The sequence below is a fragment of the Parasteatoda tepidariorum genome, chromosome 1 (assembly GCF_982258835.1).
Source record: "Parasteatoda tepidariorum strain Cologne lab strain chromosome 1, Ptep-v5.0, whole genome shotgun sequence".
NCBI classification, from domain to species: domain Eukaryota; kingdom Metazoa; phylum Arthropoda; class Arachnida; order Araneae; family Theridiidae; genus Parasteatoda; species Parasteatoda tepidariorum.
In genome coordinates this window covers 118,275,121-118,336,548 of record NC_141755.1, presented here as the reverse complement: position 1 = coordinate 118,336,548, position 61,428 = coordinate 118,275,121, and the positions used below count along the sequence as shown (strand labels likewise).

The 61,428-nt window shown below is 31.9% G+C and overlaps 1 protein-coding gene and 1 long non-coding RNA gene across 12 annotated transcripts; both read left to right on the top strand.

Moving 5' to 3' along the window:
• The first annotated feature begins 1,831 nt into the window (after positions 1-1,831).
• Positions 1,832-7,528, top strand: LOC147816783 (uncharacterized). Of its 3 annotated transcripts, none has more exons than XR_015429131.1 (4): positions 1,832-2,026; positions 3,245-3,324; positions 4,488-4,563; positions 7,367-7,528. It is a non-coding gene; the product is annotated as an uncharacterized LOC147816783 (long non-coding RNA). The 3 variants fall into 3 exon arrangements; XR_015429133.1 differs by lacking the exon at positions 1,832-2,026 and adding an exon at positions 2,138-2,392; XR_015429132.1 differs by lacking the exon at positions 3,245-3,324 and having other exon boundaries at positions 1,849-2,026.
• A 2,859-nt stretch (positions 7,529-10,387) lies between these two features.
• LOC147816782 (transformation/transcription domain-associated protein-like) lies at positions 10,388-36,996 on the top strand. 9 transcript variants are annotated; one of them, XM_087151215.1, is made up of 14 exons: positions 10,549-10,971; positions 12,356-12,520; positions 13,065-13,114; positions 15,854-15,937; positions 20,254-20,420; positions 22,008-22,104; positions 23,066-23,275; positions 23,674-23,878; positions 24,483-24,565; positions 25,093-25,178; positions 27,963-28,114; positions 30,905-31,119; positions 34,733-34,823; positions 35,831-36,996. In XM_087151215.1, the coding sequence occupies exons 2-7, from the start codon at positions 12,415-12,417 to the stop codon at positions 23,090-23,092; spliced, it is 531 nt and encodes a 176-aa protein (XP_087007341.1). In that variant the 5' UTR covers positions 10,549-10,971; positions 12,356-12,414; the 3' UTR covers positions 23,093-23,275; positions 23,674-23,878; positions 24,483-24,565; positions 25,093-25,178; positions 27,963-28,114; positions 30,905-31,119; positions 34,733-34,823; positions 35,831-36,996. The 9 variants fall into 9 exon arrangements, with proteins under 9 accessions (XP_087007361.1, XP_087007344.1, XP_087007348.1 ...); XM_087151216.1 differs by lacking the exon at positions 34,733-34,823; XM_087151235.1 differs by lacking the exons at positions 12,356-12,520; positions 34,733-34,823; positions 35,831-36,996 and having other exon boundaries at positions 10,388-10,969; positions 30,905-31,014.
• Positions 36,997-61,428: the final 24,432 nt, after the last annotated feature.

The following is a 61,428-nucleotide window of genomic DNA, read 5'->3' as shown; positions in this document are numbered from 1 at the left end:
AGAGATATTCACGCTGCATGCGAAAAAACAACATTTGCCAATTTGATGGAAATTCAAACAAAACCTTATTAGTAAATTCTTCGTCGGAAAATATATTTCGCTAATCAGTTTCTTATTCTCATAACCAAAAACCATAAAAGAAAATATTTTTTATACAGTAGGAATGGTTCTTGAGATTTTCCACCTGTGTCAAGCATATATGTGTCACCTGTGTCAACTATATATAGTTGAGATAGTATTTCAACTCTATGGTGTCAATATGTTCCGCAGTTACTCTAAAATGAATATTGTGCTTTTTCGATTATTAAACTAGTTACCGTTTAAGGAATTTTGCAATTGAAAATAAAATCTAAAAAACTAAATGAAAAACAATAAAAAACTTTCTCTCTCATCCTTTGGGATGTTTCCCAAACAGTCGCCAATAGCCCGAGGAGTAACTCTGGTGCTACGACTCTGACTGAATCATATTTTTATTTCCCATTTGGTTCTTTTCAAACTAGTTAATATAACTGTTGTGTTAACTTTATAACGAAAATAATATTTGAGGGGTCAATTCCATCTGGGGTCAATTCCAAAGATGCCGTAAAGAATGAGTGCCTGTTTGAATTGCCATTGTGTCGTAAGAAACAGGGATGTCTTAACAGTTGGGCAAACAGGACAATGCCCAGGGGATCCCAAAATACTTTTTCAATAAAAAGATATTTCACTACCTGTTAAAAGTATTTGGTATTCAGAGATTGAGGGTGCTCCACGTGTTGGCAGGGTGTTTGCCCTGGGAGCCCCAAAAGTAGCTACGCTACTATTTAGAAACCCATAAAAATCACCCACAGCTCTCGTACAGCTTTAGAAATCAAATGCTCAATACCTTGAATTATGTAACGTTTAAAATAAATTTGAAAGACCTATTCATAATGTGCGTAGCTTGCTTTTCCGGCAAATCACACCGTAACATACGAAAATTTCGTGAAAAAATTAGTTACTTATTTTTATTAGAAAGTAATTAAATTTTTATTAAAAATATGTCCTTTATTGTTCAATTTAATTAATTTTCGAGATCTTTGCAGTATCCAGTGTTAAGCTTGATCACTGTGATTTTAAAAGTTTAATTTAAGCTTTAATAAAATCTTCAATAAAAGCTTTTAAAAGCTTTAATAAAATCTTCATATTAGCCAGCATTTAATTAATGTGCAAGTACATAAAAAAGAGAGAAAGAAAAACTGTTAGAACAATGTTGTCCTTATTTATTTATTATTTTTTTCTTCATAATTGTTGTCATTGTCACAATTCTGTCATTATTTTCGAAAGCAAATATCAAAAACTGTTTTTTTTAGTGAATGTAAAGTTGAGAAACAGTACATTTTTGCGATAACTAGATAAAAAAATATATATTTATTTATTATCTATATGCATTTTATTAAATATGTTTATATAGAGTTATTAAATATGTAGATTTATTTTAAAATATTTATTTATTATTACAAGGAACATAAAACCCTTAATTATATATAAATAATTGATAGAAAACAACTCGGAAATTAATACGAGATAGTTTAAAAAAGGAAAATAAATAAAAAAATTGATGTTTTTTTTATTTTTTGATAAACTAAATAAATAACTGAATGTCATAATAAATTTGTTTCTTAATAAAATAAATAATTAAAAAGTTGAAAATTTTATTCAATAAAACTATTTTTCATCGATTATATTTAGTTAATTGAGTTAATTTGTTTTTTCTATTTGTTGCTTTTCTCATAAATATTTATATGCAATATAAAAAGCGCATTCAAGTAATAACATAGAAAAAAAAGAAAAGAAAAAAATGTACATTTTAATAAAATTCTATTAAAATGCGCTCTCTGAGACTAAATAGACTGAACGTTCTTTTACTCCCTTCAATTAGTGAATTTTTACTGAACTTTTTCAACTTTTGATCCGTAAAACTGGTGCGCTCTCTTCATGACTAAACTCGTTTGCACCTTGCTCCAATTGTTTACACACATGGCGGCGGCAGATTCATATGAATGAGGTGAGTTTTCTTTATGTTATTTATTATTATCACTATTATTTAAATGTACTTTATCTTTATTATTAATAGTTGATTTGAGTTTCATATAAATAATGCGTGCGCATTTATTATCTATATTATAATGTTGTTATTAGCATTGAATTGCAATCATGTTAGGCTTAGCAGTCTATTTACATTTTGAATTCTTTTAAGAAAGATTCTGTTTAAGTCTTATTTTAGTTTACAGTAAAAATGTTGCATCTTAAATACTTATATTACCGTCCTAATTTTTTTGTGTGACGAAATTAGCTTTTAAATCATATTTAATTTCTCTAATTGTTTGCGTCATGTTGTATAATAGTTTTAGCATTTGAAGATAATGTTAAAGTAACGTTTGTATAATTTCTATTAAAATAATTTTTTATTTTAAAATTTATTTATTCGCAGTTATGATTAAAATTTTGGCTTGCTGTTGTCCTATTCTATTGAAATGTAATGTTAAAATAAATTCTTTTTGTAAAAAGAAGGAAAAAAAAATTAACTGTTTTATTTTATTTAAGATAATATTTTCTAATGGAAATATTAAGTAAACAAAACTTTTGAATTTTAATTTCAGAGTATTTAATAATGAACAATTTTGTGATTTACAATTAATAATTTGAACAATTTAATAATGAATCAAATTTGTGATTTAGAATTACCAAAAATATATTACAAATTAGAGTCTATAAAAAATTTCTATCAATTATTTCAAATATTTATTTTTAACCTAACTATTTTTATTTGAATCTTTTTGAAAAACATGCTTGATTTGTCAATGGCATTTCCTTATTTTTAATAAAGTAAATACATTTAAAAAAAAAAAATTTAATAAATATGTAAGGACTAAAACATTTTAAAAATCATTAATTTTCTTGAGCATTGTTATATCAATGTAATCAATATTTTTTTTTTAATTTTGTTATAGCTAACATTAGAAATGTTTAAATTGATTTATAATAAATTCACGAATTCACAGCCGGGATTTAAAAAATTATTTTGCAAAGTAAACAAAAAGAAAATGTAGGAAATTTTAAAAAATTTAAGTTGGTTCATTAAAATAAAAACACTATAACAAAAGGTGTTGTGAATTTATCTTCAGCTTTTTCATCTATAATTAGATTTATTTTTATTAATGTAGGTATCTACTTCTATTTATTTTAATGCTGTTTCTTTTGCTCTATATTTGAAATATTGTAGTGGTGCACAGCCTGCGACTAGTGAGCCAGATGTAGCCTGCTGACTGTTGATACGCAACAAGGGAAAGCTTTTAAACACAAGTAAATCTATGTTGTTTCTCAATTGCTTTTTCCATTGTTATTGCTCTGGAATTTCAAATGGTTTTAAAAAAGCAAATATTTTTATTGTGTTATTATGCAAATTTCAGTGATTACGCTTAGTTTTACCTTATTTTCTCCGATTTTTTATAAATTCAAATGGGGTTTTGACTGCTTTTAGACAGTTAAAACTACTATCGCTATGTGGTTATTAAAATCCTGATTACATTTAATACGATATTCAGACTCTTGAATTGTGCTTTTAGTTATAATAACCACTTCTATATGCTCTTTATTTGTGCTCTTTATTTTGTGTCTAACAATTAAAAGTATTTGATTTTCTGAAAACATATTATCAAGTTTACTGATAAAAAAATTACACTGAATTTACTGATCACAACTCGTAGAACATAAAAATTAGCATATATGCTGTCTACATGAGCAAATACATGTGTGGCTCTTAGTTAATCTACCTGCTGTATTTTCACTTTAAAAGGTGACATTCCTATATTATAATGAAAATATGGTGTATAAGGATTGTATTTTATAGGGATTAGTTGAAATGCTTTTTGCAAAATAAATCCATTCTCTTTTAAATAATACCGCTTTTTGTAATGAAGACGTAAATGAAGGATGAAAAAAAAAAAAAACAACATATTTTTACTTTGTTCGTAGTTCTAAAAAATTTTTACCAAAATTTTTTTTCTATTATACTGTTATTTAGAAAATGCTATAATTTATTGCCGTCCGAGTATTAATGCAATTTTGCTTTATTAACACAGCAATATATTAACAAAAATTTCAAAGCTATGAATATCAGTGGATATTTGGAAAAACTTGTATTTGAATGCTTCATGAATTTTGAAATTGCTGATTTCTCTAAAAATTTTTTATTTAAGTTGAGACTTAAACCAATGAACAATACTTTTAAATTTTAATACTTATTCTTTATGTGTTCATTTGCTCTAATCGTGACTTAACTTAGAGTAACTAACTTATGTTTTCTACCTAGCATTTCAGTTAGAAATATGTATATTCTCTCAGAATATACAATTCATATTAAATTTGGTTAATCACCCATTTTCCAATAACTATTTATAAAACTTATTTTTTTATGAATATTTATAACTTTAAATTTATAATGTGAATGTTTTATTTTGATTTAGAAAATCCATTGAAGAGGACATTACAGGAGCCAATAAACTGACAGCATGGACAGAAGGGTGTGAGAATTGGCAGGAAGTAAGTGAAGTACTTAAGTATTTAGTTTAAAATTGTATGTTAATCAAGGTTTTAAACACGCCATCTAGTGTTTGTGTTGGAGGGATGATTGTTTTTAATGAGGGGTTGCTTTGCTTAAGGAAACTTTAAACAAAATTATGTTGTGGAAAAAGAAAACTCCAAGAATTATTTCCCCCGTTTTTTTTCTTTCTGTAATTGATAGCAATAGGTCCTTTTCATTTGGACATTTTTTACTTAGTTTAAAATATATTTTTGCAAAAGATTCATATTAGAGATAATATGACTATAAAAAGTTAATTTAACAATAAAAATATAAATATGTGAAAAATTTGTTAAACATACTAAATTAAAAGAACTTTCTTTTTAAATATTTGGAGAGGCAAAATACATTTAATCTATTCCTTGCAACTTTGAAATATGGGAATTGTGATGGAACTCTCCTTCCACATGAATCTTTCCAAGCCAAATTGATAGATACTGAAGCATCAAAATTTTGATCCATCAGTAAAATTTAAGTTACCTGCAACAGGGGTCTGTCCAAACCGAATTTACTACCATTTAGCGGTACCTTCACAAATTCAACTTCAGGAAAAAATGGTCGTTTCACAAAGTATTTTTTCTTAAAATTTTATTATGTGTATCGTAGGAAACAATAAATCCATATTTTTATTATAATTGTGTGTTGATTTTTTAATATAATTTTAAATTTTCAAAAATTATGTCTAAATTTTCACAAAATAAGTATCGTTCAGAAAAAGCTTGACAGAGTACTGTACAAGTCATAATGGAGACATAGAATTGAAAATTCTGTTATCTTGAGTCTCAATTTTGATGTTTTTGGATCATTAAATGGTTATATGTATACTATATGCATATAACGATTGGGAAAAGGTACTAGTTTTTTTTATTTAAGTTTCATCTCTCTCTCTCTCCTTTTTTTTTTTTTTTTTTTTTTTTTTTTTTTTTTTTTACTTCCCACAGTGGTGCGCAGTTATTTTTCAGGTCTAGTTATGGAATTGAAACAAAATTTGTGATGAAAAATTACTCCCATGGTATGACATCCTCTTAAAAACACAGTGTAGCATTAGATTAAATATAAAATGGAAAGACAAATGAATTTTAAATATTTTTTGTTAAAATATCTTAATGTAAAAAAAAAGCATTTTGAAAATATTAAAATAATTTAAAACAATGTTTGTATGACTTTGTAATTAAAAAAATTAAAATATCTAATTTAAACCAACTAACCTTAGTATATACTAAATCAAGTAATATTTATTTTTCTTTAAATTTTACTTTTATTTTGAGAGTTTATTACTCAATCCATTTTACAGAAAATCTTTTAGAAAAAAAAAAGGAATTAATAGGGTTACTCCTCCTAATAAATAAATATAGGGTTACTCCTTGTAAAATGGTCTTAGCATATTTAAGCATTGCTTATTGAGTAAGGTATTTATTCATTTGATAAACTTTTTTATAACATAAAAGGTGTATACTGCTGTGCAATAGATGCATTAATAAATTACAAAAAAACTCACAATTGAGATTTTAACATCTTTGTAATTTTTGAATAATATAACATTTGCCTTTCTTACCAGTTATCTGAATTAAAATCAATTAAATTAAAATTAATCATCTGAAATTTTATTTCAGTGTCAATAGTATTAGCAAAAGAAGGAAAGTAAATGTCAATCCATTTACTAAAAATATATTCTGAAGCCTGACTTCTTTATTTTAAATTCCACACTTGCTGAACACCACTTCCTTTGAAGTCTCAAAATTTGTCATATTGTTTGTTTATATTCTGTTTCCTTTGACTGCATTGGCAAAGACTGGGAATGTAACAGTGTGTTATGAGAACTATTTTAATTTATAAGTTGAAAGTTATTTTATTAATTTATGAATGCCTTAACAAATGTGTCTGATTGAAATTACATAAATGACTGTTTTTACTTTGGCTCTGATATCATTAATTAATCCTGATCACAACAGTTTTAATTACAATATGCTCTCTGCCTTTTGCAACTTTGCTAATTTAAGTAGTGGAGACAGTGTAGTTCTATTTGTTATAAATTTGATAAAATATTTCCCTACACTAAGTTTTTAGATACGAAAAAGGTGTTTATTTGGTTAAAACATAGATTCTGCTGTTTAACTTTACTATTTTATTGGAGTATTCGCTTCAGTTTCTTATGAGGCCAAAATTCAAATATTGTCAGGACGTAATGAGATAATACCAATAATGTATAATGCATATATTTTTGTGTTATATATCCAATATTTATATTTCAGAGCTTATTTCATAAATTGCTTTGAAAATTCTATTAATTTAAAAAAAAAAAAGAACGTCATACATATCTGAATGGCAGGGATTACACAACATACTCGTCACCCAGGTAAAGGCAATGTAGCGACTAACATGCTCATATAAAAAATTGCAGAAGCTTTCCTGCTACTTAATGTAAAATTTTACAGTGAAAGATGTTTAAAATATCACTTAGATGCTACATAAATGTTTAAAATTGTGAAAGTTCAAACTAAATATTGTCTTAATTGAAATTTTTGTAAAGATTTAAAAATTTGTTGTTTATTTTTTACTGAAGAACTACCAGAACTACTACAAAGTTCAGCTTTTAACTATTCAGAAATAGACATCAATTCATCCACAGCTGGAATATTTTTGCTCTTTAACAAACAGATTTTTTTAGCAAAGTTAAGACTTTTCCAAGTGCTATTGTTTTTTAAAAACTTGTTTTTATTTTTATTTGCCTTTTTCCATATTAACATTTTATTTTTATTTCAGGTCAGATGAGAGAATATCTAATGAAAAGAGGAGTTACTGCCACAGAAATGGAGGAGGCTATGAAGAAAAGAAACAGATATATATCTGATAAAATCCAGGATATATGTTTTAATATTGCTAAAGTTAATGATTCTTAAACAAAATAAATCTTTTTTAAGTTTTCTTATTTGTCTTCTCTTATATGAATATCAATCAAATGATTACTGGTAATTATATATTTTACACAAAATTTAAATGAGTTGTGGTTAGACATACAGCTGTGGTTTTGTTATTTAATATCAAAAAAGGTATATTTGCACCATATTTAATATTTGTTCAAAAAAAAAAAGGGATCCTAGATACACACATAATAATCCTACTGTTAAAAAGCAAGCCTGAGAGGTGGGCTTCATAGTAGAGAAAGAGTAAAGATAATTGCTAGTAGGAAAGCATTAAACATAACAAAATTTAAAGCAACAATTTGAAAATTAATGCTAGAATAGCAAAGATTATAAGAAATTAATAATAGTGATATAAATAGCAAAAATTTAAAGCAACTGATTGTAAAAAAAAGTAATGCTGGAATAGCAAAGTTATCAAGCAACTGTTGGTAGGAAAATAATGCTAGAATAGCTGAGATTCCAGGTAACTGATGGTAGGAAAGTAATGCTAGAGTAGCAGAGATTTCAAGCAACTGATGGTAGGAAAGTAATGCTAGAATAGCAGAGATTTCAAGCAACTGGTGGTAGGAAAGTAATGCTAGAATAGCAGAGATTTCAAGCAACTGGTGGTAGGAAAATAATGCTAGAATAGCAGAGATTTCAAGCAACTGGTGGTAGGAAAGTAATGCTAGAATAGCAGGGATTTCAAGCAACTGGTGGTCGGATTTTTATGCTAGAATAGCAAAGATTCCAAGCAACTGTTGGTAGAGAATTATGCTTGGAATAGCAATAAAAAAAAGCATCTGTTGCTATGGAATTATTGCTAGTAAAGCATAAAAAAACAAGCAATTTGTGGTCTTGATTGTTGCTAGACCAGCAAGATATTCAAGCAACTGTTGGTAGAGAATTATGCTTGGAATAGCAATAAAAAAAGCATCTGTTGCTATGGAATTATTGCTAGTAAAGCATAAAAAACAAGCAAGTTGTGGTCTTGATTGTTGCTAGACCAGCAAGATATTCAAGCAACACAAGTTGGTTAATGTATGCTGGACCAGCAAGATATTTAAGCAACACAAGCTGGTTTATTATGCTGGACCAGCAAGATATTCAAGCAACACAAGTTGGTTTCTGTATGCTGGACCAGCAATAAAGTGTGCCAATTCATGGTATGGAATGCTAGTAATTATGCTGGAACCAGCAAAGATTTATGGTAGTATATGCTGGTATTTTAGCTGGTACATAGCATTATATGCTTGTCTAGCAAACAAATTCCAGCAAAAATTTTAACCTGGGTACTGTCCCTTTTTCAGCCATTATTCGCTCCTTAACAAAGAAAAATATTTCTTTTCACATATAGAACACTTTATTCGCTTTAAAATATTAAAAAGAAGTTAAAAAAACGATATAAATTAGAATAAATAAATAAATAAAAATTATCCGAAATTTATCCGTTTATTAGCTATTATTCGCTATATCCCAAAGAAAAATTAGTTTTTTTTTTATATACAGAACACTTGATTCAGGTTAAAATATCAAAAAATATATTGAAAAAAATAATATAAAGAAAAGAAAAAACCCGAATGTCGACCCTCGCAGGGTTTCGAACCCATGGCCCCCGAAACAACAAATCTAACTTCCCTCACAGCTTTACCAACAGCGCCATGCTTCACATGCCTACTCCGCGAATATTTAGCTTAAAACACCTTATCCCGGTTAGTAAACAAACTTATTTTCGGCCCACTAATGGGTCTATAAAAATGTCCTCGGGTACAGTTGTTCGTCACATTAAACTCTAATTTCTGCCCCAGTTTTAAATTTATAGGTTAATATTATAGGGATGTACGGGGTGTGATGTGTGAGTGCCTCCTGATACGACTTTTGTCCCTTTTTCAGTCATTATTCACTCTTAAACAAAAAAATAATAATTTTTTTCATATACAGAACACTTTATTTACTTAAAAATATTGAAAAAAAAGTTAAAAAATAACATAAATAAATAAATAAAAATTATCAAAATTTAACCGTTTATTAGCTATTATTCGCTATTTCAGAAAAGAAAAATAGTTATTTCTATATACAGAACACTTGATTCACGTTAAATTGTTGAAAAGTATTTTAATAAACATAATATAAAATTAATAAAAAAAATTCAAATTCGACCGTTGCAGTGTGTCGATCCCGGGACCTCCGTGCCTTCAAATCTAACTTTCTCACAGACTTTTAATGAACTTTTAAATGAAGAAATTCGAAGTCTATTTTCTGTATAAAAATATGGTCATATATCTCCCTCTTATATTAAACTATAATATTCAAATAGGACCACGTATCATATTACCGGGTTATTGAGTACCCTACCTGAGGAAATAATTATAGACCTCATAGGGGATACACAATGTGGCCCTGTTGTTCACTATGTACGCATATCTAAAATAGTGCGTTCAATCGCTTTAAAATGAGGAAATTCGTCTTCTAAAAACCTTTAGGACGAGGCGTTTCGAAGTCAATTTTCAATATTAACGCAAGGCCCGATATCAGACCTTAATATTGACCCATAATATTTTAATTGGACCACGTATTATGTTACCGGGTATTAAATAGTCTGATGATCGAATGATGGGGCAAAAAACAAAAAAGAATTTTTTTATCTTTAAACTAAAAAATTTTTTATTTATAAATAATTTATTAATACTCAAATTGCTTGAAAGATGATACGTTCCCTACTAATGACAACGAAGTTTTTTGTTTTATCCAGGCTTAACTCGATCTGCCGTCACACGCTGGCGCTGCGGCAAACGTCAGCGGCAGATCGAGTTAAGCCTTGGTTTTATTCAGTGATTTATTTATATTTATTATGTCCGACATTGTAAAAAAGAAAGTCCCGCAGTGGACTGATCGTTAAGACACGGTTCCCAGCAGATCACCGAAGTCAAGCATCACTGGCTAAGGTCAGTGTGCGGGTGGGTGACCACTTGGATCAGTCGGCGTAGGGACCGAGGGTGTGCGGTATTGGTCCTCGTTAAACTGTGCTACCGTAAAGTGCTCGACTTCGCGCGCAGGTCATCGGGCTACCGAAGCGGGGGTGCCATCCCTTCCGCACAGGATCAAAATTGTGATGGCATGTCTTCGGATCATCCTCCGGGATGTTTCCCAGACCGTCGCCAATAACCCATTGTGCAGCTCCAGTGCGACGTAAAGTAACAACAACAACAACAAAAAAGAAAAAAAATGCATTTTTGGCCTTGAGTGACAATGGCTTTTTACAATTTGAATACTTCCATTTGAACGGGTTAGTAACATGTACAGAAATAGGCAACCGGATCCTTTACATAATTATGAAATCAGTTCGTAAACAAACAAAAGGCTGTGATGAACATTTCACCAAGCATACCCTTAATTATTTAATGAAAATAGTTTGAAATATTCCAGTATGTGCATCAGCATTAGATAATGTCAATTAAGAATGGTGTGAGTTCTTTTTTTTTTTTCTCATAGTAATAAGCGCAATAACGTGTTCTTAATCTTTTAACATTGGAATTATTTATATAAAAGCTCAGCAATTTTGCATTGCACATTTAAATGCAACTAATATATTTTAAAGAAAATTTTGTGTAACATTTTTTTATAACTGGGCCGTGGAAATTTGTCAAACCTAGTGCCGGTATGAATGTAGTTGCTTTATCTTTATAATTATACAAGTTCAATGAGTCTAAATTGCTGTAAAGTCCGTTTTTCTATAATCTTTTTAATTCCTTTTTTTCTCCCTTTTTAAAATTGGTTAACCGTAGTTTTTGCAACTCTATTAAACTTTTATTACCTTAATCACTTATTGCAGTCCGTTTATTTTACCTTGTTATATATATGAGCTTGTTATATATTATCTATATAGTTATATCAAGTAGCTCATTATGGGAAGATTTCTGTATCATGATCTATAGCTGAATAAATGCCTAGTTTTGGCAGCTTTCATGCAGTGGTCCTTGAGAAACTAAAAAAAATAAAATAAAAGGGGGCCTACAGAAAGGATATTACTCATAGCCATCCTCAGACAAATTTCTACTTGTTTGATTTATTTTTTTTAGTTTGCAAATTTAAAATAATTTTGTTACCTTATAGTCGGTATGACAGATCAGGATACGGAAATATTCCCCTCATTATTACTGTATAGAAACTTAACTAATAATTGTAAATAAAATTCTGCTTTCTTAGTTAATTTGTGTGGAAATATTACGCAATTGTTAAACCTTTTGTGAGGGTAAACTAATCAAGGGTAACCAAGTACTTTTTGCTTCACTGGGCGCAAGGGAATAGTTACTAAAAATGTATGCATGTGCTTGTCTTAGTTGTTATTATGTGTTTGTGAGAATATGTACTAAAGACCTAATAAATATTGACCAGATCTGAAAGTGCGAGCATGTAAATCCACAGTTCCTAAAGCAATATAAGTTTGTAGTTATATATTGTTTTGATTTTGGATTATAAATCTCAAAATAGCTGAAACTCTACTTTTTTAAAAAGGTATCTAGTATAAAATCTAAGTAAATATGTGCAATATAAATAAACTCGATAAAGCAAACTCATGTTATCTCATTCGCTTTTGTTTGGACCGGAGGATTCATTATATTGAGCATCAACTGTATTTTTATTATTTTATGGAATATAACTCCGCTAGAGACTGAAGCTTTAAGTGGCGTTAAGTGAAAACTCTAATATAACATTTCTTGTTCTTATAAAACAGAATAATCTCTGTTTTTTTTAAATTTCTAATGCATGTTTACTAATTTTGCCTATGAATAATTGCAGTCCTTACAATTTATGCAAATTCTTAAAAATATTTAAATTTTTTTTATAGAATTGTTAAAATTGGAGGTGAGTTTTATCGTTGAATAGCTTTTTCTGGAGTCGTTAAGCATGGCAAAGATACCAGTAATGAGTGTATCAGCATCCATTAATGATCCTGTTGCTGTTATGAATACTTACTGCTCATATGTATCAATGCTCATAGATCCTGTTGCAAGTAAGTTTAATAATTAGTCATTGGGAATTGAAAAATCAGAATTTATTTTCACTTGAGAATTTCTCATAGCAATTTTGTATTTGAGATTACATAGATATTATATTTTGTACTAAGGATGTACCTAATGAATAACTATATACTTATGGCTCATGTTACTTTGTTGGTAATGTTTACAATTCTCATACATTGATATTCACAAAAAATAAAATAACCAAAGTAATATACTTATAAATAAATCTTACTTATCTACTTAAATCATACTTACTTAAAGATAACTATATACCTACCTATAAATAAATCATTGTATTTATCTGCACCTGATCAAAAATCATACTTAAATATTCTTACTTCTCATTTTTAATTTAATCAAATCCACATGTCTTTTTAAAGCAAAACCTTGATCAAATATATTTTATGCATTTATTGTAGTAACCTGTAATTATAGCTTATTTTATTTTTTATTTAATTATCTGTCATTGATTCACTTTTCCTATCGATTTTTATATTGCATAACTTTAATTTTCTCTTTTCTTTTCTTTTATAGAGGAGGAAAGTAAATTGAAAGCTTTGCCAGAATTGAGTGGAGAGCTTGAAGTAAGGTTTAAATTTAATATAGTAAAATGCTATATTCAGAATGTCATTGTATGGGGAATTCGAAATTTATTTTTTCAGTTTCAGAAATGACAGTTCATTTTTCATAATTTTGCAGATTATGTATGCCACAATTAAAGTCATTGTGCCATTAAGCCCAGCATTCAAATCTATTTTGACTACCGAATTACAGGAACCTTTTTAACCCACTGACGGTTCTGCACGTAAAAAGTCGCATTTTAACCTGCAGTCTTCTCTGCATAGCAAAACCGGTTTTCCCATGTAAACTGATAGGAGAACTGTGTGTAGGGGAGAAACATTCTCCCAATTTTGCCCATTTCCTTAACCGCCAGTGGGTTAAACCTCTCCCCATTTTCTAGATATTTAAATTTGCCTCCTATTTTTTGGTTCATTTTTCACTTTTTTACCAATTTTTTTTCTTTTACGTTAAATGCAATTGGCACTTTAGTTTCCCATATATTGATAAATTTATTTATTTGGAAATTAATGTTTTAGCACCAATTGTATGAAGATCATTGAATTTAATTGAATGGCAAATAAGAATTTAAATTCTAAGAATTAAGGAGCATTCAAGTGATTGGCTCAAAAGCTTTTTAAAAACTGTTTAAGCAAGCTGAGACATAAAAACACTATTTTTCCTCCCTCCTATATTAGTATTAATAGACTATTAATAATAAACATGTTATTAGATTTATTACTCTAATGAAGGGGGAAAAAATATTTATTTTGATACATTACAGTTTGAATTTGAAACCTAAAGACTAGAGGCACACCATTGAAATCAAATGTACTATGTTTATAAAAATATTTTTTCAAATAATAAATAAAAATAAAAGAATTTGAATAGATGTTTAACTAACAATAATAAAAAGAATATTTTAATGAAATATTTGTGTTATAATTTTGTAATAAAAGTATCCTTTTATTTTTTCAGACTATTGTTAGTAATCCACAATATCCTTCATTTTTGGATCAGGCTATAAAAATTTTCATCAGAGTTTTAGAAGATGGAGAACCATAGTTCAATGCTGAAAAAGCCACCCATGTATGTATTTTCATGTCATGCCAATGGATCATTTTGTATATTTTAATGTACATATTTTTATATATATCCTGTATTATTTTTTATGAAGGTAGCCAATCTAAACTTTTTTCCTTTACTCTTTTATGTTTTTTTTATTCATATGTTGTCAATTATTTAGTTTACATAACTGATGAACTTAATGAACACTGTTAATAGTCATTGATATGGGTTTAAGATAACAAAATTTGAACAGTATTTAAAAAAATAACCCCATTATTGCTAATGTCTGTAGGTTATGTTGTGTGTGTATGAAATCAACCTCATTTTAATGTCTTGGCAGAATAATCAGGTTTTCTCTATTTACGCTTCATCTCACTTTGTTTTTATATTCAAGACTGCTGTTTTTAAAAATTAGATTAAATCAGGGTTAGTAATTGTCCTGATGATCTTGATGTTCCTGATTTAAAGTATTTTATCCGTATTTGTCCTGAATTTTTTGTGTGTATTGAATATTCGATTTTCCAGGAATGAAAATGAAGATTTTTGGGAAAGTAGATTTAAAGAATTGAAAAATTTTGATCCAATATCCTTTTTCTTTCTTTTTTAAATGCTTGTCATAATCACAATATTTGATAGTTCCAATATATGGACTGTCTATTGATTATTTACATGATTTAGATATTTAGAGTCTTTCCCAGAGGATTCATTGTTTCAACTTCTTTGGGAATTAAGTCATTCAATGGAAAGGAAAATTGATAAGCAATTTCGCAACATCAAATTTTTATGATGTCGATTTCAAGGGTGATATGCTTACTTATTATTTTCACCAAATACAATAAAAAATCTTGTAAGATTTCCCAGTTGCACAAATATTGATTGTTTTCTTTCATGTGATTTCAGTCAACAAGCAGTTATAAAACTTTTAAATGATATATTAGGGGATTGCTTACTAAAATTAGTGTTCTACATAAATGTTAAACGGTATATTCATTGCATTTTTGTTTTGAGATCATTGAAACCCTACTTTAAAGAGATTAAAGTAATCTTCAACTCAATTACACATTTGAATTGTATAGGCAGAACAAGAACTTGCAGTATGTTTTTGTCCTGCATGCATTGTTATTTGTTGTGTATAATTGAAATACATAAAAATCAAGAGCATGGATCTAGAAAAGTTTAAACTTCTAGGATTTCATTTTTATGAGCCATGCTGTTTGATTAAAAAAAGTGTTAAATTTTACTGAAATATTGGGCTGTAAGTCTTTAGGCAACAGTGTGCCCAGGATTTGTAAGCCCGTAATTATAAATAATATTCTAATTAAAATTAAATTTATCTCTCCGAGGTAATACTAATACAAAAATTATGCAAAGTGAAGTTTATTTGGTAAAAATTTTGAATAGCTGAAAATATTTTTTGAAAACTGAAAATTTTCTTCTCTAGCTCTACATTTTATAATAATAAATAATTATAAATTACTTAACTACATTAGATTGATATTTACATCTGAACAGATTAGCTAATAAAATGTTGCTATATATTAACTTAGAATTTTGTTGCTTTCATAAAAACTCACAGAAATTATGCGGATATTTTTCTCAACATATATTTCCTCTATATGTTTAATGTTGGAATTTTATGACTTCTCCTATACTGATTTTATTGATGTTTTATTTTTATTCAAATATTCATATTTTAGGTGGAAAATGAGGAAAACATATTAGTAGTTTTGAGAATAATCATAGAATTTCATAAGACCTTCAGGCCACCATGCAGCTTTGAAGTAAGAATGTGTTATTTATATGATTTATCTTTTTCAATGAATTTGCTTTTGTATTAATATATTTCAGAGGGTACTATTTTGAAAACTATTTTATTAATCAACTTTTGTAAATTTTTGCATTACATTGAGTGGAATGTGTTTCTATAGGTTTTTAAACTCGTATTTTCATGGGGAAAAGAATATTGACTTGAGTGGATGTCATTTAATGTATCTTATAAGAGATTTTAGATTTTTCACTTGTTTGAATAATTAGTTATGACTTAAGACTTAGTTATCACTTAAAAGTTTAAAAAGATATTAATATAGGCTTCCATTATAATGACAAATGCTTCTATGAATAATTCTTGATAAAATGAGGGAGTAAAAAAAGGAGAAAATAGAGGAAGATAATAGTTCCGTGATGTATCAATTTATAAATAAAGTTTATAAGCCTATAATTTGCAATATAATTGTCAATGATCACAAGGAGTTAACTCATTTTAAATTCTCTGATCCTATTCTATTTCTTGCCAAATTGTTCCTAAAGTTTTCTTGTTTTAATTTCTCAAGGTTTTTTATAGACATTGCTTAAAAGAATTTCATATTTTTGCTTTTATTTAATGAAAAATTCTGAGGAATATTGATGAGTATTGTTTTTACCTAATTTTTTCCTTTTTTTAATTAGAATATATTTTTTTTTATCTAAGCCCAATTTTATTTTAAATGATTGATTAATTTTAATGATTATGTGTGTTATATCTGAAATGTTAAAGCTGCCTGATCCAAAATGTTCCCATACTATTTTACTCTAGAAGAAATAAATTTAATTATGTTTAAAATGTAAATCCATCTTAATCTCAATTATTTGGCTTTATCTTATTATTACTGTTTTAACTCTATTCATATTGAAAGCTAAATATTTAGTTAATTCATTTAGATATTTTCTTAAAGAAAATATTTGCACTAGCCACGTGCCCATGTTAATAACGAAGCCGAAAAATTTTACGATAATCGTAATCATAAATCATCTTTAAGTTTTAATAACACCTAAATAATTATAAACATAAATTAGCAACTAAAACATTTAAATTCTTATTCAAAAATAAAATCTAATCTCATTATACATTTAAATCTGATCGCGTGTGAGTAAGTATCGCGTTGGTCGCGGCACCAAATATGTTGTATCGGTAAACTAAACTAGTGGTTAGTACAACTTAATTTAATGACTAAAAATAGAAATTTAGATTATTGAATAATAAAAAAAAATTGCGTTGTGTTAATTTTACAATTGAGATACAACATATGGAAAAGTTATTAGGAATTATTACTAAACATGTACCATGCGGTACCAACGATAGCCCTAACAAAATCTTGAAACATCGTGGCTAAAAAGGATGAACTATAGTAAAAACAGTAATAATAAGATAAAGCCAAATAATTGAGATTAAGATGGATTTACATTTTAAACATAATTAAATTTATTTCTTCTAGAGTAAAATAGTATGGGAACATTTTGGATCAGGCAGCTTTAACATTTCAGATATAACACACATAATCATTAAAATTAATCAATCATTTAAAATAAAATTGGGCTTAGATAAAAAAAAATATATTCTAATTAAAAAAAGGAAAAAATTAGGTTTTTTAAAATAAACTTATCGATTCATCGACGCGCTTTGGATCCATCCCCGGGGAGGCCTAAGCCAAAAAAATGGCTAAATCAGTCAGCAACCTACAATTGAAAAAAAAATCATTAGAATGAATAAAATGGCGATCCACAGTGTCGACGCTAAAACTTAGCTCCTCCTTCTGCTTTTTCATTGGTTCCTTCCTCCACGACGTATCTAGGTACGTGAGATCGGTAAACCGTGGTGGTGCCATCTATCGAATTAAGCTAACTAGTAACGGTTGTTAAGTGAATAATTGTTTAAAAAAAACTGACTTAATTATATTAAAATTATAAAATATATTAGGAAAAAAAAAATATAACTCTAAAATGCCCATAGATAAAAAGGAAAAAAAAAGAGCCCAACATAATAATTATATAAACAATTAGCTAAAAACTATCACAACTACCTTCAATCCAACAATTTGTTCTAAATAAATCTTTTTAATGTAATTAAAACCTCTTTTTTTAATTTTTTTATTTCCATGGTTTAAATACTTTTTTTTATTCACTTATTTTGTATTGTTTGTTTTGGTACTCTTCACCTGCATGGCCTGTTAAACCACAATATACCAAAACATCAAGCATCTTAAAATAAAACTTAAGTGATTGGGAAATCTAAAGGTTGCATGCAGTGATGTGAGAATAATGATATATTAAAAAAAAATTAGCTATTACAAACACCTCTTCAACTTACAAATAAAAAAAAATCATGAAGAATAGTATAATCAACATGTGACTTTGAAGCAAAGAGAAAACATGTGAAATATTAATTATGAATTGTTGTGTTGCTTAAAAATATGGTTCAGCAAATTTAAATCTATGTATTAAAATAAAGGAGATTTCATCATAAATTTTATCACTTGTTAATATTTTAACTCAATACAATTTTCTGTAGTATTTTTTTTTAAAAAACTGTATATTCTTTTTAATTTGTTGAAATTTTATGAAACATTTATGTGTTTTTTTTTTTTTCCTTTTAAAATTTTAATTGAAAATGATTGATTGTTGATGCTTTCTCTTGCCGTGTGTTTATTTAATCAGAATTGGTTTATGACAAACTTTTTATTGAAGAAGAAAAAATATGGTGTATAAATATTTAATACTCTGCATTATTCAATATGAATACAGTTTTGTGATTTATAAACAAGCTCCACCTTTATTGTGATAACATATGAAATTATAATAATTATATAATTTATTTACCATATTGTATAATTATCATATCATATAACATCATGATATTAATTATGATTATATTAAAAAAGGCAAAATATTTGAAAGAGCATTAATATAATGTATGATTATTATTAATATGACTCTTAATAGCATCCTGAAATCGATTGGTTACACTATCATATCAAGAATATATTAGCAAAATGATCATAATTAATTTATTTTTCTATAACTTCAAATATAAATTGCTGATTTGAAATCTAATAATATCACACAATAGTTTTTCTTAATAAGTTAAGGTAAAGGGTAATAATAAAGTTTTGATTAAGAAGGTAAAAATTAAATAAAAATCAAATAAAAAAGTATTCTATTTTAGAGAGGAAGGCTCCTTTTTTAAAAAATTACTATAGAATCGAAATAGAATTTTAATTTATGGTAATAATTTTAATTAAAGGTATGCAGATTATTTGTTCTGATTTTTCGAACTATTTTTTTTAATACTTTTATTGCTTATATAAACATCGCAGAGGATGAGAAAGGGAATTGTTTACAGTATATGTAACTTTAGTTAGCAATATTTTTGTCATGATTTCCTTCAATTTTATCTGATATTAAATTTTGGAAACTTTTCTGTGTGTACATATAAGTATGAAAGATATGAGAATATAAATTGTTTAAAGTATGTACAATTTAAGACAGTATTATTTTTGTTAATATTCAAGTTGATACAGTTTTTATATGGTATATTTTTACTTTATAAATGATTATATCATTTTCTGTATACAAAATCTGATAACAATAGGAAAGAAATGAAATTGTTAATTTTTTTAATATATATATCGCTTTTAATAATTTTAAATTCGTAAAATTTTATTCAAATATTCCTTAATTTTTTATTTGGTGTTGCATTTTAATTTATGAATTGTTTTAGATTTAATAAAGTATATTTAATTTTTCTAAGTTAGTGTTAATTTATTTTTTCTCTTGATTTATTCTCACTTTTGTCTGTTCCTGAATTATGCACTTAATTTTTGATACGTAATATGTAAAGTTGAAACTTCATTTTTACACTTTAGAGATTTCATTCTTGACTTAATAAATTTCAGAGCTTTATTTTATGGCTTGCTATTTTCTGGCTGTTTATGATATGTATGGATGAATAAGAATAATCTTCTGTTATTTAATAAATTACCGTGTGATCTGTTTTTATCCTAGCAAAATCATATATTACCCCTAAAATTTGTTGAAAAAAGTTCCTAAAATGACCCTAAAATTTTAAAAAACTTTGCTGCTGCCCCTGTTGTATATATAAAGTTAAACTGGTAGTTCTCTTAACCAAATTAATAGCATGGTTCTCCAATTTTATGTGTGTTTAAAGAAAAATGTTATACTAAAAATTACAAAATTACTTTCTTCTATACTTTCTAGCATTAAAAATTGTTTATTTGTGATTTTTCTTTTTTTATATTGTTTATATATTTGATTTCTTTTACAGGTTTATTTAATCCCAATAGCTACTATGTCCCTAAAGGCACTGACAGAGCTACCTATAATTGTTGTCTTGATGTACCAGCTATATAAAATGAGTGTTCATAAAGATGTCAAAGAATTTGTGCCATTGATAATAACAACTAATACTTTACAACCCACAGCTCAACAGAGGTAACTTAATTTTAACATTACTCAAATATTTTTTTACCATAGAAAGTTTAATATTAGTGACTATACTTCAACGTTGAAATAGTCTATGAAGTGATAAATGTTTTAAAAATTATCTCTTTGTTTGCCAAATTACTCTTAGATGATAATATATCTATATAAGATAACTAAGAAATCTCTGGAAGTATTAAAAATGTTGCACTTTAGATTCCAGAAGTTGGAAGCAGTTTTCAGTTGATAATGATCATAGTCAGTATTTACATAACTTTTGATTTATCTAGCATTGATTCTCATATTTGCTGTAATAGTATTTGTTTTATTCAAATTTTCTAGCATCTAAATAAAAACTAATTTAAATTTAGCAATGTGAAATATCACTAAAATATATAATTTTGATTAATTTCAGAACAGTCATGAAAAAATAATTTCTAATTTTAAAGAAAAACTCATACATCCAATAAAGTTTCAATTAATTCACAGCATGTCCTATATAAGATAACGATAAAGTATTCTCTTTGATAAAATGCATCTCAATGTGGATATATAATTTTCTAATTCTTATTCTGTTTGGATCAAATCATCTAAACTTAGAATATAATTTTTTTAAAAATATCTTTCTACCAGCTCATAATTTAATTACGAAGTAGTTAGCCTGAGAAATATTTGTCAATATCACAAAAAATTTGATATTTTGTAATCTTTTTTCAAAATAAAAGCTTGTTAATCTTTTTTTAATTAAAACAAATGTTGTATCCAAATGAAATCAGATTTATTTTATTGGTCTCAGTTTTTATTCTTATCCTTGATTGAAGCTGGAATGTCTTTTCTCTTTCTTTGAAAAGGTTTGCAGCAAAAATATTGCAAAGTGTGAGTAAGTTTTTTTCTAAATATCTTAAAATAATGTCATATAGTCAACTAAAAAAATAGTTTAAGAAATATTGATGATATCGTGTATAACGTATTTTATTGCTTTGTTACACTTATTAAAAATAAAGCTTTCTTAATTGAAACAAACATTTTACTATGGAGTTCAATGTAACTTATTAAGTTAATCAGCCCACTAGGTATACCAAGACTATAATTAACACCACTCTTGTATCACCTTTTAATATACTGACCACTTCCCAAACTAGGCCATCAAATTGGTACATTACAAATGGTCAACTTGCATGATTTTTGCTGTAAAATCTATTTTATTGATTTTGATCTTGATTGTTGTTTTATCCTTGACTCCCTTGTCATTTTAATTTTATTTTTATAATGTTTACAGTCAAAATGTAGCAGAAAATATAGAGAGAAACTTTTTAAATTAACTACTTGCATGTAGGATATACCTTAAATGTCTTTCTTTTTTACTTATTTTATATTTCATACCAAATGATCAAGTCAGAGTGGTTTTATACAATAAAACTCTTCAGTATTGTTTTTTGCTTATTCAATTGTATTCTGTGAAAGAATTTTATGTTCAATGACTCTGTGGGACAAAGTTAAACATTAAATTTTATACATTTAATTTGTTCTTTGGGGAAAAAAGCAGACAAAATGCAGAATGTTTACAGAAATTTTATTTTTTGTTTTGTTTTATTTTAGGAGCAGTCCATCTCTCAACAAAGAAGTTTATGTTGACTTTATGCCTGCACAGATAAAAACATTATCTTTTCTGGCTTACCTAGTTAGAATATATAAAGTGAGTGGGTTAATGACTAATATATTAAGGATCAATCTTTATTTTTTTTAATAAATATTTTTTATCCTGTATTTTTAAGGAAATCCCTTTGCTGCTTAGAAGTACTCTAATGTGGTATAACAATGTTGAGCACACTGCTAACAAATTTTAAATAAAGAAAAATGTGTGTCAAAATTTTGTAAGGTTTTTGTTTAAAACAATGAAAAACGTTGCTTTTTCTTGTTTGAATGATTAGAATTTTCTATATTCTCAAGTTCTGAATACATATAAATAATAAATTTTTATCTGTTCTCTGTCAACAAAGTTATTGGTGTTGATTGCATTTTGTGTTGAAATAGAAGGGCAAAAGTTTAAAAAATTAGGAAAAAGGGAGTCTAAAGGAATCCAAAAGAAAACTGTTTATGTACTAAAAAAAATTGTAAAATGCCTATCATTCAATGTCATGGATTCTCAATCATTCAATTAGGTAAATCTAACTTCAGTGGATTTCAGAAGAACTCTTAAATTCTTAAAATGAACTTTACAAAAAAGAAAAGGATATTTAACGTTTTAGAAACTCTTACATGCTTTCAAATTATGGTGAATTTTTAATTTGAAATTTCACTTATCAAATATAATATTTTAAAACCCTCCTAATTTAAAAAATGTAGTTCAGGTTAATATCAAATGTAGGTTTTGTTTTAATAAAACAAAGATGTAGTAATCAATTTAGTTTTTAATCAACTTAATTTAGTTTGAAATTCAACTTCGAAATGATTTTTTCCTACATTTTGGTTTTTAAAATTTGTTGCTTTTTAAAATCGAGTGTTCTCAAAACAGATATGATTTTAATACGCAGCATGCACTGTAATTATGTTTATCTGAGTAATATTATACTAAATTAGTTGCAAATTTAATTTTAATTCAAATTTTGATAATAATTTGACACAGCTGTTATTTTAATTTGATTATTTCTTTGTAGTATGTTGTGAATGAACATTCCTCATAGTTTGCTGAAGGAATGATAGGATTGTTGTATCTATGTCCTCAAGAAGTGACCCACTTGTGCAAAGAATTGCTCATAGCAGCCCGTCGTATTTTAGCTCCTTGAATTATCTAATTTTGTTTAAAATAATAATAAACTGTTTGGAAAGAGAAAAGGTTTATAGAATTAAAATTTTTGTATTGTAATGTAAGTGTTTTTCCTTTCTTTTTGAAAAATAGTGTATTTAGTATCTAAGTATCATAGTAATTTTGTCTATGCATTAATTGATCCTACTCTAACTTTATGTGAATTTTTCACAACCAACATTTAGTAACATTTAGTGAACTTTGTTTTAGTAGAGAAAAATACACCTTTTTACTTTGTCTTTTGTATTTTTCATAATTAATTTAACCCTGTATACTGTTCCAAAAAATATCTTGATTTTTTTTTAATTGTTTGAGTTTTTCTTTGTTTCATTATGAGGCTTGGAAAATATATTCTAAATTAAAATTTCTTGTTAAATGTATTATATTTCACAGCTCTTTAATTGCCTTTACTGACTGTGGTATTACTTATTTTAATATTAGAATCTTGTACATTTTTAGGCCTTTTGCTTATAGTACTTTAGCTGATCTTGTGCATCATATGAGACAATATTTATAGTTGAAGGTTCTGGCTAAGGCTGTAAATGTGTTCTCAAGAAATGTTCATGATGAATCTTTAGTAACTACAATTCAAACAATGTCTTGTATGCTTATTCTGAATGTAATTGAATGCATTAGAATAAGATCTGATCAAGAAAATGTCAATGTAAGTTCTTTTTTTCTTATTAATTAAAATATAAATTTTAGGCCACTAATTAAATTTATTATAATGCAAGGCAATAATGCTTTTAAATTGTGAAGATTTTTTATTGTGTGAATAATAGTTGCATTTTAATGAAATCATGAGAGTGGTGTGTGCAGTTAAATTTATTTTGTTACACTTCTTATGTCTATAAAAATATGATGTCAATAACCATGAGAATCTGGCAGCATATCAAAGCCTTATACTTTCAGCCATTGAATGCATTGTATTTTTACATTATATTCTTCTAGCTACGAATTTCAACCATTTTTGCACCTTAACTATTCTTAAAGTGAATTTCAGTTCAGATTATTTTATGGTATTATAACTAGTTTATAATTCACGATATTATAACTAGTTTTGTTGTTCTGGCAATGAAAATTGTTCTTTGCTAACTATTAAGTCTATTGTAGAAATTTTCCAAGTTTTTTTTTTCTTTTGCAAATTAGTAATTTCCATAAGAATAATATTTGTAGCAACAGTAGTTCTGGTATATTATGTATGAAGCAGTGAAAAGTCATCTATGATGTTTATTATATTTTGAAAAAAATTTATGCTTTATTTATAGCCGTGAGTTGTTAATGAGGAGGCTTGAAGTTTTAGTTTTAAAACTACTGCAAAGCTGCAACTGCCTGTTCTGCAGAAAAAAGCGTAAGCATACATTTACTTTCTGTTAAATTTATATAGTTGCTTATAGTGCTTGTATTCACAGTAAAACTTGAAAATGTAATAACTCTTTGAAAAAAATAATAATATCCACTGTTTTTAACATCTTTTGACTAGTATTAATCATTTAGAGTAGAAAAAAAACTTGAAGGATATTTTCAATTGTCTTAAAGAATACTAATTTTAATATTGTCTATATAATATATATTGTCTAATCTATATAATTGTCTAATATATAATAAATATTGTCTTAAAGAATTTGTATCTGTTCAGTGCTGATAACTGCAAATGCATTTTAGAAATCATTCTTGTCACACATATTTATAATTGAAACACAAAGAATGAAACTATTATTTTGCTAAAAGGCATCCACTTTATTTTTTAATTTTTTAATGCAAATAAATTTCTATCTATATTATTGCCAACAGACAAAGTGCAAACATAACAAGCAATTTCAATGTTAAACATCTACTCACCAAGCTTTTTTTATCATCATATTTTTTTCCACTTAGTTTTGCTCCTTGAGTCCTCCCCGGTGGAGTTAAAGTAAAGACTGAAGTTCCATTCAGGGGGTCTATTAGACCGATGAGATGAAAAAGTAAGATTTGAGAAAGCAGTCGGGTTTACGCATTATAAGGTTTTTATCATTACTGTTACAGTTACTTTTTTAAAAAAAAAAAAATCAGAATTGCATTTTCATATAATTAATAAAGTTGAACCCTGCTACGAGAACAATTGACTTGATATTTTTGACTGCAACATTGTTTTCCTCACGCTGTTTCTACACAGCCTTGATCACACACAACAGCACCCCACACACACTCGACTGCTAATTTCAAGGCGAGAGCGACCGCTCTAACAACCGTGATTTTAATACAACTCTCCTGGACTCTGGCAAAACAGCAAGGAATCAACTATTGGTATCCGTTCATTGAATTCTATCACAGATAAAATTCTGGTGAGGAGTATTGTAGCATAGCTACCACTACAATCATTCACCAATATATATGACATGCTAACTCAATTCCATCTAGAGGTACCTTTAGATAGATGACAGTTGACATGGTCGGTAGCTTATCCCCTCACTGGATTGAGTTTTAAATGAATTATAATACAAAAATGATAACAGCAATCAATGAACTCAAGGTCAGTCTTCTAGTGTTAAAGGTCTTTGTCAGACAAAAAAAGGATTTCCTGTAAACGTCAGAGAATTATATAAATGTAATTTCTGAATTTATTTTAAATATCGGATCAATATTTTGGAATATCTTTTATTATTCATTGAAAAAATAATTATGATCAAATTAGTTAAGGTGAAGGTAGTTAAGGTTCTGTTGAATATAATTACCTTCAGTAGCAAGTCAGTTTTTGCTACAATTAAATAAAATTAAACGAAAATTATACCAAAATATTTTTTTGTTATTTAATAAATGGGGAAATTGTGTTCAAAATAACTATCCTTTATTTAACAATAAAGGAAGTATTCTTTTCCTATGTGAGAATAACCCAAATAAGGTACTGCCTGGAATGTTATTTATTCCTACTTATCTCTTAGATAGTAAAAATAAACAGAATATGAAATGTGGTGATACTAATAACTATAAATTTTTCTGAGCTTAGTTCACTTGTTTCTTTATCTGTTTTTGATACAGTTCTTAAAGTGTATCAGAAACTCAGAGATAGTTATTATTTTTTTTTTTTAAATTAAATAGATATAAATTATTTTTAAGTATCACATTTTAGGGTATATAGGCGGAGGCGGCCATCTTAAAGAATAAGAAGGCTGCTGGACATGATCTTATTTCAGCAGAACTACTAAAAAATTGTGAACATTCATTATTGATTAATTTATTTGAACTTATTACTGACATCTGGCACTCTGAGATTATGCCAACAGATTGGAATATCAGCATTTTGTGCCCAATTCACAAGAAATGAGATCCTATGACCTGTGCCAACTATCGTGGCATTAGTCTTCTTTGTATAACTTATAAAATTCTATCTAGAATCTTATATCTTAGGCTGTTACCATTTATTGACTCACAAATATGAAAATATCAATGTGGATTCCGTGCTGGAAAATCAACTAAAGATCAGATATTTTGTCTCCTTCAGATTTTGAAGAAATCAATGGAATTTAACATTGAAACACCTTTTATTGATTTCAAGGCTGCTTTTGATACTATCAATAGAAACTATCTTTTTGAAATAATGAATACTTTTTAAATACCTTCAAAACTCATTAAATTGATGAGACTTACATTGAAAGATACAAAGTGTAAGATTAAGTTTCTGGGGTCTCTGTCAGAAAATCTTGACACGTTTACAAGGAGATTCGCTCTCCTGTCTTCTTTTTAATGTTGCGCTTGAGAGAGTAGTTCGTGATTCAAACATCAACACCAGTGGTTACATTTTTACTAGATCAGTACAACTACTTGCATATGCTGATGATGTCGATATAATTGCTCGTTCCCTTCCTGCCCTGAAATAAGATATGGGTTTATGTATAGTTTTCTTAAAGCATTACCTTTTGTAATGATGGATTTAACTGGTGAAGTTTCAAGTGGTGCTGTTGATCTTGCTAAGTAAAATAGACAAATTTATTTTTGAGACATAACAATATAAGTTTTATTTATGAGTTTAAAATAATTTTATAATGTATATTTCAAAGTTATTTAGTTAATCAAGTAATGTATGATGTATTAGTTTCCTTATTAATACTTTGTTTAGATTTATCATGATCCTCCAATCAATATTGTTTTTGTGTATATTTACCACTATAGTTTAATATTAGTATAGTTTTATACCATTGTTACATTACTTTTTAACTTAAGCATGAATTATCATAATGTTATTTTTACTTTGACTTCTGTGCAGCATACTCACATCAAGCTTACATGTTTTTAAATTGTACTTTCAACCTAGTTTTTCAAATTTTTCATTCTAAAGCAATGATTACAAGAAAAACCAAATATTTCTCCTTTTTATATGTATTAATTGCCTTGAGTTAAATAAACTTGAAAACAAAAGAAATTGTGAATATTTTTTAATATAATGCTTTTACTTTCTTAAGTTAAAAATAAACTGTTTAATGTGTCAAGTATCAATCCGAGGCTTTTCAAAATGTAAGACTTTGCATTAGCTAAAAAAAATGACAACTGCTTTAATCAGTGGATATCATGACACAACAATATTTCCTATTTTTTATTGTAATTGATAGGTTGAAAAAGTTAGCCAATATGTCAAAAATACTACATGTTATATGCTTTTTTATTAGTTCTCATGAAAATCCTTTTTTTTTTCCTTACTTATTTACAAACAATTTAAAAAGAAACGAAATGATTTTACTTCATTAATTTTTTCTACATTTTTATTTGTTTAGAAATAATTTATAAACGATGCTCACTACTTACTGTTAACATTTTCCTGGTGATGATGCAGACATGGTTGCAGCTCAAAACAAAGCTATAATTGAAGTTGTTCAGGAACTTGTACGACAGCCGACTCAACCAAATACATGAGTTAAAGATCAGAGTAAGTATTTTTAATGTATTTTTCAATAACTTTAATAACAAACAGATTTATTTCTTTAGTTTTAATTATGTAAAAAATTAAATATTATGAACAAATATATAAATTAACGTGAATGATTTCCTTATAAATTTATATGGTATAATACTATTTATAAAAAAAGAATAATTTTTTATCACTCAAAGAATAAATTGAAAAAATTCGAGACTTCAAAGAAATTTGTCATCAGGGTTGTTAGGAGACAGACAACCCTGACTACAGAAACTTAATTTTTTAACTTAACCAAGCTTAAGTCAGTATAGAAAATTACTACTTAAATTTTAGGGACCATAATTGTTTTTCCCTGAAATGTTCATAAGACCGGAAATTTTTAGCATTAAAAACATAAGTCAGGGTGCATAGCGTTTTTAAAAAGTGCTTAAAGGTGCTTTTTTTTTCGATTTTCGTTTTTTAAAAGTCATTAAAGGTGCTTCTTTCTTTGGGTGTTTTTAAAAAGTGCTTAATTTTCCCTTTTTCAAAATGAGTTTTTTCCTTTACTATGTTAGTTTTCGCTTTAAATTATGCAAAAAAGACACAGTACACATTGTTCTATTCAACGTTTTCATAAACAATTCAACCCCAACCTCTTTCGGCAGTCCGTAGCGTATGAAAACGCCATTAGTTTTGCATGATTGAAAATTTCATGATTTTTGACGATTGTCAAAAACAACGCCAAAATTTTTTTTTTTTTAACAAGATAAAACCGTCATTTGTCAAAAATTTTCCAACCCTGCCTAACTATGGTATTTTTTTAAAGTGCTTAAAAATATTTTTTGAGTGCTTGAAAAGTGCTTATTTTTTCTTGAATAATTTGGCTATGCACCCTGTAAATAAATTTAGCTTATCATAAAATAGTTTAGTTTATCTTTATACAGTGTTAAGCAAAATTCTTTGAAAATTGGAAGATAATAATTTAAAATTTCATGAAGCTTAAAAATATTACAGCAAAAATAGCAATGTGTTGCATTAAACTGCAATTGTGATTTCATAAGTTATTTGTAAAAAATTTTTGAACTGAATTGTTCAAATTTCAAAAAGTAATGCTAAATGTTCATCCCTTTGCCTCCATTTTTAATAAAATTCTTCATAAGGTTCATGGATGAAAATGCATGTTTATTCGTAAAGGATAAGATTTTGAAGTCATATATTATCTCTAATATACAATAATTTGGTAAGGATATAATTATTGTAAATATTATGTAGTAAATATATTTTTTATTTGTGGCAAGTTGTAAAAAGTTTTTTCAGACAGGAAAGAGCTGGCTTGTGAGTGGTAATTTCCCTTTACCTGGTTCAATTGATGAAAATCCTTTTATGTATGATTTTTGATTAGAAAATATAATCTTAGTATTTATTATGTTTGGACGCTTTATCAAGAATACAGAAAATTCTAATTTCTGAACATAGAGAAGCTGTTTGATGCTGTTATTAATTGGTAACTTGTAGCTCAATTATTTCAAGTTTTTATTTTTGTCAAGTCTTAAAAAAAATATTTTCAGACTGGCATGTGAGTGGTAATTATCTCATACCTGATTTAATTACAGAACAATTACTATTGCCTCACAAGCTGTAGATAATTGCTGTAGTCATTGCTTTTCAATTTCCGTTGAATATCCAATTATAAGCGAATTTCATTGAAATCTGTATTCAAACTTGAAATGCAGGTGTTGTGGAACATATTCATAACTTTTAAACTTGTCTTATTTACTGAAAAAAATTGACTTTAATCTTGAAATTCGATACTACTAATTCTTAGCTTAGCTGGATGATCATGCAACTGATCAAATTCTGCAAGTGGCAATTATTTTGAAGTTGATGTAAGTAAACAATTTAATTGTTTACTTATAATTAAACAATTTAATTGTTAGTTTATTTTTAACTGAAAACAAACTTAGTAAAAAAGTATACTTAAACCTTACAATTCCAGTTGGGATAGGTGATGTTGCTTCGATAATAATAGTAGACAATATATGGTGAAAATAAAATAAATCATAAGTGATTTAAAACAGGAACAGGGTGACTGTATGAAACTTTTATTTCATAAAATAATAATGCAGAGCTCTTGTTGCCTAGTTTACATGTAACATTTTAGGAAAAAATAATATATTTTGAATAATAATATAAGAATAAGCCATGGGAGATAAACTCACTATGACCTGTCTGATTAAATGCCAGTTAAGAAGTGCATATTTAATTGTTGGTTTGGAATACAGAAAGAGATCCATTAAAAATGGACAAAGCCAAAATTCAAGCCAATTGTACTAATCTCACAATATTTACATTTAATTAAGCAGGCTGGAGATTTATTTCCAGGAAGTTCGTTGAAAATCAAAGTAAACCTATTAAATTGTTTTTTGTACACAGTTGGGACAGAATTGAATTATATTTGTTTTAGTTGCTTTACATTAAAAAGTTAACTATTGCATTTATGAAGAAGGAAAATCATAGAAATATGTACGTTTTTTTTATTTTATAAAATCAATTGATTTGTTTAATTGTGAAATACATTCTCGTTTTTTATTTTATTTTTGGGGACTACTGAAATAAAAAAAATAAAGTTTTACAATAGTTTGTGAAATTTTAACTGAGGACATTGAGAAACTGTGTGAGATTATTGATAGATTGTAACTTGTAATCTTTATTTCAAATATATTCTTAGCATTTATTATCTGTGTAACATTGAAGGCCTCTAAACTGTTTTGTTTAAATTTCTATACATATTTACTTGAGTTAATTCAGTTTGAATATTTATAGGCTATGCATTTATGGAAAGTAATTGCAGAAGTTAGAAATACAAGCATCACGAATATTATTTAGCCTCATAAAGAACTGCTCATTGATTATGTTCCATTGCAAAGACACAACCTACGACGAAACTACTACGAAAGCACAGCCTGTGCTATCTCCAATAGGATTGTTAGACGGGAATACTTTCCTCATCACTTTAGAACCTCGTCTTTTCTCATGTGGTATGTAAAAGAGACCTTTTAAAAGTTCTATTAATATTGCTTAATTATGTAAAACATATTAATATTGCTTAATATTATTTACAAACAATATTATAACTAAAGAACTCAATATTACTAACTCAAATGGTTAAAAAAAATTGCAAATTTATTACTGTAAAAATAAGACAAGAACTCAATTTGTCAGTTAAATATCAAATGAAAAGTAAATAAATTTAGATTAGAAAACATCAAAAAAATAAATTATTCTAAATTGATCTTTGCAGTTCATTATTTTTTATTTCTCAAAACATAATCCTTGTCTCTGAATTAAAGGGATAATAACGATCTGTCATAAGAATAATTTCAGAAGATTGATATTTCATTTAAAACCCATCAGTGATCCTGTTAAATTTTTGGAAGCTATGGAAGCCCTTTTACCCTCTCTTAAACGAATTATTAACATTTCTCCATAATTTTGTCTTTCAGTGCATAGCTTATTATTTTACTTCAATTAGTATACATTTTGGGGATAGTAGTTAACCACAATATCAGCCTTCATCTATGAAAAGGTACCCCTACATAGAATCGAGTTAACATGTCTTGTATACTAGTGAATTGGAATTACGGTCAAACCTGTTTATCTCAAATCTCACGGGAAAGGCGAAAAATTTGAGATTGTGAGGTTTCAAGTTATACAGGTACTTACAGTATACTAATTAGGAAATTCTATTAAAAGTGCTTTAATTGTTTTTAGTTGAAAAATATACACATTTCTTTAAATTAATTATACCATATATATCTATTTACATAAAAAAAATTTAACATATATTTAACACTGAAAATAATTTTTCCATGATTTTTGACGTATAACCTTATTTGTTTTGATTATTCTTTTGAGGTTAGAAAGAGCGCAAATACATCAAAGCCAACATCTTCCTGGGATTCAAGAATAGTTTATAAGAATTCTACAGCTTTTTCTACCTCTTTTGCATTCACTTTTGATTCATCAATATGATCTTCAGCTTCTTCATCTGATATTCCTGATCTATTTCCGCATCTGCCAATGTTCCGCATGTTGCCAGGCAGTTGTCCACGTGTAAACATCTTCAAAATTAATGTCAACATTAAAACTAGATTTTTTTGCATTCCATTCTGGTAAATCTGGCACTGCAGTTTCGTCATCTTGCCTTGTGAGCCTGGGCCTTCCTCAGAAGCTTTTCCCATTCTGCCCTTTTCCCAGCAATTGATTTCCAGTTCTTTACTTTAAGGATGCCAAAATCCTCATCCACACAGTCCTTCCATCTCTTTTTGGGCCTCCCTCTTGGCCTTTTATTGGAGGGGGTTGCATTAAAGACTCTTAATGCTGTTTGCTCTGGGCTCATTCTCACTACATGCCCGGCCCATCACATTCTACTTAGTTTAATAAATTTAATGATATCATCGCTATTAGAGATCTTATATATTTTAAAATTATATCTTTTTCTCCAGTTGTTGTTATCGAGGATAGCACCAAAGATGATTCGTAAGACCTTCCTTTCGAAGGTTGCTAATAACTTCTCTTCCCTTTTCGTTAAAGTCCATGTTTCTAAAGCATAAGTCAAAACTGACTTGATTAATACCTTATAAAGTAAAATCTTCGTCTTTTTAATAAGTGGGATTTCAATAATGATCTTAAACCATAGAAGCAGCGATTGGCTGCGATTATTCTTTTTCTGATTAATCAAAATATAAATTTACAAAACATTTATTTGTTTCATATAATTTTTAAATTTAAAAATGAGAAGCTTTATGGCATTTATCTAATTTATGTTTTACAATACTATTTATTTAATACTATTACATAAGAACTCCAACCTTAACGGAGTCAAATTAATACATATGGTGCATAGCGTTTTTTAAAAGTACTTTCAGGTGCTTATTTTCATTTTTTAAAAGACCTTAAAGGTCCTTTTTTCAGTGGGTGTTTTTTTAAAAGTGCGTAATTTTCCCTTTTCGAAAATGATATTTTTTTCTTTACCATGTCGATTTTCGACTTGTATTATGCAAAAGCGTGTTTTTTACATTGGTCTATTCAACGTTTTACCAATTTATTCACCCACAATCTATTTCGGCGTACCATCTGTTTATAGCGTACGAAAGCGCCAAACATTTTACATGTTTGATAATATACTTGCGAGACTGCATGTGCTTTTGCTGAGCTGGGTTCGGTGAGATTGAGTCTCTCATGTACAACTCTCATGTACGAGATGAGACTCTCATGTACAACTCTGCTGCATTTTGCAAAATATTATCAATTTCAGGCTTCATTTTCCACCCTCTAATTTCGAACCGAAAAATCTCTCGATTATTTTATAATGGCTAATTTAATCAAGAAAAGAGTTCTTTGTCATAAACTAGTTATTTTATCATAATCATGTAAAGTTTCTAAAAATTATTTTGTATTTTGTTAATGTATATAGTGCTGAAAAATATTTCTGAGTGCATAAAAAGTACTTGAAAGATACTTTTTTTTTGTTGAAAGATTTGACTATGCTCCCTGATCAAATACTGATTGTATATTAGGGTGCACTGAGTTTTTATTTTCAAAACACTAAAGTGTTTTTTTTTTTTTTTTTTTTTTTTTTTTGAAAAAGAGTCTTAAGTGAAAAGAAAAACACTGATACATAGCTGCCAACTCTACTGGAGTTTTGCCAGTTTCTCCTGGTCTACTGGTTTAATAAAAATTCTCCTAGTTTCTGTACATTTTAAAAAATTCCCTAAAATTGTGTAAGTTTCTTAAAAAAATCTCCATTGAAATAGATAAATGCTTGTTTAATTATTTAAACAAGTACATAATGCATAATGAAATGGGCTTCATTTAGAGATATCAATTTAAAACTTTTTCTGTTCTAAAATCGTTCAGTTAATTTTTATTCAGGACTCCGTTTGAAATTAATAAAAAAACTCTTTTAGCTATCTTTGATGAATTAAATGCCTTTTAGTATTCAAAATTATGAAGGAATATAATACTAAACTAAAAATTTTAAGTATATTTAATGTCAATCATAACTGGAAAATATTAAATTTTTTCTATTTTTATTACTATAAAAATCCCTAAAATTCCTTATGTGTAAAATATTTAGTACATTATGCAACAGTTATTATGAAATTTATATTATTTCGTAAAATCTGCTGGATTTTTTCCTATCTATGTTGGCAGCTATGCTGATGGGTAAAAAACTAATATTTGATGATTTGTTCAAATCACTTATGTCACCAAAAGTAAGTGTTTGAAAAATGAGAAATATACGAATTTCTTGCTATTTTATTTTTTAAAACTTATTGCCATGAAATAATCATTAAAAAAAACAAGTTTGTTAAAGCTTTGAGTCTCTTGTCTGGGAGTAAAATAGATATCTACAAATTTTAATTTTATGTATATTTTTTTTCTTCTTACATAAAACTCCTTTTTGGAAATCAAGTGTTTTAAAAAATAAAGCTTTTTTTTGTTGCTATTTAACATTTTGTACTCAGCATTTATTTTAACATTTTTTTCTTAATAAAGTAATAAAAGTTTCAAAATTTAAAATAAATATTGTGATTCTTAAGTTTTCTATTACATATTGCAATGTTTAACTTCATTGAATTATTTCAGGATATGAAATGATCCGTATGTGAGCATCTTTAGAAGGGTTTCTTTATTTCTATGAACTGAACATTGAAATGCTTGTGTTTTAATAAAACAGGTGGGAAATATTTGCTTCTTAAAATGAATAATAATAAATATGAATTGTGTATCTTCAGAATTTGGAATTTTTTGGCTGGTAAAATTTGACATTAAAAACTGTGGTTGGTTAGATTTAAAATCATAAAAACTATCTCAAAATTCTTTTGTTCCATAGTTAGACTTTGTAAAAGTTAAGCATTACATAATTATTGAGTAGCAATAAACTGCTACTCAAAATTAACTGTATTATTTAAATTACAGTGAACTCTTGCTACTACGATATCCCATACAACAATAATTCCCTTATTACGATAATATTTCGTGGTTCCGACAAACTTGCATGCGAATGAATGTCATGCTCCTCTCATTACTACGATATTCTCTGAAACAATAAACCCCTGTAAAACTATTTTATTTCCAAATTTCAACCTTATTTTCTCTATTTATTATCGGTTTTCAGATAATGTAAAAAATCTTATTTTATCATCTTTTACTAATTTTTTTCCATCTTTTCTGATAAGAGTTTTGGGTATTCATACTTAAAATTATTTGATAATGAAAATTATTATGCTATTTGTAATTGTGAATTCAATATATGATTTTAGTAGTAGCTATGTTTAATATGTGATTAGTTTATTTAATGATATTGATAAATTGGTTATGTTCTTTTAAGTAATATAAAATACAATTTTACATAAAATATTGCAAACATAACTTAAATTCTTTTATATAAAATATATTAAAAATATCACTTATTTTAATTTTTTAAGAAATTCATAATTTCTTTTTCTTCACTTATTTGAGAATGACATTAAAAAGCTCTAAAATTAATATTATTATTTAAACTAGATTGCTATTTTAAACTGTCTAGATATTTGATAATTCTTTTTGAAAAGGGGTTTATTCCACTTGAGTTGAAAATTTAAGAAATTTAAATTTAATTGGTAAAAAATTGGAATTGTATTGTTTAAAATTAGTTTATATTGATTAAACTGATATTTATTTAACGAATTTTTTATTTCTCAGGCTTTAAAAAATTTTGCAACAAAAGATGTTAGGACTTTTTAGATGTCTTTAGTCAACAGCAAAACTGTCCCTTATTGATTTTTTTTAAATGATTGAAATTTTTAATTATTTTCCTCTCAAGTAAAATGTGCAACAAACATCTTTTATTTTAACATTTATTTCTCAGTTTGAACATTCAGGTTGCTCATTATGTATTAATGTTAAGATTTATTTTTTGAAACCTGTTAACATTTGTTGGTAAACCTTATTTATGACTAAAGTTTTGAATTTTTTAGTTGTTTTCATGAATAAAAAATTTCCAAGTGATGTATGAATGATGATTTTTGATGTATGTCGCATTTTTTAATAATGTTCGTATAACGTTTGTTTTTAATAAATGTTAATCGTCATTATGTTTGCTTTTGTTGAACTTGGTTCATTAGGTATCTTATCTATACCTAATAGTCAAGCAAAATTTAGGTTTGTTGCATCAAAATAAAAAAGGCCCACTCTCTTTTTTTTATCTTTTTTTCTTTGCCGAGCGCGAAATAACTTTGAAAGACGATATAGTAGCCCACTTTCAGAGTAGGGGAGGAATTTTAACATGGTTACCATGTCTCAGCTTCGTTAAATCTGCCTGGAATAGAGAATTTAAATATTAACTTTTAAAATCTGTTTCCGTATCCTGTAATATTGTTTGGAAGCTATTGAGTTTATTCGTTTAGTGTGAAAATTCTAAACTATATTCTTTTATTCAAACTTTGTTTTCATACTTGTGTATCATTTTATTGAATTGTCAATTTTCAAATAAACAATGTATTCATACGCTATTGTAAAAGAGCCCAGATGCAAAACCTTCACACTGCTGCCTGCAGCAAGGTTTTTTCTCTAACAAAACATATAAACAGTTGTTTAAATAAATATACTGATAAAATTTTAAAGAATATTCAGAATAAGAAAAAACTTCTGTACAACTGCTTTTCGAGATGGTAGTTAAGATTTGCACCTAGACTAGACATTTGGGACTTTATAGATGAACTGTAATAGAAATTGTTATTTTCCAGATCATATGTTGTAACAGTTTTTTGAAGTAAATATTTAAACCATGTCTTGTACAAATACATTGTTTTATTAAATGGCAAACAACTCTTGTAAATATCTTGAATAAACTTGTAATTTTGAAATTATTTTTAGTGTTGTTGCTTAATATTACTTCTATATAGTACATTTCAATTTTTAAAGGCCGCTCAAATATTTTACCAGCGAGTTTTCGTTAATTTGGCACTAACCCCCCTCTTGTTAGCAAAATAAGAATTGCACTTCCATCGCTTATGTAGGAAAGTCTAAAACTTTTTTTTTTCACTAACTTGAAAATAAAATACTTTTGTGAAAAATCAGCTTCAAATTAAAATAAGCGATGCAAGTTAGCAAAACAAGTGTTCCATTTTATAAAGTTTCCTGTTTCTTTAGGAATCTTGAGTTTACTTTCAGTGGTAAAGTCTTGACCTCGGGAAAAGGAAATTTAGTCCAATTCTTTATTTCGTAACTTTAAATTTGAAATAAAGTTTACTAAGTGCAATTTTTTTCAATTGAGAAGTTTTGAAAATGTGGTTTTAATGTTATCGGTAAGTATTTCTCAAACTCCTCACCCTTGTGGGCAAAATAATCTCAAAACCATCTGCTTTGCTTTTGTAATATTTGAACGACCCCTTATAAATTCGAATAATAAATAAAATTGATCAATTAAACTACTAAATGCAGCCTTCCAGAAAGTCTAAAACTCATTTTGCATTAAATGTTCATGTTTTCAAGCACATAGTGATAGAATTCGTTTTGCACATCGTGCTTTTTTTTTTGATTTTTTGCTAATAAATTCTGCCTTTAATCTATAGCGGATACTTACTTAAATGCATATGAATATTATACGCTATCCAAACTACAGAAATAGTGGCAAATGTCAAAATAAGTTAGTAAATTTGAAAAATATATCTCTACTGGTATTTTCAAAGTATATCCTGATAAACATATGTGCATCAAATGCGAGAATATCGCCTACAATGATATTGAATATGAAAAAGTCACTATCATTATTTGTAACTATAATTATCGATTGTTAGAAAAATTAAATGTCAAGGATAACATCTTAAATATTATGTGATAATTTTTGAATACGATATTGTGAGTCTTTAGAAATTTTGCTTGTTGCAATAAAAATATCGACCCATGTAAAAATATGAATTAAATTTCACAAAAGTATATCAGGTTTTTTGAGAATACTTGGTGATAATCATATCCAATCGGTAATAGGAATTGATGTTCTTATTGGTTGATTAATCTGAAAAGCTGTCACCAACATGCTGTTTGTAAAACTTATATAAGTACCCTAAAATTTATGACATTAGTTTATCATAGTTCTTATTTAAAATTTTTGGCATATTAGTGTAATAAAAGTTATAATTGAAGAAAAGATTAGAAATTGAAACAACTGCTAAAACTAAGTAACGAAAGTCACGGAGACTTTTATGGGATTTCAAAACAGAGTATCATCATGGCCTCTCGGGGACATTTCAGAACTGTCATACCTGTGACTGCTGTGATATTTTCCCCAGAAAGCATGCAACCTTGTGTTCTTTTTAGTGACACGAAAACGTTTGTACTAAAAACCTTTTTTCAATGAAGCAAAAGTATTGCTGTTTCAAACCTTTCATCCTAAAATGATTAAAAATTATTTTTTAAAGCTTTTTTTTTTAAAAAAAGTATTGTCGTTTAAGTAAAATGGTCACTTAGATCCATAATGACGTTTTAGCTAACGTCACACTAGCGATAGGATCAAATGGCATTGTCCATTAAAATTTCATGACAAGGTGGATTTTAGCTGAGTATACAAGACGCTTGCAAAAAGAAACTTTGTAATTAGGGTAAACCAACCAGTGAAGGAACATTTCATATATATTGATTAAAAACAAGAATTTGAAAGTTTTTCTTTAGATTGATTGGTAACAATAGCTTACTGCCAAACAATAGGAAGTCATCTAGCAATGTCTTGGATTACCTGGTCAAATAGACTTCTCTGGAAAAATTTTTGAATTTGTTATCTCTGCAACACCTTGTTTCTTTGAAAAAAATATAAGGTGAGTGTTTGTATTTATGTGTTTGAAGTGGAATTAATTGCATATAATAGTTTTATTTTTCTCACTGTGAAAAAGAGAATTCAAAATATAGTTATTGAAGTTAAGTTTTATTTTTTAAGCATCATAGCATAATAAAGTACTGAGATAAGGGGGTGTTTATGCACTGGATCACCAAACGGATGAAACACCAGTGAGGGAACACGTGTTCCTTTACTGGGTTTTTTTTTCTAAGTTAATGACAATAAAAGATAAACTTTAATTTTCTTGTACCTTTAGGGATGTTCCGTATCAAAAGTATGTTAAAAATATGAAAAACAACTTCTAACCAGTGAGCGAACAGGCATGTTTCTTTACTGGGCATAGATTTCCCAGTGAATGAACAGTATGTGTTAATATGTTGACACATTAATTTTCAATTCATGATTACAAAAAAAAGTTAACATTTTCCAAGTATTTATATGTTATAATTTCAAGAATAGGCTTGTTTTTAAATATTTGTATGGCTTATAAATTCATAAAGAGCATTAAAAAATAACCAAAATTAAATGTTCCTTTACTGGGTGTTCATTCACTGGTAAGAGCTGTTCCTTCACTTGGTCTTCTTACTACTTAAAACAATATTATGTAAGTTCTCTACAATTTTTTTTTTTAGATAATTTGCAATCAGTAACAAATATGTCGACACTGTCATTTAACTAAAATTACGAGTTTTGAAATTAATATGATTTTTTAAAAGGCAAGCGAGGCTTAAGTGTTCCTTCACTGGTTAGTTTACCCTACCTAGATTTAAGATTATTTTTACCTTGAGACTAGTATTGATAAAGGATGTTTTTACGCTTGAAAACCCTAAGTACACACATTGATTTAAGGTTAATTTCATCCTAAAACCTCGATTAGAGGTTTTTATATCGAAGGATGTTTTGGGTTAGGGTAATGTGCATAGAATAGTTTGTCAGATCTCGTTTTAAGGTTAGAAAGTTTACATGTAAACCACATAACAAACCTTTTGAGGTTTATATTAAAAGGTTTTTGCTGAGTTAAAATGAACCTTATTTTGCTAACTGGGAAGTAACAAAAGTCACAATCATGGAGACTTTTATGCGATTTCACGAGACAGAGTATCATCAGTCACCTTATGGCCTCTGAGAGACATTTCAGAACGGTCATACCTGTGACTGCTGTGATATTTATGACGTCACTGTGACAATCTGGGTGAAGAAGAAGGGTTATGCGTAAGTATTCTGAGCAGTATCTTGCTTCTAAAAAAGAGGTCACTTTTAAATGTGATTACTCTTCACTGTATCCAAGGTCGGATTTACGTATAAGCTAAACAAGCTGTAGCTTGGGGTCCCGAGATGACAAGGGCCCCCAGATCCTACTTCCTCCCCTTTTTTTAAAGTTTTATTCGGAGCTGGGGCCCTCAGAAGCCCAAAATGCACTTTTTTTCTTTTTTACATTGTCGGACATAATAAATATAAATAAATGAGTGAATAAAACAAAAAACTTCGTTGTCATTAGTAGGGAACATATCATCTTTCAAGCAATTTGAGTATCAATAAATTATTTATAAATAAACAATTTTTTAGTTTAAAGGTAAAAAAGTTTTTTTTTTTTTGCCCCATCATTCGATCATCAGACTATTTAATATCTGTTTTTAAGGATCAGAATTCCCTTTTATTTTACTTTAAAATTGTACAAATGATATATTTAATGGTTTCATGTGATATGCAGCAGTTTTAAATAGCACTTTAAAATATCTAAAAAAGTACAGAAATTGTCAGTTCAAAAAAAAAAAAAAATTTAACTAATACTTTTGAATAAGAATTTAAATAACTACACACGTTTGTTTTGCTATCTCATTCTATATAGCATTATTTAGAGTAGACAGTTGCGTGTGGGTGTGATGATGACGTAATAAAAGAGGCATACAAAAAAAGCAAATTTCATTTCAGTTAAAATCCTCAATATCATATTTTTAAATTCCTCGAAAATGTAGTAAAAGAGGTATACAAATTAACTGTCGCAAACAAATTAATATTAAGTAAGAACAAAACAAAAATGTTATCGAAATATGCTGAATCACTGATGAGACCAGGATAAAAGACATCGAAACCTATTTAATTGTAATAGTATAAATAGAAGTTGTTTCTAAAATTCTGAAATCTATCAGGCTTTAATTTTTTTTTCTATCACAAACTTCATCAGTAATTAAAAATAATAAACTCTTTAGATTTCAATATTGGTTCTGTTTTTTCGTTGATTAAATGTTAAACATTAACAGATATTTGTCTTTTAAAACATTTCATTCTATAATAAGATAATTATTCTACAATTGTAATTATCTAAAACTAATTGATATAAAGCTTTAGTGTGTTCCACTGATATGTTGAATGCTCGTTTTGGCTTGATGCCCAGAACAGTCGCTCTTTCACATCCTAGCCACTATACACCATCAAGAGCAGAGCTGATATTTCAAACACGCATGACATTTATTCTCTCTGATATTTAATAAACCCTTATAAGCCAAAAATTTACATAAATAATGAAAAAAAAATTTCTTGCACTAAAATTTAACAAATGTACTTCAAATAATTAAAAGGAAAGCAAAAATAATGAAGAAATATTTTCAATATAAACATCAATTAAGTAATATCATCTTACGAAATGTTCTTTTTATTTTAACAAACAGTATTAATGTAACGACCCTCACCTGCTCCAGGGACTACTGGATTCGGTTCAAAATTACAAGGTCACGGAGTTGAATATTAGTAGTCGTTAACTCGCAATCGGGTCGGTTGTGCAATGACTGTTATAAAATATACTAATAAATTTGGCCTGGTTAATAGGGCGTTGGACTCGTGTTGGTGAGAGTGGGAGTTTGAATACAACCGGCAGAAAGTACCTATGTATAAAATGGTGACTGGTGCAATGCTGAAACTGTCGGGGTCACAAAGTCCTCCAGGTTCTCATAACAAATAAATACCTCTGGGTACAAATATAGCAGTTCCCTTGTCTTCTGGATTCGGTTCAAAATTACAAGGTCACGGAGTTGAATATTAGTAGTCGTTAACTCGCAATCGGGTCGGTTGTGCAATGACTGTTATAAAATATACTAATAAATTTGGCCTGGTTAATAGGGCGTTGGACTCGTGCTGGTGAGAGTGGGAGTTTCAATCCATCCGGCTGAATAATACCCATGCATAAAATGGTGACTGGTGCATGTTAAATATGTCGGGGTCACAAAGTCCTCCAAATTCTCATAACAAATAAATACCTCTGGGTACAAATCTAGCAGTTCCCTTGTCTTCTGGATTCGGTTCAAAATTACAAGGTCACGGAGTTGAATATTAGTAGTCGTAAACTCGCAATCGGGTCGGTTGTGCAATGACTGTTATAAAATATACTAATAAATTTGGCCTGGTTAATAGGGCGTTGGACTCGTGTTGGTGAGAGTGGGAGTTTGAATCCATCCGGCAGAAGAATACTCATGTATAAAATGGTGACCGGTGAATGTTAAAACTGTCGGGGTCACAAAGTCCTCCAAATTCTCATAACAAATAAATACCTCTGGGTACAAATCTAGCAGTTCCCTTGCCTTCTGGATTCGGTTCAAAATTACAAGGTCACGGAGTTGAATATTAGTAGTCGTAAACTCGCAATCGGGTCGGTTGTGCAATGACTGTTATAAAATATACTAATAAATTTGGCCTGGTTAATAGGGCGTTGGACTCGTGTTGGTGAGAGTGGGAGTTTGAATCCATCCGGCAGAAGAATACTCATGTATAAAATGGTGACCGGTGAATGTTAAAACTGTCGGGGTCACAAAGTCCTCCAAATTCTCATAACAAATAAATACCTCTGGGTACAAATCTAGCAGTTCCCTTGCCTTCTGGATTCGGTTCAAAATTACAAGGTCACGGAGTTGAATATTAGTAGTCGTAAACTCGCAATCGGGTCAGTTGTGCAATGACTGTTATAAAATATACTAATAAATTTGGCCTGGTTAATAGGGCGTTGGACTCGTGTTGGTGAGAGCGGGAGTATGAATCCAAGCGGTAGAAGAATACCCATCTATAAAATGGTGACCGGTGAATGTTAAAACTGTCGGGGTTACAAAGTCCTCCAAATTCTCATAACAAATAAATACCTCTGGGTACAAATCTAGCAGTTCCCTTGTCTTCTGGATTCGGTTCAAAATTACAAGGTCACGGAGTTGAATATTAGTAGTCGTTAACTCGCAATCGGGTCGGTTGTGCAATGACTGTTATAAAATATACTAATAAATTTGGCCTGGTTAATAGGGCGTTGGACTCGTGCTGGTGAGAGTGGGAGTTTCAATCCATCCGGCTGAATTATACCCATGCATAAAATGGTGACTGGTGCATGTTAAATATGTCGGGGTCACAAAGTCCTCCAAATTCTCATAACAAATAAATACCTCTGGGTACAAATATAGCAGTTCCCTTGTCTTCTGGATTCGGTTCAAAATTACAAGGTCACGGAGTTGAATATTAGTAGTCGTTAACTCGCAATCGGGTCGGTTGTGCAATGACTGTTATAAAATATACTAATAAATTTGGCCTGGTTAATAGGGCGTTGGACTCGTGTTGGTTAGAGTGGGAGTTTGAATCCAACCGGCAGAAGAATACCCATGTATATAATGGTGACCGGTGCATGTTAAAACAGTCGGGGTCGCAAAGTCCTCCAAATTCTAATAACAAATAAATACCTCTGGGAATAAATCTAGCAGTTCCCTTGTCTTCTGGATTCGGTTCAAAATTACAAGGCCACGGAGTTGAATATTAGTAGTCGTTAATTGTGCAATGACTGTTATAAAATATACTAATAAATTTGGCCTGGTTAATAGGGCGTTGGACTCGTGCTGGTGAGAGTGGGAGTTTGAATCCAACCGGCAGAAGAATACCCATGTATAAAATGGTGACCGGTGCATGTTAAAACTGTCGGGGTCGCAAAGTCCTCCAAATTCTAATAACAAATAAATACCTCTGGGAATAAATCTAGCAGTTCCCTTGTCTTCTGGATTCGGTTCAAAATTACAAGGCCACGGAGTTGAATATTAGTAGTCGTTAATTGTGCAATGACTGTTATAAAATATACTAATAAATTTGGCCTGGTTAATAGGGCGTTGGACTCGTGCTGGTGAGAGTGGGAGTTTCATTCCATCCGGCTGAATTATACCCATGCATAAAATGGTGACTGGTGCATGTTAAATATGTCGGGGTCACAAAGTCCTCCAAATTCTCATAACAAATAAATACCTCTGGGTACAAATATAGCAGTTCCCTTGCCTTCTGGATTCGGTTCAAAATTACAAGGTCACGGAGTTGAATATTAGTAGTCGTTAACTCGCAATCGGGTCGGTTGTGCAATGACTGTTATAAAATATACTAATAAATTTGGCCTGGTTAATAGGGCGTTGGACTCGTGTTGGTGAGAGTGGGAGTATGAATCCAAGCGGTAGAAGAATACCCATCTATAAAATGGTGACCGGTGAATGTTAAAACTGTCGGGGTCACAAAGTCCTCCAAATTCTCATAACAAATAAATACCTCTGGGTACAAATCTAGCAGTTCCCTTGTCTTCTGGATTCGGTTCAAAATTACAAGGTCACGGAGTTGAATATTAGTAGTCGTAAACTCGCAATCGGGTCGGTTGTGCAATGACTGTTATAAAATATACTAATAAATTTGGCCTGGTTAATAGGGCGTTGGACTCGTGCTGGTGAGAGTGGGAGTATGAATCCAAGCGGTAGAAGAATACCCATCTATAAAATGGTGACCGGTGAATGTTGAAATTGTCGGGGTCACAAAGTCCTCCAAATTCTCATAACAAATAAATACCTCTGGGTACAAATCTAGCAGTTCCCTTGTCTTCTGGATTCGGTTCAAAATTACAAGGCCACGGAGTTGAATATTAGTAGTCGTAAACTCGCAATCGGGTCGGTTGTGCAATGACTGTTATAAAATATACTAATAAATTTGGCCCGGTTAATAGGGCGTTTGACTCGTGTTGGTGAGAGTGGGAGGTTGAATCCATCCGGCAGAAGAATACTCAAGTATAAAATGGTGACCGGTGCATGTTAAAACTGTCGGGGTCACAAAGTCCTCCAAATTCTCATAACACATAAATACCTCTGGGTACAAATCTAGCAGTTCCCTTGTCTTCTGGATTCGGTTCAAAATTACAAGGTCACGGAGTTGAATATTATTAGTCGTTAACTCGCAATCGGGTCGGTAGTGCAATGAGTGTTATAAAATATACTAATAAATTTCGCCTGGTTAATAGGGCGTTGGACTCGTGCTGGTGAGAGTGGGAGTTTGAATCCAACCGGCAGAAGAATACCCATGTATAAAATGGTGACCGGTGCATGTTAAAACTGTCAGGGTCGCAAAGTCCTCCAAATTCTCATAACAAATAAATACCTCTGGGTACAAATATAGCAGTTCCCTTGTCTTCCGGATTCGGTTCAAAATTACAAGGCCACGGAGTTGAATATTAGTAGTCGTAAACTCGCAATCGGGTCGGTTGTGCAATGACTGTTATAAAATATACTAATAAATTTGGCCTGGTTAATAGGGCGTTTGACTCGTGTTGGTGAGAGTGGGAGGTTGAATCCATCCGGCAGAAGAATACTCATGTATAAAATGGTGACCGGTGCATGTTAAAACTGTCGGTTTCACAAAGTCCTCCAAATTCTCATAACAAATAAATACCTCTGGGTACAAATCTAGCAGTTCCCTTGTCTTCTGGATTCGGTTCAAAATTACAAGGTCACGGAGTTCAATATTAGTAGTCGTTAACTCGCAATCGGGGCGGTTGTGCAATGACTGTTATAAAATATACTAATAAATTTGGCCTGGTTAATAGGGCGTTGGACTCGTGCTGGTGAGAGTGGGAGTATGAATCCAACCGGCAGAAGAATACCCATCTATAAAATGGTGACCGGTGAATGTTAAAACAGTCGGGGTCACAAAGTCCTCCAAATTCTCATAACAAATAAATACCTCTGGGTACAAATCTAGCAGTTCCCTTGTCTTCTGGATTCGGTTCAAAATTACAAGGTCACGGAGTTGAATATTAGTAGTCGTTAACTCGCAATCGGGTCGGTTGTGCAATGACTGTTATAAAATATACTAATAAATTTGACCTGGTTAATAGGGCGTTGAACTCGTGCTGGTGAGAGTGGGAGTTTCAATCCATCCGGCTGAATAATACCCATGCATAAAATGGTAACTGGTGCATGTTAAAACTGTCGGGGTCACAAAGTCCTCCAAATTCTCATAACAAATAAATACCTCTGGGTACAAATCTAGCAGTTCCCTTGTCTTCTGGATTCGGTTCAAAATTACAAGGTCACGGAGTTGAATATTATTAGTCGTTAACTCGCAATCGGGTCGGTAGTGCAATGAGTGTTATAAAATATACTAATAAATTTGGCCTGGTTAATAGGGCGTTGGACTCGTGCTGGTGAGAGTGGGAGTTTGAATCCAACCGGCAGAAGAATACCCATGTATAAAATGGTGACCGGTGCATGTTAAAACTGTCGGGGTCGCAAAGTCCTCCAAATTCTAATAACAAATAAATACCTCTGGGAATAAATCTAGCAGTTCCCTTGTCTTCTGGATTCGGTTCAAAATTACAAGGCCACGGAGTTGAATATTAGTAGTCGTTAATTGTGCAATGACTGTTATAAAATATACTAATAAATTTGGCCTGGTTAATAGGGCGTTGGACTCGTGCTGGTGAGAGTGGGAGTTTGAATCCAACCGGCTGAATAATACCCATGTATAAAATGGTGACTGGTGCATGTTAAATATGTCGGGGTCACAAAGTCCTCCATATTCTCATAACAAATAAATACCTCTTTGTACAAATCTAGCAGTTCCCTTGTCTTCTGGATTCGGTTCAAAATTACAAGGCCACGGAGTTGAATATTAGTAGTCGTAAATTCGCAATCGGGTCGGTTGTGCAATGACTGTTATAAAATATACTAATAAATTGGGCCTGGTTAATAGGGCGTTGGACTCGTGCTGGTGAGAGTGGGAGGGGAGTATGAATCCAAGCGGCAGAAGAATACTCATGCATAAAATGGTGACCGGTGCATGTTGAAACTGTCGGGGTCACAAAGTCCTCCAAATTCTCATAACAAATAAATACCTCTGGGTTCAAATCTAGCAGTTCCCTTGTCTTCTGGATTCGGTTCAAAATTACAAGGTCACGGAGTTGAATATTAGTAGTCGTTAACTCGCAATCGGGTCGGTTGTGCAATGACTGTTATAAAATATACTAATAAATTTGGCCTGGTTAATAGGGCGTTGGGCTCGTGTTGTTGAGAGTGGGAGTATGAATCCAAGCGGTAGAAGAATACCCATCTATAAAATGGTGACCGGTGAATGTTAAAACTGTCGGGGTCACAAAGTCCTCCAAATTCTCATAACAAATAAATACCTCCGGGTACAAATCTAGCAGTGCCCTTGTCTTCTGGATTCGGTTCAAAATTACAAGGTCACGGAGTTGAATATTAGTAGTCGTGAACTCGCAATCGGGTCAGTTGTGCAATGACTGTTATAAAATATACTAATAAATTTGGCGTGGTTAATAGGGCGTTGGACTCGTGCTGGTGAGAGTGGGAGTATGAATCCAAGCGGTAGAAGAATACCCATCTATGAAATGGTGACCGGTGAATGTTAAAACTTTCGGGGTCACAAAGTCCTCCAAATTCTCATAACAAATAAATACCTCTGGGTACAAATCTAGCAGTTCCCTTGTCTTCTGGATTCGGTTCAAAATTACAAGGTCACGGAGTTGAATATTAGTAGTCGTAAACTCGCAATCGGGTCAGTTGTGCAATGACTGTTATAAAATATACTAATAAATTTGGCCTGGTTAATAGGGCGTTGGACTCGTGTTGGTGAGAGTGGGAGTATGAATCCAAGCGGTAGAAGAATACCCATCTATAAAATGGTGACCGGTGAATGTTAATACTGTCGGGGTCACAAAGTCCTCCAAATTCTCATAACAAATAAATACCTCTGGGTACAAATCTAGCAGTTCCCTCTTCTTCTGGATTCGGTTCAAAATTTCAAGGTCACGGAGTTGAATATTAGTAGTCGTTAACTCGCAATCGGGTCGGTTGTGCAATGACTGTTATAAAATATACTAATAAATTTGGCCTGGTTAATAGGGCGTTGGACTCGTGCTGGTGAGAGTAGGAGGGGAGTATGAATCCAAGCGGTAGAAGAATACCCATCTATAAAATGGTGACCGGTGAATGTTAAAACCGTCGGGGTCACAAAGTCCTCCAAATTCTCATAACAAATAAATACCTCTGGGTACAAATCTAGCAGTTCCCTTGTCTTCTGGATTCGGTTCAAAATTACAAGGTCACGGAGTTGAATATTAGTAGTCGTAAACTCGCAATCGGGTCAGTTGTGCAATGACTGTTATAAAATATACTAATAAATTTGGCCTGGTTAATAGGGCGTTGGACTCGTGTTGGTGAGAGTGGGAGTATGAATCCAAGCGGTAGAAGAATACCCATCTATAAAATGGTGACCGGTGAATGTTAATACTGTCGGGGTCACAAAGTCCTCCAAATTCTCATAACAAATAAATACCTCTGGGTACAAATCTAGCAGTTCCCTCTTCTTCTGGATTCGGTTCAAAATTTCAAGGTCACGGAGTTGAATATTAGTAGTCGTTAACTCGCAATCGGGTCGGTTGTGCAATGACTGTTATAAAATATACTAATAAATTTGGCCTGGTTAATAGGGCGTTGGACTCGTGCTGGTGAGAGTAGGAGGGGAGTATGAATCCAAGCGGTAGAAGAATACCCATCTATAAAATGGTGACCGGTGAATGTTAAAACCGTCGGGGTCACAAAGTCCTCCAAATTCTCATAACAAATAAATACCTCTGGGTACAAATCTAGCAGTTCCCTTGTCTTCTGGATTCGGTTCAAAATTACAAGGTCACGGAGTTGAATATTAGTAGTCGTAAACTCGCAATCGGGTCAGTTGTGCAATGACTGTTATAAAATATACTAATAAATTTGGCCTGGTTAATAGGGCGTTGGACTCGTGTTGGTGAGAGTGGGAGTATGAATCCAAGCGGTAGAAGAATACCCATCTATAAAATGGTGACCGGTGAATGTTAATACTGTCGGGGTCACAAAGTCCTCCAAATTCTCATAACAAATAAATACCTCTGGGTACAAATCTAGCAGTTCCCTCTTCTTCTGGATTCGGTTCAAAATTTCAAGGTCACGGAGTTGAATATTAGTAGTCGTTAACTCGCAATCGGGTCGGTTGTGCAATGACTGTTATAAAATATACTAATAAATTTGGCCTGGTTAATAGGGCGTTGGACTCGTGCTGGTGAGAGTAGGAGGGGAGTATGAATCCAAGCGGTAGAAGAATACCCATCTATAAAATGGTGACCGGTGAATGTTAAAACCGTCGGGGTCACAAAGTCCTCCAAATTCTCATAACAAATAAATACCTCTGGGTACAAATCTAGCAGTTCCCTTGTCTTCTGGATTCGGTTCAAAATTACAAGGTCACGGAGTTGAATATTAGTAGTCGTTAACTCGCAATCGGGTCGGTTGTGCAATGACTGTTATAAAATATACTAATAAATTTGACCTGGTTAATAGGGCGTTGGACTCGTGCTGGTGAGAGTGGGAGTTTCAATCCATCCGGCTGAATAATACCCATGCATAAAATGGTAACTGGTGCATGTTAAATATGTCGGGGTCACAAAGTCCTCCAAATTCTCATAACAAATAAATACCTCTGGGTACAAATATAGCAGTTCCCTTGTCTTCCGGATTCGGTTCAAAATTACAAGGCCACGGAGTTGAATATTAGTAGTCGTAAACTCGCAATCGGGTCGGTTGTGCAATGATTGTTATAAAATATACTAATAAATTTGGCCTGGTTAATAGGGCGTTTGACTCGTGTTGGTGAGAGTGGGAGGTTGAATCCATCCGGCAGAAGAATACTCATGTATAAAATGGTGACCGGTGCATGTTAAAACTGTCGGTTTCACAAAGTCCTCCAAATTCTCATAACAAATAAATACCTCTGGGTGCAAATCTAGCAGTTCCCTTGTCTTCTGGATTCGGTTCAAAATTACAAGGTCACGGAGTTGAATATTATTAGTCGTTAACTCGCAATCGGGTCGGTAGTGCAATGAGTGTTATAAAATATACTAATAAATTTGGCCTGGTTAATAGGGCGTTGGACTCGTGCTGGTGAGAGTGGGAGTTTGAATCCAACCGGCAGAAGAATACCCATGTATAAAATGGTGACCGGTGCATGTTAAAACTGTCGGGGTCGCAAAGTCCTCCAAATTCTAATAACAAATAAATACCTCTGGGAATAAATCTAGCAGTTCCCTTGTCTTCTGGATTCGGTTCAAAATTACAAGGCCACGGAGTTGAATATTATTAGTCGTTAACTCGCAATCGGGTCGGTAGTGCAATGAGTGTTATAAAATATACTAATAAATTTGGCCTGGTTAATAGGGCGTTGGACTCGTGCTGGTGAGAGTGGGAATTTGAATCCAACCGGCAGAAGAATACCCATGTATAAAATGGTGACCGGTGCATGTTAAAACTGTCGGGGTCGCAAAGTCCTCCAAATTCTAATAACAAATAAATACCTCTGGGAATAAATCTAGCAGTTCCCTTGTCTTCTGGATTCGGTTCAAAATTACAAGGCCACGGAGTTGAATATTAGTAGTCGTTAATTGTGCAATGACTGTTATAAAATATACTAATAAATTTGGCCTGGTTAATAGGGCGTTGGACTTGTGCTGGTGAGAGTGGGAGTTTGAATCCAACCGGCTGAATAATACCCATGTATAAAATGGTGACTGGTGCATGTTAAATATGTCGGGGTCACAAAGTCCTCCATATTCTCATAACAAATAAATACCTCTTTGTACAAATCTAGCAGTTCCCTTGTCTTCTGGATTCGGTTCAAAATTACAAGGCCACGGAGTTGAATATTAGTAGTCGTAAATTCGCAATCGGGTCGGTTGTGCAATGACTGTTATAAAATATACTAATAAATTTGGCCTGGTTAATAGGGCGTTTGACTCGTGTTGGTGAGAGTGGGAGGTTGAATCCATCCGGCAGAAGAATACTCATGCATAAAATGGTGACCGATGCATGTTGAAACTGTCGGGGTCACAAAGTCCTCCAAATTCTCATAACAAATAAATACCTCTGGGTTCAAATCTAGCAGTTCCCTTGTCTTCTGGATTCGGTTCAAAATTACAAGGTCACGGAGTTGAATATTAGTAGTCGTTAACTCGCAATCGGGTCGGTTGTGCAATGACTGTTATAAAATATACTAATAAATTTGGCCTGGTTAATAGGGCGTTGGGCTCGTGTTGTTGAGAGTGGGAGTATGAATCCAAGCGGTAGAAGAATACCCATCTATAAAATGGTGACCGGTGAATGTTAAAACTGTCGGGGTCACAAAGTCCTCCAAATTCTCATAACAAATAAATACCTCCGGGTACAAATCTAGCAGTGCCCTTGTCTTCTGGATTCGGTTCAAAATTACAAGGTCACGGAGTTGAATATTAGTAGTCGTGAACTCGCAATCGGGTCAGTTGTGCAATGACTGTTATAAAATATACTAATAAATTTGGCGTGGTTAATAGGGCGTTGGACTCGTGCTGGTGAGAGTGGGAGTATGAATCCAAGCGGTAGAAGAATACCCATCTATGAAATGGTGACCGGTGAATATTAAAACTTTCGGGGTCACAAAGTCCTCCAAATTCTCATAACAAATAAATACCTCTGGGTACAAATCTAGCAGTTCCCTTGTCTTCTGGATTCGGTTCAAAATTACAAGGTCACGGAGTTGAATATTAGTAGTCGTAAACTCGCAATCGGGTCGGTTGTGCAATGGCTGTTATAAAATATACTAATAAATTGGGCCTGGTTAATAGGGCGTTGGACTCGTGCTGGTGAGAGTGGGAGGGGAGTATGAATCCAAGCGGCAGAAGAATACTCATGCATAAAATGGTGACCGGTGCATGTTGAAACTGTCGGGGTCACAAAGTCCTCCAAATTCTCATAACAAATAAATACCTCTGGGTTCAAATCTAGCAGTTCCCTTGTCTTCTGGATTCGGTTCAAAATTACAAGGTCACGGAGTTGAATATTAGTAGTCGTTAACTCGCAATCGGGTCGGTTGTGCAATGACTGTTATAAAATATACTAATAAATTTGGCCTGGTTAATAGGGCGTTGGGCTCGTGTTGTTGAGAGTGGGAGTATGAATCCAAGCGGTAGAAGAATACCCATCTATAAAATGGTGACCGGTGAATGTTAAAACTGTCGGGGTCACAAAGTCCTCCAAATTCTCATAACAAATAAATACCTCCGGGTACAAATCTAGCAGTGCCCTTGTCTTCTGGATTCGGTTCAAAATTACAAGGTCACGGAGTTGAATATTAGTAGTCGTGAACTCGCAATCGGGTCAGTTGTGCAATGACTGTTATAAAATATACTAATAAATTTGGCGTGGTTAATAGGGCGTTGGACTCGTGCTGGTGAGAGTGGGAGTATGAATCCAAGCGGTAGAAGAATACCCATCTATGAAATGGTGACCGGTGAATGTTAAAGCTTTCGGGGTCACAAAGTCCTCCAAATTCTCATAACAAATAAATACCTCTGGGTACAAATCTAGCAGTTCCCTTGTCTTCTGGATTCGGTTCAAAATTACAAGGTCACGGAGTTGAATATTAGTAGTCGTAAACTCGCAATCGGGTCAGTTGTGCAATGACTGTTATAAAATATACTAATAAATTTGGCCTGGTTAATAGGGCGTTGGACTCGTGTTGGTGAGAGTGGGAGTATGAATCCAAGCGGTAGAAGAATACCCATCTATAAAATGGTGACCGGTGAATGTTAATACTGTCGGGGTCACAAAGTCCTCCAAATTCTCATAACAAATAATTACCTCTGGGTACAAATCTAGCAGTTCCCTTGTCTTCTGGATTCGGTTCAAAATTTCAAGGTCACGGAGTTGAATATTAGTAGTCGTTAACTCGCAATCGGGTCGGTTGTGCAATGACTGTTATAAAATATACTAATAAATTTGGCCTGGTTAATAGGGCTTTGGACGCGTGCTGGTGAGAGTGGGAGGTTGAATCCAAGCGGTAGAAGAATGCCCATCTATAAAATGGTGACCGGTGAATGTTAAAACTGTCGGGGTCACAAAGTCCTCCAAATTCTCATAACAAATAAATACCTCTGGGTACAAATCTAGCAGTTCCCTTGTCTTCTGGATTCGGTTCAAAATTACAAGGCCACGGAGTTGAATATTAGTAGTCGTAAACTCGCAATCGGGTCGGTTGTGCAATGACTGTTATAAAATATACTAATAAATTTGGCCCGGTTAATAGGGCGTTTGACTCGTGTTGGTGAGAGTGGGAGGTTGAATCCATCCGGCAGAAGAATACTCAAGTATAAAATGGTGACCGGTGCATGTTAAAACTGTCGGGGTCGCAAAGTCCTCCAAATTCTCATAACAAATAAATACCTCTGGGTACAAATCTAGCAGTTCCCTTGTCTTCTGAATTCGGTTCAAAATTACAAGGTCACGGAGTTGAATATTAGTAGTCGTTAACTCGCAATCGGGTCTGTTGTGCAATGACTGTTATAAAATATACTAATAAATTTGGCCTGGTTAATAGGGCGTTGGACTCGTGCTGGTGAGAGTGGGAGTTTGAATCCAACCGGCAGAAGAATACCCATGTATAAAATGGTGACCGGTGCATGTTAAAACTGTCGGGGTCGCAAAGTCCTCCAAATTCTCATAACAAATAAATACCTCTGGGTATAAATCTAGCAGTTCCCTTGTCTTCTGGATTCGGTTCAAAATTACAAGGCCACGGAGTTGAATATTAGTAGTCGTTAACTCGCAATCGGGTCGGTTGTGCAATGACTGTTATAAAATATACTAATAAATTTGGCCTGGTTAATAGGGCGTTGGACTCGTGCTGGTGAGAGTGGGAGTTTCAATCCAACCGTCTGAAGAATACCCATGTATAAAATGGTAACCGGTGCATGTTAAAACTGTCGGGGTCACAAAGTCCTCCAAATTCTCATAACAAATAAATACCTCTGGGTACAAATCTAGCAGTTCCCTTGTCTTCTGGATTCGGTTCAAAATTACAAGTCCACGGAGTTGAATATTAGTAGTCGTAAACTCGCAATCGGGTCGGTTGTGCAATGACTGTTATAAAATATACTAATAAATTTGGCCCGGTTAATAGGGCGTTTGACTCGTGTTGGTGAGAGTGGGAGGTTTAATCCATCCGGCAGAAGAATACTCAAGTATAAAATGGTGACCGGTGCATGTTAAAACTTTCGGGGTCACAATGTCCTCCAAATTCTCATAACAAATAAATACCTCTGGGTACAAATCTAGCAGTTCCCTTGTCTTCTGGATTCGGTTCAAAATTGCAAGGTCACGGAGTTGAATATTAGTAGTCGTTAACTCGCATTCGGGTCGGTTGTGCAATGACTGTTATAAAATATACTAATAAATTTGGCCTGGTTAATAGGGCGTTTGACTCGTGTTGGTGAGAGTGGGAGGTTGAATCCATCCGGCAGAAGAATACTCATGTATAAAATGGTGACCGGTGCATGTTAAAACTGTCGGGGTCACAAAGTCCTCCAAATTCTCATAACAAATAAATATCTCTGGGTACAAATCTAGCAGTTCCCTTGTCTTCTGGATTCGGTTCAAAATTACAAGGTCACGGAGTTGAATATTAGTAGTCGTAAACTCGCAATCGGGTCAGTTGTGCAATGACTGTTATAAAATATACTAATAAATTTGGCCTGGTTAATAGGGCGTTGGACTCGTGCTGGTGAGAGTGGGAGTTTGAATCCAACCGGCAGAAGAATACCCATGTATAAAATGGTGACCGGTGCATGTTAAAACTGTCGGGGTCGCAAAGTCCTCCAAATTCTCATAACAAATAAATACCTCTGGGTATAAATCTAGCAGTTCCCTTGTCTTCTGGATTCGGTTCAAAATTACAAGGCCACGGAGTTGAATATTAGTAGTCGTAAACTCGCAATCGGGTCGGTTGTGTAATGACTGTTATAAAATATACTAATAAATTTGGCCTGGTTAATAGGGCGTTTGACTCGTGTTGGTGAGAGTGGGAGGTTGAATCCATCCGGCAGAAGAATACTCATGTATAAAATGGTGACCGGTGCATGTTAAAACTGTCGGGGTCACAAAGTCCTCCAAATTCTCATAACAAATAAATACCTCTGGGTACAAATCTAGCAGTTCCCTTGTCTTCTGGATTCGGTTCAAAATTACAAGGTCACGGAGTTGAATATTAGTAGTCGTTAACTCGCAATCGGGTCGGTTGTGCAATGACTGTTATAAAATATACTAATAAATTTGGCCTGGTTAATAGCGCGTTGGACTCGTGTTGGTGAGAGTGGGAGTATGAATCCAAGCGGTAGAAGAATACCCATCTATAAAATGGTGACCGGTGAATGTTAAAACAGTCGGGGTCACAAAGTCCTCCAAATTCTCATAACAAATAAATACCTCTGGGTACAAATCTAGCAGTTCCCTTGTCTTCTGGATTCGGTTCAAAATTACAAGGTCACGGAGTTGAATATTAGTAGTCGTAAACTCGCAATCGGGTCGGTTGTGCAATGACTGTTATAAAATATACTAATAAATTTGGCCTGGTTAATAGGGCGTTGGACTCGTGCTGGTGAGAGTGGGAGTATGAATCCAAGCGGTAGAAGAATACCCATCTATAAAATGGTGACCGGTGAATGTTAAAACTGTCGGGGTCACAAAGTCCTCCAAATTCTCATAACAAATAAATACCTCTGGGTACAAATATAGCAGTTCCCTTGTCTTCTGGATTCGGTTCAAAATTACAAGGCCACGGAGTTGAATATTAGTAGTCGTAAACTCGCAATCGGGTCGGTTGTGCAATGACTGTTATAAAATATACTAATAAATTTGGCCTGGTTAATAGGGCGTTGGACTCGTGCTGGGGAGAGTGGGTGGTTGAATCCATCCGGCTGAAGAATACTCATGTATAAAATGGTGACCGGTGCATGTTAAAACTTTCGGGGTCACAAAGTCCTCCAAATCCTCATAACAAATAAATACCTCTGGGTACAAATCTAGCAGTTCCCTTGTCTTCTGGATTCGGTTCAAAATTACAAGGCCACGGAGTTGAATATTAGTAGTCGTAAACTCGCAATCGGGTCGGTTCTGCAATGACTGTTATAAAATATACTAATAAATTTGGCCTGGTTAATAGGGCGTTGGACTCGTGCTGGTGAGAGTGGGAGTATGAATCCAAGCGGTAGAAGAATACCCATCTATAAAATGGTGACCGGTGAATGTTAAAACTGTCGGGGTCACAAAGTCCTCCAAATTCTCATAACAAATAAATACCTCTGGGTACAAATATAGCAGTTCCCTTGTCTTCTGGATTCGGTTCAAAATTACAAGGCCACGGAGTTGAATATTAGTAGTCGTAAACTCGCAATCGGGTCGGTTGTGCAATGACTGTTATAAAATATACTAATAAATTTGGCCTGGTTAATAGGGCGTTGGACTCGTGCTGGGGAGAGTGGGTGGTTGAATCCATCCGGCTGAAGAATACTCATGTATAAAATGGTGACCGGTGCATGTTAAAACTGTCGGGGTCACAAAGTCCTCCAAATCCTCATAACAAATAAATACCTCTGGGTACAAATCTAGCAGTTCCCTTGTCTTCTGGATTCGGTTCAAAATTACAAGGCCACGGAGTTGAATATTAGTAGTCGTAAACTCGCAATCGGGTCGGTTCTGCAATGACTGTTATAAAATATACTAATAAATTTGGCCTGGTTAATAGGGCGTTGGACTCGTGTTGGTCAGAGTGGGAGTTTGAATCCAACCGGCAGAAGAATACCCGTGTATAAAATGGTGACCTTTGCATGTTAAAACTGTCGGGTTCACAAAGTCCTCCAAATTCTCATATCAAATAAATACCTCTGGGTACAAATATAGCAGTTCCCTTGTCTTCTGGATTCGGTTCAAAATTACAAGGCCACGGAGTTGAATATTAGTAGTCGTAAACTCGCAATCGGGTCGGTTGTGCAATGACTGTTATAAAATATACTAATAAATTTGGCCTGGTTAATAGGGCGTTTGACTCGTGTTGGTGAGAGTGGGAGGATGAAACCATCCGGCTGAAGAATACTCATGTATAAAATGGTGACCGGTGCATGTTAAAACTGTCGGGGTCACAAAGTCCTCCAAATTCTCATAACAAATAAATACCTCTGGGTACAAATCTAGCAGTTCCCTTGTCTTCTGGATTCGGTTCAAAATTACAAGGTCACGGAGTTGAATATTAGTAGTCGTTAATTCGCAATCGGGTCGGTTGTGCAATGACTGTTATAAAATATACTAATAAATTTGGCCTGGTTAATAGCGCGTTGGACTCGTGTTGGTGAGAGTGGGAGTATGAATCCAAGCGGTAGAAGAATACCCATCTATAAAATGGTGACCGGTGAATGTTAAAACTGTCGGGGTCACAAAGTCCTCCAAATTCTCATAACAAATAAATACCTCTGGGTACAAATCTAGCAGTTCCCTTGTCTTCTGGATTCGGTTCAAAATTACAAGGTCACGGAGTTGAATATTAGTAGTCGTAAACTCGCAATCGGGTCGGTTGTGCAATGACTGTTATAAAATATACTAATAAATTTGGTCTGGTTAATAGGGCGTTGGACTCGTGCTGGTGAGAGTGGGAGTATGAATCCAAGCGGTAGAAGAATACCCATCTATAAAATGGTGACCGGTGAATGTTAAAACTGTCGGGGTCACAAAGTCCTCCAAATTCTCATAACAAATAAATACCTCTGGGTTCAAATCTAGCAGTTCCCTTGTCTTCTGGATTCGGTTCAAAATTACAAGGCCACGGAGTTGAATATTAGTAGTCGTAAACTCGCAATCGGGTCGGTTGTGCAATGACTGTTATAAAATATACTAATAAATTTGGCCCGGTTAATAGGGCGTTTGACTCGTGTTGGTGAGAGTGGGAGGTTGAATCCATCCGGCAGAAGAATACTCAAGTATAAAATGGTGACCGGTGCATGTTAAAACTGTCGGGGTCGCAAAGTCCTCCAAATTCTCATAACAAATAAATACCTCTGGGTATAAATCTAGCAGTTCCCTTGTCTTCTGGATTCGGTTCAAAATTACAAGGCCACGGAGTTGAATATTAGTAGTCGTTAACTCGCAATCGGGTCGGTTGTGCAATGACTGTTATAAAATATACTAATAAATTTGGCCTGGTTAATAGGGCGTTGGACTCGTGCTGGTGAGAGTGGGAGTTTCAATCCATCCGGCTGAATAATACCCATGCATAAAATGGTGACTGGTGCATGTTAAATATGTCGGGGTCACAAAGTCCTCCAAATTCTCATAACAAATAAATACCTCTGTGTACAAATATAGCAGTTCCCTTGTCTTCTGGATTCGGTTCAAAATTACAAGGCCACGGAGTTGAATATTAGTAGTCGTAAACTCGCAATCGGGTCGGTTGTGCAATGACTGTTATAAAATATACTAATAAATTTGGCCTGGTTAATAGGGCGTTGGACTCGTGCTGGTGAGAGTGGGAGTTTGAATCCAACCGGCAGAAGAATACCCATGTATAAAATGGTGACCGGTGCATGTTAAAACTGTCGGGGTCGCAAAGTCCTCCAAATACTCATAACAAATAAATACCTCTGGGTATAAATCTAGCAGTTCCCTTGTCTTCTGGATTCGGTTCAAAATTACAAGGTCACGGAGTTGAATATTAGTAGTCGTTAACTCGCAATCGGGTCGGTTGTGCAATGACTGTTATAAAATATACTAATAAATTTGGCCTGGTTAATAGGGCGTTGGACTCGTGCTGGTGAGAGTGGGAGTTTCAATCCATCCGGCTGAATAATACCCTTGCATAAAATGGTGACTGGTGCATGTTAAATATGTCGGGGTCACAAAGTCCTCCAAATTCTCATAACAAATAAATACCTCTGTGTACAAATATAGCAGTTCCCTTGTCTTCTGGATTCGGTTCAAAATTACAAGGCCACGGAGTTGAATATTAGTAGTCGTAAACTCGCAATCGGGTCGGTTGTGCAATGACTGTTATAAAATATACTAATAAATTTGGCCTGGTTAATAGGGCGTTTGACTCGTGTTGGTGAGAGTGGGAGGTTGAATCCATCCGGCAGAAGAATACTCATGTATAAAATGGTGACCGGTGCATGTTAAAACTGTCGGGGTCACAAAGTCCTCCAAATTCTCATAACAAATAAATATCTCTGGGTACAAATCTAGCAGTTCCCTTGTCTTCTGGATTCGGTTCAAAATTACAAGGTCACGGAGTTGAATATTAGTAGTCGTAAACTCGCAATCGGGTCAGTTGTGCAATGACTGTTATAAAATATACTAATAAATTTGGCCTGGTTAATAGGGCGTTGGACTCGTGCTGGTGAGAGTGGGAGTTTGAATCCAACCGGCAGAAGAATACCCATGTATAAAATGGTGACCGGTGCATGTTAAAACTGTCGGGGTCGCAAAGTCCTCCAAATTCTCATAACAAATAAATACCTCTGGGTATAAATCTAGCAGTTCCCTTGTCTTCTGGATTCGGTTCAAAATTACAAGGCCACGGAGTTGAATATTAGTAGTCGTAAACTCGCAATCGGGTCGGTTGTGCAATGACTGTTATAAAATATACTAATAAATTTGGCCTGGTTAATAGGGCGTTTGACTCGTGTTGGTGAGAGTGGGAGGTTGAATCCATCCGGCAGAAGAATACTCATGTATAAAATGGTGACCGGTGCATGTTAAAACTGTCGGGGTCACAAAGTCCTCCAAATTCTCATAACAAATAAATACCTCTGGGTACAAATCTAGCAGTTCCCTTGTCTTCTGGATTCGGTTCAAAATTACAAGGTCACGGAGTTGAATATTAGTAGTCGTTAACTCGCAATCGGGTCGGTTGTGCAATGACTGTTATAAAATATACTAATAAATTTGGCCTGGTTAATAGCGCGTTGGACTCGTGTTGGTGAGAGTGGGAGTATGAATCCAAGCGGTAGAAGAATACCCATCTATAAAATGGTGACCGGTGAATGTTAAAACTGTCGGGGTCACAAAGTCCTCCAAATTCTCATAACAAATAAATACCTCTGGGTACAAATCTAGCAGTTCCCTTGTCTTCTGGATTCGGTTCAAAATTACAAGGTCACGGAGTTGAATATTAGTAGTCGTAAACTCGCAATCGGGTCGGTTGTGCAATGACTGTTATAAAATATACTAATAAATTTGGCCTGGTTAATAGGGCGTTGGACTCGTGCTGGTGAGAGTGGGAGTATGAATCCAAGCGGTAGAAGAATACCCATCTATAAAATGGTGACCGGTGAATGTTAAAACTGTCGGGGTCACAAAGTCCTCCAAATTCTCATAACAAATAAATACCTCTGGGTACAAATCTAGCAGTTCCCTTGTCTTCTGGATTCGGTTCAAAATTACAAGGCCACGGAGTTGAATATTAGTAGTCGTAAACTCACAATCGGGTCGGTTGTGCAATGACTGTTATAAAATATACTAATAAATTTGGCCCGGTTAATAGGGCGTTTGACTCGTGTTGGTGAGAGTGGGAGGTTGAATCCATCCGGCAGAAGAATACTCAAGTATAAAATGGTGACCGGTGCATGTTAAAACTGTCGGGGTCGCAAAGTCCTCCAAATTCTCATAACAAATAAATACCTCTGGGTATAAATCTAGCAGTTCCCTTGTCTTCTGGATTCGGTTCAAAATTACAAGGCCACGGAGTTGAATATTAGTAGTCGTTAATTGTGCAATGACTGTTATAAAATATACTAATAAATTTGGCCTGGTTAATAGGGCGTTGGACTCGTGCTGGTGAGAGTGGGAGTTTCAATCCAACCGTCTGAAGAATACCCATGTATAAAATGGTAACCGGTGCATGTTAAAACTGTCGGGGTCACAAAGTCCTCCAAATTCTCATAACAAATAAATACCTCTGGGTACAAATCTAGCAGTTCCCTTGTCTTCTGGATTCGGTTCAAAATTACAAGTCCACGGAGTTGAATATTAGTAGTCGTAAACTCGCAATCGGGTCGGTTGTGCAATGACTGTTATAAAATATACTAATAAATTTGGCCCGGTTAATAGGGCGTTTGACTCGTGTTGGTGAGAGTGGGAGGTTTAATCCACCCGGCAGAAGAATACTCAAGTATAAAATGGTGACCGGTGCATGTTAAAACTTTCGGGGTCACAATGTCCTCCAAATTCTCATAACAAATAAATACCTCTGGGTACAAATCTAGCAGTTCCCTTGTCTTCTGGATTCGGTTCAAAATTGCAAGGTCACG

Bases quoted from the DNA above. Each gene is read 5' to 3' on its own strand.
- LOC147816782 (XM_087151216.1), top strand. From the start codon at position 12,415: ATGGCAAAGATACCAGTAATGAGTGTATCAGCATCCATTAATGATCCT. The intron at 12,521-13,064 runs GTAAGTTTAATA...TTTCTTTTATAG, and splicing joins GCTCATAGATCCTGTTGCAA to AGGAGGAAAGTAAATTGAAA. The intron at 13,115-15,853 runs GTAAGGTTTAAA...TTCATATTTTAG, and splicing joins AATTGAGTGGAGAGCTTGAA to GTGGAAAATGAGGAAAACAT.